The 72,089-nt window shown below is 37.1% G+C and overlaps 5 protein-coding genes across 8 annotated transcripts in view; 2 read left to right on the top strand and 3 right to left on the bottom strand.

Moving 5' to 3' along the window:
* Positions 1-5,607, bottom strand: part of LOC125493456 (uncharacterized) — a 6,760-nt gene extending 1,153 nt beyond the window's left edge. The window contains exons 1-4 of one of the 2 annotated variants that reach the window (XM_048636840.2): positions 5,508-5,607; positions 5,330-5,388; positions 5,130-5,212; positions 83-252 (exon numbers count right to left, since the gene is read on the bottom strand). In XM_048636840.2, coding sequence (XP_048492797.2) covers positions 83-252 — 170 coding nt within the window. In that variant the 5' untranslated portion in view covers positions 5,130-5,212; positions 5,330-5,388; positions 5,508-5,607. Of the gene's footprint in view, positions 1-82; positions 253-4,856; positions 5,107-5,129; positions 5,213-5,329; positions 5,389-5,507 lie in introns of those variants that run through there. The other variant, XM_048636839.2, reaches the window with a different exon arrangement.
* A 26,434-nt stretch (positions 5,608-32,041) lies between these two features.
* Positions 32,042-38,919, top strand: LOC104903523 (putative F-box/LRR-repeat protein At3g18150). 3 transcript variants are annotated; one of them, XM_048635929.2, is made up of 6 exons: positions 32,043-32,537; positions 34,662-34,727; positions 34,870-35,778; positions 35,868-36,011; positions 36,255-36,598; positions 38,731-38,919. In XM_048635929.2, the coding sequence occupies exons 2-5, from the start codon at positions 34,683-34,685 to the stop codon at positions 36,585-36,587; spliced, it is 1,431 nt and encodes a 476-aa protein (XP_048491886.1). In that variant the 5' UTR covers positions 32,043-32,537; positions 34,662-34,682; the 3' UTR covers positions 36,588-36,598; positions 38,731-38,919. The 3 variants fall into 3 exon arrangements, with proteins under 3 accessions (XP_057247730.1, XP_048491886.1, XP_048491888.1); XM_057391747.1 differs by lacking the exon at positions 38,731-38,919 and having other exon boundaries at positions 32,042-32,537; positions 35,868-36,045; positions 36,255-36,394; XM_048635931.2 differs by lacking the exon at positions 34,662-34,727 and having other exon boundaries at positions 32,044-32,537.
* Positions 38,920-44,760: 5,841 nt separating this feature from the next.
* LOC125493478 (uncharacterized) lies at positions 44,761-46,348 on the top strand. Its single transcript, XM_048636870.1, has 2 exons — positions 44,761-45,444; positions 45,536-46,348. The coding sequence occupies exons 1-2, from the start codon at positions 45,151-45,153 to the stop codon at positions 45,542-45,544; spliced, it is 303 nt and encodes a 100-aa protein (XP_048492827.1). The 5' UTR covers positions 44,761-45,150; the 3' UTR covers positions 45,545-46,348.
* A 4,895-nt stretch (positions 46,349-51,243) lies between these two features.
* Positions 51,244-51,996, bottom strand: LOC125493580 (uncharacterized). The gene has a single exon (XM_048637045.1). It carries the CDS (start codon positions 51,994-51,996, stop codon positions 51,244-51,246), a length of 753 nt encoding a protein of 250 aa, XP_048493002.1.
* A 14,940-nt stretch (positions 51,997-66,936) lies between these two features.
* On the bottom strand, positions 66,937-67,281 carry LOC130590196 (ATP synthase subunit 9, mitochondrial). Its single transcript, XM_057392228.1, has one exon. It carries the CDS (start codon positions 67,234-67,236, stop codon positions 66,937-66,939), a length of 300 nt encoding a protein of 99 aa, XP_057248211.1. The 5' UTR covers positions 67,237-67,281.
* Between the last annotated feature and the right edge of the window lie 4,808 nt (positions 67,282-72,089).

The following is a 72,089-nucleotide window of genomic DNA, read 5'->3' as shown; positions in this document are numbered from 1 at the left end:
ACACTAAGAAAGAATTATCATGCACTAAGATGAATAACAAAAATTATAATATGAAACATAATGGATTAAAATCATTTTTTACCATAGCGTATTAGGGTCCAACTGATTGCTTGCAGAATGCTCGCCTTCACCTTGCTCCTCTGTGGTGACAGTATCAGAATTCGATGGAGGATTCTCGCCCTCAGTATCATTTGCCAGATGTGGAGTACGCTGGCTTCCTGAAGCTCTACCTTGCCCGCTAGAAGAAGCCATCTAAAATAACACAGATTAGTAGAACGAATAATGTAGTATAAACTTCAAAATTTTTTATATCAAATTTAAGAATAAAATAGGAATCAACTTAAACTTCTTAACATATTATATAATATAAAGTGCAAACAATAAAAATTATAAAATCAATCATTACTAAATCCACCAAACATAATACAATGTATCGAAATTTAGAAGTTCAAAGACACTACAAAATCTAATGTATGATTCACGGTAAATCTTCTTCCGCATCATCATCATCATCAAAATCTTCGAGATTCTCATAAACTTGTAGATCATCTTCACTATCATCCTCGTCGCCATTATCAGAATCCCTACTATCGTTAAGCATTACATCCTCTTTTGTTCTTCTTCCCCGTCAAAATCATAGTCTGGAATCTCATTTGGAGCACAAAGAGTTGAAGGAACTCACTTATCTCCTCTTGAAAGAATAATGAGTCCACTGGAGTTTCAATTGAAGACCTTGCCTTAGTCTGAAACACTGCCCACCATTGCACTCTACCCCTACTTAAACTAGGATAAGGGGCATAATAGACTTGGCTAACTTGGTATGATAATACAAAGGGATCATATTTTGGGTACTTCTTACTATGATTTATTTCAATGAGTTTGTATTGTTCATGTACATTTAAACCACTCAAAGAATCCATCCAATTGCACTTAAACAATATCGTCTTGTAGACTTCCAATGGACCATGGTAAACTAGTTCAATTACTTCCTCCAAAATGCCATAATATATAATCAACTTCCTCGTGACTTTTAACACACACTCCATAGTTCATAGTTGATTTGTGTTTGCCATACTCATGTGTTTGAAAATTGTATCCATTACGAAAAACTGATTCCATGACTTCACTTGTCTAACGGGGCCCATTGCAAGAGCATGAACTACATCGATGTTAGTCCCTCCTGTAGTACCTAATTTCATATTATAGAAAATTTACATAATTTGCGTTAGAAAAACCTTTTTCATTTAGTTAAGACTTATATTTTATTAATTAAAAACTCACATGGTTTTTGAACCATTTAGGATATTCAGCTTCACATTTGCTCCAGATCTCCTCCAATGATATGTGTGGATGTGTCTCCAATATATGTTTTTCGAAAATCCTATTATTATTGACGAAGCACGATTAGAGATGTTTTTAACTAGTTAAACATCACTGGCATGAAAAACATATTTACCTTTCATATTTGCTTAATATACCACTGTTTGCAAGAACATAAAGGTGTGCACGATCATACTCTTTATCTTGCAAGAAGCGTAAACGGCCGTTGGTAGATGTACGCCCACAATCCACCCTAAACATCTCAGGAACTTTGGATCATGATGGTTCTCAATAACTGAAGTGACGTTTCTACCCAAATCTCTTGTTTTAGTATCAACTTCTGGTTGGAAGTAATTCGAACAAAAATATGATATTTCCTCACATAGGTATGCATTGCAAATAGAACCCTCCACACGTGCCTTCTGTACAACCTTACGCTTCAAGTGATTGAGAAACCTACCAAATAAATCAACGTGTAGATATCGATTTGAAAACTTTGTCATATTAGAACTTCATTCTTAAAAGACGTATTTTTACTAAAAATTTCTTTGTTACCTTTCAAAGGGATACATCCACCTATATTGCACTGGACCACCAACCTTAGCTTCATAAGCCAAATGAATCGGCAAATGCTCCATCGAGTTGAAGAATGCAGGAGGAAATATCTTTTCAAGTTTGCACAAAATTTCAGCTATATTTTTATCCAAACGATCCATATCATCGACTTGGATAGTGGATGCACATAAGTCACGAAAGAATTGACTGATCTCAGTAATTGCTTTCCAAACATGCGAAGGTAGCAACTCTTTTAAAGCAACCGGTAGTAACCTCTCCATAAAGACATGACAATCAGCTTTTCATTCCAAAAAGCCTAGATGTTCGAAGATCACACATCTACTCAAGTCAGATGCATATCCATCCGGAAACTTTAAGTCACGAACCCATTCACATAAGACCTTCCTTTGAGCCTTGTCAAGTGCAAAAGGGGCTTTTGGCATGATTTCGTTTCCCCGTTCGTCGTAGGTGAGCTCTAACTGTCGACGCTTACATAGACACTTCAAGTCTTTTCTCGCACTAACATTGTCCGAAGTTTGGCCTTTCACATCCATCACTGTGTGTATAAGTTGATCAAAGAAGTTTTTCTCAATGTGCATGACATCCAGGTTGTGTCGAATAAGCAAATCTTTCCAATAAGGAAGTTCCCAAAAAGAACTTTGTTTAAACCACCCTTTTTAGCTTTCTTCAAGATTTTGAGAGCTTCAGGGCCATCAGTGGCTTTAGGCAAGTCTTTCACACATTGCCACATATCATCTCCGGACATCATAGCTGGAGCCATGCCATTTTCCACTTTGTTTTTGCGAAAAGCTGTTTTATTTTTACGAAAAGGGTGATCATGTGGAAGAAACTTCCTGTGGAATCAAACCATGAGACTTTATTGCCATTATCAAGCCAAAATGCCTTAGTTTCTTCCATACAATATGGACAAGCCTTTTTTCCAGCAGTAGCCCATCCAGACAACATACCATATGCAGGAAAATCACTTACGGTCCACAGAAGCGCTGCACGAAGCATGAAATTTTGTTTCTGTGAAATTCATAAGTCATAGCACCAATCTCCCACAATTGTTTGAGCTCTTCAATTAATGGTTGCATGTAGACATCTAAATTACCTTTGGATTCTTAGGACCGGGAACTAGTAAAGAGAGGAACATGAAAGGCTTTTTCATACACATTGATGGAGGCAAATTATATGGAGTAAGAATTACAAGCCAACAAGAATATTGTCCTCCAACTTACCAAAGGGTGAAAAGCCATCAGTGCACAAACCTAATCGAACATTACGTGTCTCAGAGGCAAAATCAGGAAAAGTGGTATCAAAATGCTTCCACGCCTCACTATCACTAGGATGTTCCATAGTACCCGGAACCCGAGGTTTTTTGGCATGCCATGTCTTTTCTTTGAAAAATTCTTTGTCGCATAAAGCTTTTGCAATCGGTGTTTAATAGGAAAATATGTTAGGACCTTTTCTGGAATAAGCTTGCCTTTAGGAGTCTTCTTGTAGCGATCACACTCACATACACTACACTTCATAAATGTGCATCGCCTTTCCAAAATAGCATACAACCGTTACGACATGCATGTATCTTCTCATGTGGGAGTTGTAAGCCTTTAAGAACTTTCTTAGTATCATAGAACGTTGTACTCATTTGGTTGTTATTTGGAATCACTTCATTAATAAAGATGCAAATCCATCAACACACCTGTGTGGTAAATTGTACTCACACTTCAAAGATATTATTCTTGATGATATCTCCAAGACAGATACTTTGCTCCCTTCGTACAACGGGCTATCAGCAGCTTTAAGGAGCTCAAAAAATTTCTCAGCTTCGTCATTTGGCTCCTCTTCGACATTATTTATTTGCTCATTATTTTGGATTTTCTTCATTATGTCCAAGAGCATCAACAATCATGTCTCGATAAGGATTTGATGGCTCCGATGGGGGTTCGTCAACAGTTTCCCCGTGACATAGCCAAACAAAATAGTTATGACAAAATCCTTTTTTATAAAGATGTTCTCTAACAATGTCAACATCAAAGAATCGTTTGTTGTTACACCGAAAGCATGGACATCTAATTTTCTCAGCGTCTTTGAATTTATGATTTTGTTGTGCGAATTCAATAAAATCTCGAACTCCATTCACAAACTCAGTCTTGAGAAAGCGTCCCTCGCGCCTATCATACATCCAACTACGCTCTCTTCGTTTCATGATATTCAATTCTATACAACTCAATTAAAACAATATATTGACAAACTTTAAAATCAATATCGTCATTTACTACATTAAACTTTAATCACTTCAAAATGAAAATAGGAGTAGCATACATTATGATTTTAAATTACAAGTTATTTGCAATAAGTCAAATTAAAGTAATTTCACCCTACTATCAATTTGTTCATATACCACCAATAGTCTATACTTGCAAAGATTTAGGAAATAAGAATCAATTCCCTCCTAAAGCTCACCTACTGACTAGAAGTGGTCCATACAATTTTAAACTACAACAAAAACAAACAAATCCAACCAAAACTTATAGCCCAAAAATAATTTGATTAAAAAACGTATGTACTAATCAAAACCATACACCATATATATGCTACAAATGGCAACTTCTCTCCACTTCTGAGTGGACACTTTACCACTTTTTACTATTTTTTAAATTTCTACCCCACCTCTCTCTTTCCCTCTTTAGATTTCCAATTTCAGAAACTCTCACACCTTCACAATCACTGTACTTCCTTCCCTCACACTTTTTCTCTCTCAATCAATCCCCAAAAAAAACCCATATTTTTTTTTGCAATTTTCTCAAGTTCCTACGTACAGTAACAAATTATACATTTTAGACAAAGACCCTTTATGTTAATTCAGTTCCTTAAGTTCAGAATATGCACATAAATTCAAAATTCTAATTTGGAAGTTGAGTACAATCAGTAGATGATGCATTATAGCAGATTTCAGTGTAGCAAGTATATCATACTTTTTTTAAAGAAAAAAACTCGGTTTTCCTCCGATGCCTTATACAATAATGCAGATGAAGTGGCAAGATGCAGATTGATATATAGCATTAGATATTGATGGTAGCATCCCATAGCCTCATTCGGCCATAAATTCAGAATTCTTATTTACCTATACATATGAAAGTAAACCAAGAAATCCAACAAATTGCAAAGAAACTACAATGATGGGTGCAACAAACCAAGAAAGAGAGAATAAATTCATAAAATACCACGAAAGAGGAAAGAAGAAAAACCTGCTGTGGGTCGGCGCTGTGCGGCGGTTGTGCAGGTGGTTGGATGATGGTGCGGCAGTTGTGCAAGAGGTGAAGGTGCTAACCTGAAACCGGCGAGAGAGCATAAGAAACTTCAAAATTCCAATTGAAATAAGAAACTTTTAAGGAAAGAGATGAAGAAATTCAAAGATGTTATACGCGAAATTCATCTATGAACTAACCTGAAACCGGCGACGGCAACGCAATGGAGATGAAGGTGCGGCGGTTGTGCAGGACTAACCTGCAGAAATTCAATGGAGATGCGAAACTTTGAAAAACCGGCGACGGCAATAGATGAAACGAAGAAACGAACAGTGCGTAGTGATGTCGCGAAACTTTGAAAAAAATAGATGGACTAACCTGAAACCGGCGACGGCAATGCAATGGAGAGGAAGAAAACCGGCAGCTGATGATGGTGAAGGAAAGAGGGGCGTTATTTTTAGGGTCTGTTATTAATTACTGAGAGTACTATAGTAGAGTAAAAAGGGGAACGTGGGCGTTAAAATCTCAAAAGGTACCAGTAGTATTTTACCGACGGCATATGGTCGGTGATTTTTGAAATGCTGTTGGTAATTACCTACGGAATCAAGATTGGGGTCGGTTTACAATAAAAGCAGTCGGTAATTACCGACGGTTTAGGTAAGCGGTCGGTGAAAATTAGGAACGGTCGGTAATTGGCGTCCTCTCACAAAACGGTCGGTGTTTTAATAATTAACAACTGTATTTGCAGCGGTCGGTAATTGTAGTCGGTAAAAACACGGATTCTAGTAGTGTAGGAATCTACAATTATATCTAGGGTAGAATATATTAGAAGACTAAGTAAAGATAGTTACATAAGAGTAGTAATAGGCTACGTTCAAGGAAGAGTATGCAATTAGTTTGGGTTTGGCCATGATAATTTCTCTATCTAGTCAATGCAACTTCCAAAGGAAAATCTTCAGCCTAACGGGGCAAATTGCAAGGTGATGAAACAAATGTATGGAGGGGAAAAAATGATGAATTTGGTGGAGGATAACACCACATAAACATGTATTTATACTTAATATTCACATGTCCTTTTGATTTTGAAATTGAAAAGTTGCTTGAATTACTTCCCTAATTTATGCAAAATTTGATATTTATATGATATCAATCACGTGGTTATTGTCCTAGATTGATTACTTCATTGTAAAAAAATATCATTAATTGATAATTTCCATATTAAAGCTTGATTGAATCAATCCCCTAAAATCACGTAATTCAATTTAGGAATGATTTTGATTTAGGTGATCAACTTGCACATGATTTAGGTGAATGTTAAGAATTTCGGATACTATCAATTTAAATTAAGTGATTGATGGGCAATTACCATTAACATTGGCAATAATTAAGATTAATTGATAATTTAAATTGATTACCATTTTTATTTGGGAATTTAAAATTTTGAAACATAACCAATATGGGAACTATAAATTTTGGCCAAAAGTATATGAATTTGGGATTTTAATTGTGTAATTGTAACGATAATTGACGTCAATCACATTAATATATAAATGAGATATGCTTGATTTCCGGAAATCTCATATGAGGTCATGCTATTAATTGCCTAATTTAAATACTCAATCAACATAACTCACGATTTTTTTAGCATTTTACAAAGAACTTTCGGCCACAATATAGTGAAAGGCCACGTGGACAACGAATTTGAGAGTCTTTGGTTTGAGAAGCTATAGAATTGCTCGGTGAACATGAGCTTGGCACGTAGGATTTAGGATTTTACTTTAGATAACAATATAGATAGATAGATTGTACCTTAGCACATTATTTAAGATTGTCATGTAAAAAAGGACATAGATAGAAAATAGTTTTTTTTTAAAAGCAACCCATGTGATAAGAGAGAGATTGAGAGAAAATATTACCAAATAAAAAAATATTACCAGTAATGTAAAATTTTCAAATAAAGAAAATGTTGCAATTAAAAAAACAACGAAGGAGTAATTACTAAAGCTTGTTTAGGGATTATCTAAAGTTTTCTGTTTTTTGTTTCAAAAAAAAAGAAGTCGTATCGTATTAATTGTACAATATACCTCAAAATTATTCATAAGTACATTAATTACAAAAAGCGACAATAAAAAAAATTGAAAAATAAATTTATTGATTTTTTTTTTTTTTTGCTAATTAAGTGAGTATATTGATTAAGAACATGCCAATTTACAACCTAACCTATCCTAAAGGAGGAAAACCAACTAGGTTGGACTCCCATACCCTTTAGGATAGTAGTAAACAAGAAGTTTACATTGTAATTAAGAGATCCCTTAACCACAATCTATCTCTCATAGTAGTTTTCTTTGGCAAAACACTATAGATTCTATCTATACATGTATGTTTAATCCTATACACATGTTTCTCCACTGTGTCTAGTTTACTATTCCATAACACACCATTCCTTGCACACCAAACTTGATACACTGCAGCACAGATGACAGCTATTTTAACTTGTCTTCTGAATCTTGACTCACCATTGGTATTCACCCTAGCAATCAATCCCTGAATCGATAGATCTTGTGATTGTATTTGCATCCACTGTAAAATACTTCTGAGGACAGCTTTGCTAAAATGGCATTGAAAAAACAGATGGCTGTGTGTCTCTTCTGCTGAACCACAAATCAGGCATGTAGCATCATCTAGCACACCCACTTTGGTTAATCTTTCAGCTGTTTTCAATCTGTTTAACATTACCAACCAGCATAGAAATCTATGCTTTGGAATGTTCAATCTACCCCAAATAGCACCATGCCAATTCACACTTTGCTGCTCATTCAACAGCTTCTTGTATATCTCTTTGACTGAGTATACCCCCATATTCAATATCTGAGGCAGAGAGAATTTCATCTTCAACTGATCTTTAACCTGGCAAATCATCTTCCAATACCAACTACACTGCTGAGGATGGTTATACTCCCACCAATCTTCCTCTTTTACATACTGCTCATGAACCCATCTTATCCATAAGTTGTCTTTCTTTAAGACAATAGCCCACACATACCTCCCTAGGGCTGCCTGATTCCAAATCAAAGTGTTTTAATTCCAAGCCCACCCTCTTTTTTACTACAGCAAACTGCATCCCATTTTACATTCCCTGAACTTTGACTGTAGTGCTCACCAGTCCAAAGATATGATCTGCATATCTTGTTTATATCTTGTAATACTTTCCTGGGGATGATCATTATCTGTGCCCAATAAATATGCAAACTCATGAGGACAGAGTTCACCAAGCATAATCTTCCTTGATATGATAGGTGTCTGCTACTCCAACACCTAATTCTAGCTGTCATTTTTTCCACAAGGCCTTCACACTCTTTGATGCTTAGTCTTTTATAACATATGGGGCCCCAGGTACCTGAAAGGGAACCTCCCCAGACTAAAGCCTGACATATGCAACAGCCTTTGAACTTCCTGCTGCTTTAACCCCACTGTATACAGTTCAAACTTTTGTTTGTTGGCTTCTAACCCTGAAGTCTCAGAGAAATGAGTGAAGCCTTGCAACATTCTCAGAACAGACTTGAATTCTCCCTTACAACAATGATGATATCATCTGCAAAACACATATGATTGATTTTGATACCAGTGCATCTAGGATGAAACTTGAAATCATCTTTCTCACCTACTTTCTTCATTGTTCTACTGAAATATTCCATGCATATCACAAATATCAGTGGTGAGAGGGGGTCTCCTTGCCTAAGGCCCCTCTTTCCTTTGAAAAAACCAACCAATTCCCCATTTATCATCAAAGAGAAGCTGGGAGTTTTAACACATTCCATAATCATCTCCACAAAACTGGAAGGGAATTTCATAGCCTGCAATAGCTCTTCAATAAAGCACCAGTCATTGAATCATAAGCTTTTTTGAGGTCCATTTTGATGATGCAACCTGGAGCAGCTTCTTTCTTCCCATAATTCTTGACAATATCTTGACAAATTAAGATATTGTGTGCTATAAATCTCCCTTTTATGAAGGCTCCTTGGTTTGCAGCTATAATTTCAGGAAGAATCTTGTTTAATCTAGAACCAACAACTTGGTGATGCACTTGTATATAACATTGCAGCAAGCAATTGGCCTGAATTCAGTGACATTACCAGGGCATTTGACCCTTGGAATCAAAGCCAAAATAGTATGATTTATCTCTTTCAATAATTTCCTTGATTGAAAGAAATCCAAGACAGCAGCAGTACATTCATCACCTACAATACTCCATGCATCCTTGTAGAAAGCTGACCCAAATCCATCAGGCCCTAGTGATTTATCACCAGGGATAGAAAAAATTGCCTTCTTCACTTCTTCAGGAGTAAAAGGAACCATTAGTGTTTGACTTTGTTCTTCAGTCAGTACAGGTCCAGCATCAATCACCTCCTGTTGCACATGACTCCTACTATTCCTAGGAGTACCAAGCAGCTGAGTGTAATAGAACAGAAATGCTTTATTCACCTCTTCATTACCTACCACCCATCTCCCTTCTATATCAGCAACACCATAAATTGTGTTTTGGAGCCTTCTGGCCTTTAAAGCATTGTGAAAAGCCTTTGAGTTTTCATCTCCATCTTTTATCCATGCTAGCTTGCTCTTCTGTTGCATAAAGGAAACATATTTAGCATGAACTTCTGATACTCCAGTGCAGCTAGTTGTTCTCTCTCTCTAGCTTGAATGCTAGTAGCATTAAGATGCAACATCTTCTGAGCTTCTTGCAAGGCTATATGTGCTTTTGTATCTTCAATGTGAATCTGAGAGAACCCCTGTTTGTTCATCTCTTTTAACACTTTCTTCACCTGCTTCAGCTTCTGAGTGAACTTGAACGTTGCACACCCTCTAACATCAAACCTCCAAGCATTCTGTACCTTACTTAGGAACTCCTCTCCCATACTCCACATATGAAAATATTTGAAAGGTGCTTTGATATTCCTACTTCCTTCATGGACTCTAATCAGTATAAGGGTATGATCAAAAAGGCCTTCCTCCATAAACATAGCCTCTGCAGTACTGAAATGATCTCTCCATTTCTCATTCCCAAGCACTCTATCCAATTTTGAGAAGACTCTATCACTACCTTGTTGTTTGTTGTTCCAAGTGTAGTAACAGCCATTTGACTTAATATCATCTAAGCCACAATGATTAACACATCATTTGAAAGCCTCCATCTCACCATCTCTAACTACTGCACCTATTCTTTCATCCTTATTGAGTACACAGTTAAAATCACCTCCAATTATCCAGGGCTCTATCATGGTGCCAGCTTGTACCATCAGATCCTGCCATAGTTGTTCTCTATCTCCTGCATTATTGAATGCATCGACAAAAGTGCTACAAAAACCTGTAGTTAACCCAGTAGGTTTTATAAAGCAATGAATAGCCTGAGCACTCATCCACCTTATATCCACTTGAAAACTCAATGGATTCCAGGCCAAAATGATTCTACCACCATTGTGGTATGATGAGTTTGAACAGAAACACCATCCACTAAACAACCTTTGGTATACTATTCCCATATTTTTTGCTTTTACTTTAGTCTCAAGGAGACTAACCATTCCAAGGGATCTTTTATTCAATAGCTTCTTCACTTCATTTCGCTTCATCATGCTATTGATCCCTCGAACATTCCATATCATTATACTATCCATTTTCTGCAGGAGAGTCCCCCCTCCTGGCACTCATAACCTTCTCTGCTTCACATGTAATAGTTCCTACTATCACTTGCTCATCCTCCAATTCATTCAACACATTGAAAGAATTTGTAGTTGTAACAGGTCTAAAGTTCTGTGCTAATTTCTTAGCAGTATGATGAGTCTCTTCAAAAGGAACTTCATCTCCTGTTTTATCACACACTTGCACTGAAACCTCCTTTTCCCTCCAGACTTTTTTCACCACACCTCTATTGCACAGTTCAGTCTTATGACCAAACTGCTTACATTTCATACACTTCTTTGGCTTCAATTCATATGTCACCTCAATTACAACCTCAATCCCTTTTTCATTCACAAAGATCAGTTGATCTGGAAACTCCTATTCAATTTTCACCTCTATCATCATCCTCGCATACTGGAGTTTCTCTCTTTTAGCAGTTGCAACATCAACTTTCACATATTTTCCTATTGGACTTACCAATTTTGCAAGGCATTTTTCATTCCAGTATTTAAAATCTACCTTCATCTGAATCCATGTAGGAACAATCTCAAATTGATCCTTAATCACTCCATATCTTGTTCCCAAGCTCTTACAATCATCGGCTTACTATCGAAAAAAGGTATAGGTCCATTGAGAACAGCATCCTTCTTCTCCATAGTCATAAACCTCACAATATACACTCCCTTGTTTATCATCGCTACATTAAGCATTTCAGAGTCAGAAGCCTTCCATTACATATGGAGGTGGATTTGCACCAACAATAAAAACTTTCAAATAAATTAGAGAACTAAACACCAAACGATAATAACAATATAAATCTGAGTTTGTTTGGTTACATATAGGAATTAATATTACCTATAAAATACAATAATATTTTCCTGCAAGTTCCAATTTTTAGAAAATGGTAAAATTATTTGATTGATCATAGTAAAGTTCTACTTACTCAAGCCTCACTAAATAAGTAATTTCTTCCATTTTATGATAAATAAAACTTCATAGAAAATACATCTTACTTCTTAAAAGGTTCTACTTCAATTAATTTCTATGTCAACCATAGCAAACTTGTTTTGATATTTAGATGATATCATTTGTTAATTGATACAGTACTCTACATGTGGAAATGAATATCCCCATGTATATTGGATGATTATACAAAATTTGTCCAAAATTGCCCACGTGTACCAAACACAAACATTTGAGGTTATGAATTATGATCGCCTCATATGGTAATCATAGTGGACCATATTTGTGTATTTGAGATTTATTGATTTGTGTTGTCTCTCGATATGCTTCACTATATTCGGCCCCGTAACTCAAAAAAATCAGTTGATGAACTGATTTCTTTAATCATAATATATATATATATATAACTATGACCATAATATATCATAATATATTATATATATAAAAAAAATAAAACTATGACCATAATATATTATATATATAATAAAAGAATGATATAGAAGAAATTAATAAAACTAATGACAAATTGTGTTACAATCACGACAAAAATAAAGATGACAAATAATGTTAAACATTGTTACAAAAAATCTAATGCAATCCCATGTAAAAATGTTAAGCAATCACGTGAGATATGATACACTATTTCATTCACGCAAGCCATGAATAACAAATTGATATTCCCATTTGATGTTGCGACGAATTCACCTTCTACAGAAAATTGGATGTTGTTGCAAACCGTAAATGATGCTTGACATAATTTTTTTTCTCAAATGATGTATGAAAACGTGTTTAGGGTTTATGAATTTTGATGTTGTAGTGCAATGCAAATATGATCAGGGGTATTTATAGTGCACATTAAAGGTTGTTTTTTTTACTCGATTTCTTTAAAAAAATAATAAAATATCATTAAATCACGAATTTCCATATTAAAGTTTGATTGAATCAATCCCTAAAATCACGTCATTTAAATTAGGAATGATTTTGATTTAGGCGATCAACTTGCACATGATTGAAGATTATAATTGCTTGTTTCAATGTGGAGTGAATCTCCAAAATTTTCGGCCAAATTTAAACATAATTGGAGATTATAAAAACCGACCTTGCCTTTTTTATTCCACAATTTACGCTAATCATCAATAATTACCTTAAATCACCCCTAATTAAGGCAATTAAATTTCCGAAATCTTATAGTTTTCGGATTCCACAAGACGTGGACACCCTAGATGATAGTTTTACATTCCTCGTGCTCTAGAATTGTTCGGTGATTGTGAGCTTGACACGTAGGATTTTTATTTTGCTTTAGATAATAATATAGATATAGATTAACATACTATACAATAAGATTATTGATAATAATTCAATAATAATGCACAGTTTGCTAGTATTGCATTAAGTGGGTACGATATATACTAAATAATAACCTATGTTAAAATAAAGTTAACTAATCCTGCAATTTAGAAGGTGCATTCTGTAGGAATCTATAAGTACTATAAGCGGAATTTCATGAATATAATTCATAAGCACTTAAATCAGGATCACATGCATATACAATTAAGGATCACATATAAGTTTAGAAATAACCTTTGTAGCCTGAATTCCACAAAGCTTGAGTAATCCAGATAAAGAACCTCAGATGCGATTCCTCTACTTGGTCCACCAATCCGGATCAACACTCCACCAATGCTAGTTGGAAAGGAAGAAAACTTATTCTTTGTTTTTGGAGTTTTTACGTGGCTTTTAGAGAGAGAGAATAGGAGAGAGAAAAATAGTAATAAAATTGATCTATTTTCTTTTCTGCCTAACCCAATACATAAAAGTATTTAGGTCAGAATTTTCTCTCCTTTTCCCATCACTTGGCCGGCCACCCTAGGGCCCTCTCTTGGGCTCTAGGTTTATTTCGTTGAGTCCAAGTTTAATGTGTGACCTTGTAGGATCCGTTACATTGAGCTTCGGGTTTATTATTTACTAATCCGAAATTCTATAGCTTTCTCTAGCAAGACGTATTGACGACCCAATATAACGAATTATTATCTCCATAATACGATCCAATATATATTAGTAATTGCATTTAAGTCGAGGACATAAATCCTTCAATCTCCCACTTGTCCGAGACGAGTGTGCAATGTTTTTTTATTCCTCAAGTCTCTTAATGTCTTAATTTGATAGTATGATCATATTTCTATATCATCCATACTAGCTTTCAAATTATTCCTTGAAATCCGAGTTTAAATTGTCAATCAAATGATCATCGAATGATCCATTTGATCACGGCCATGCCTTTTCAATTTTTCACTCTTCAAGGGGCCAAGACACCTATCCTATCTCATATAGGAAGACTTTTCCAATCTTGTAGTAACCAATACTCCCACTCAACTTTTAGAACAACCTGAATGCTGCCTTTATGTCCCAATTTACGGCATGACGTTTGACAGTATCAAAGTTATACCAATCATTTGGGCTAAGTAATGTTCTACTCATGTCTCAGGAATATACTAATATAATTTCGAAGTTACAAAACTTCTAAGTAGGTCTAGTCCGACTATGTATCAACTATACATATCCATATGATTGATTAAACATCTCTATGTTTCCAAAGCCCATGAAACGGCGCTATCAATCAATCTTATATGTTAATCCCTTTAATAAGTCATTTATGTCCAGTTTAATGACTTAGATTAGGAACCTTAATATTCTATGAATTCTGGTCACTTATGGTGTTTCATTCATCAAATCACATATTTGACAAAACCATAGAATTCAAGATATATTTTGGACATTTTATTTAATACCAAACCAAAAACAAATAACACAAAATTTATTATCATAAACATAAATAGCAAAACCATGTCTTTACATTGTAATAAGTTTCTCTAAACCTAGTACAATCTAAAGCCACTCTAACATTTGCTTCAAGCCTATAGCCCTAGCGTGACACTCATGCTTGGGTTGAGGTAGCGGTTTAGTTAGCGGATTAGCCACATTCTCATCCGTATGGAAATTATCAATTAATGATTATTTTTTTTACAATTACGTAATCAATCTAGGACAATAATCACGTGATTGATATCATATAAATATCAAATTTTGCATAAATTAGGAAAGTAACTCAAGCAAATTTTCAATTTCAAAATCAAAAGGACACGTGAATATTAAGTATAAATACTCATTTTATGTGGTGTTATCCTCCACCAAATTCATCAATTTTTTCCTCCATACATTCGTTTCATCACCTTGCAATTTGCCCCGTTAGACTGAAGATTTTCCTTTGGAAGTTGCATTGACTAAATAGAGAAATTATCATGGCCAAACCCAAACTAATTGCATACTCTTCCTTGAACGTAGCTTACTGCTACTCTTATGTAACTATATTTACTTAGTCTTCTACTATATTCGATCCTAGATATAATTGTAGATTCCTACTTTATTTTTTGTAATTATCTTTATTATTTGTAATTATCCTAGGTAACGGTAGGTTGTACTCCGAAATTTTGTCATTCCTACTGTATTTGACCCATACATGCATATCTGAAATTATCCACGTGACATACACCAATAAACTAAAGCCTCACATTGCATGACAAAATGGTGAGATAATGGATCTACATCCCACATATAAGTATGTAAACTAAATGCCACATATAACTCTCTTGCATTCTTCCTTGCTAATCATTTAGAGCAGCAAATCAACTTTATAAAAATTCTTCCTTTTTTATCTCATGATTAGAGGAATTGTATCAAATCCATTAAAAATTTCCACAACTTCTTTTTGTAGCTTTTTTTTATTTGTTACAATCGGTCCTTGAAGTATAACATTAAGAATTTTAAAAAAGAAGAAGCATGCAATAAGAGTTTTAAAAAACAATTACTCAACATATATAAGTAAGAGTTTCTAGATCGGGAAAATAATGGTGGATGCTCTATGATGGGAGAAGGCAGGTCATTATCATAAAGATAAGAGAAATGAAAAAAATCTTTCATTATTGAAGCAATAGTTATTCTCAAGGCAATGATGAATTTGCAATCATCATGTTCAATCAAAAGCATCACGTACGTCTCTAATAATTGATGTCTTCAAAAAATAACCATTATTGCAATAAATATCTTGATTTCTTTCTAGAGATCTCTATAATTTTTTCCAACAGGATAAATAAGAATGTGATAGGAGGTTTTTAGTGTGTTGTTAAGGCACCAAAAATCACTTTTCAAACAATATTTCTAAATCCTATCAAGCAATTACTAAGAAAATAGTAAGGGCAAGTCAAGGGTCGATCCACGGAGAAAATGGGATTAATTAAAGTCTATCAAGTCTAAATCTAATTGAAGGGTATTTGGGGGTTTGAAAAGGTTTAGTAACAACTATGACTAGCTAAAGCTAGGACTAGCAAATTACACGAGTTTAAATATCAAATAGGAAGACACTAGAGTTAAGCTTACTGGTATGAACAAGAATGGACAATGAATGTTAATGCGATTGTGATGTACAGAGATGATTATGCAAGGTTTAGTTTTCCTCTAAAATACTCGAATCCTCTCTCGAATGGTCTTCAAGAATAATCACTTAATCAATCAACTAAATCGTCTCTCGAATGGTCTTTAGTCAATTGATTAAGAGATTCAATAAATTCGGAAAACACCTAATAAAGGATCTCCTTAATTTCTACCCAATATCTTGGCCTAGAAGTTAAGTTGATTCTTGGGGATGATAATAGAGTTCAAAATTCGATTCAAGAATATTTGAGTTCAAAATATCAAAGTATAAATGTGATCAATATCTATCCTAAGGTCTCAAAACACCAAGATCAATGCATAAACTTCTTTAAAATATCACAATCACATCAACAAAACATTTAAAACCTTAATTCATACTTTCACCCTAACCCTGGATATGAAACTACTCACTAATCATAAATTCTAAGCAATTAAACATAAAATCTATGATTGATCTAAGGCTAAATATGATTAAGAGATAATTAAACTAATGGAAATCACAATTATGAAACTATGAGAATGAAGATATAAGAATAACTAAGAACAAGAACAAACACGAAGAGAATGAAATAAAAACTGAAGCTTCAAATTAAATTCAATGGAAAGTACCTTCAATGTTAACAGAATCACAAACTATGATTAATGATCTCAAATCTCAATAAAACTCTTGTGTTTTCTCTCTAGTATAAACCCTAAAAATCTCTCTAAAAACTAGAATAGTAAAGCATAAGTTCCATTAAAAACAAAACTATCATTTTTAATGAAGACTCGATTTTTTTTTCTTTCCGGAAACGAATGGTGCGGGCGCACCAAGCAGAGGTGCGGGCGCACTAAAATCAGGTGCGGGCGCACTAAAATCAGGTGCGGGTGCACCTCACCCTTCTGCCTCAAACTTGGACAGTTCAACTTAAAACGAGCATAACTTCTTCGTTTTTTATCCAAATCAAGCTTATGACCAGTCATTGGAAAGATATCGAAACGAGCTTTCATCTCCAACTGGAATTACCTTCATCCAATTTTTAATTTGAAATTTATGTCCATTTGAAGTTCTCTATTCTAGATTCTATTGTGCAATGTACTCCTTTGTGAGAGCGGACATGGGGAATGGTGCAAGTGCACCATTTCTCAATGGGTGCTTTGTTTTCATTGGTACCTTTTCCAACTTTACAAATCGTAGCCATCTTAGTAGTATCACCTATATCAAGAACATGGCAAAACAAAGTGAAAGCAAATGTACTAGAAATTCGGTCAAACATGACTAAAAATCTAGCAAAATGTCACTATGATCAAGTATGATCAAGTGAATGAAATAGATGGGGAAAGGGAGAAGAAAGAGGAAGAAAGGGAAGAAAGAGGATCAAAATGAGCTAAAAGGAGTCCATAAAGTACGTTTGAAACACACTTATCAAACTCCCCCAAGCTTAGCATTTTACTTGTCCTCAAGGAAATCAAGAATGAGAAAGAAGAAAGAGAAAGGAGAAAATGATTAAAAAGAAAAAAAAAACATGCAACACACTAACCTAAATGCTCTATATGCAAAGCTACAAATATGACATGCAAGCTAAATGAGTTCATAACAAGATTTAGGAGACCAACCAAACACAAGAGGGAAGATGATTAGGAAGCACAAGAGTGACTCAAGAGATCAATCCACCGATCAACCGAGTCTCTTAAAAATAGGCTTTCTAAAGTGATTCTCACTCTTCTCCACTTCCAAGTCCCGAGTTGCTCCTCCCTAGGGATGCTCAACCATAATAGCTCGCACTACCACATTTTGATGACCCATCATGACTTGCACAAAATCTCGCCCGCCACTACTAAATCACCAAGTCCAATCTAGAAGTCAAAAGGGACTTTGTTAATATGTTGTAACGGGGTTAGGTTAAGGTGGATGATATTTAGGAATGTGGTGCAAAAAGGGTAAGCGGAGTACAAACTAGGGGTAAAAACTCCCCAAGCTAGTCCTAACACCAATTCAATTCAAAATCCACACATAACCTTGATTTTCACTTTGACTTTTTCACCTTTTGAACTCTTTCATTTTTGATTTTTTTCATTTTCTCATCAAATTGCTCTTTCTTTTTTCTTTCAATAGAAATTCAAACGAAACACTAAGAGCTTTCTTTCTTTTTTTCTTTTGCCTTTCTTCGCAATTTTCTTTAGCTTTTGCAATCATACTTGCCATTAATTCACTTTCAACCAAGACTCAATATCAAAAAACTCAACTCAACACAAACTAGACATGCACTCCACTTTGGGGAAAGTTTGGCCATGACTTATTATGAGGGTTAAGCAAAAATAGGATAGAAAGGCTCAGATGGGTTGAGAAGCGAACAATTATGCTAGAATTAAGCTTTTGGCTTTGAGCTCCTATTTCTAGCAAAAAGAAAGCCTTAAATAATTCTTCTAAAGGCTCTGTCTTATGTAATCTTGGGGAGCTATAATGCAAGTCACAAGTTAGGCGATAATGGTGAGGTTGTGATAGTCTTACGAGGTTCTTGGCCCTCCTTCGGGATTCATTGCACAAGGGGCAAGGCAATCCATCACCAACTCGCATAATTTCAAAAGATTCTACCAAAAGTTATCATTCTCAAGAGTCATTTAAATCACAACAAGGCTTCCAAAACATCAAGTCTAATGTAGGGAAGGTCTTCCAATCAGTTATGGATACATTTAGCCACAAATCATGCATGCAACCAAGCTATCCTAAATGCAGGAAAAAAAAAAAAAATTGTGTTTTTTTAATGCAAACCTAACATGCAAAAACTAAAAAGAACCTAAATGCAAAGGGGAGAAAAAATATTGAGATGGAGAGAACACATACTAACTCCCCCAAGCTTAATACAAACTTCGTCCTCGGAGTGTACAAGCAAAGAGAAAGTAAGGGATGAGGTAAGGGCAGAAAATCAAGCAAAAATCCTAACCAAGTAAGATAAGGAGAAGGGCTCAACATACCTGCAAAAAGAGCTCTTTTAGGATAATTAGCTAGACCTTACACTAAATAATTTGACAAAGATCTCAATAGTTTGTCATAAGCATTAGCACACATTTCACAATGGATCAAATAGGTATGATATAGATAAAGAGCATGCACAAATTTCAATGCGTCTATATGCTTACCAAGTAATGAGTGTCGAAATAATGAAATTTCCAAGAGAATCTTGGAAAGTATGAAGAACAAATATTAAAATTCAAATAAAAAGAAGAAAACAATGAGTTATCCTTTTGATGATCCTTACAAATTTTAAGCTCGGTCCTGTCCTCGATGACTTTTATTTGGGTCTTGTGAAGGTTTAAACAGGTCAAAGGCTCTTCCAAAGGTGAAACTTTGAGGAGAGGGAATAAGATGGGAAAGGAAGGAACTAAGTCGATTTTCCTTGAAAAAGAAATATGAAGAGAACGAGTAGAAACAAAAGTCTCATCAATTACTTTTTCAACATCATTAGACTTTATAGTGTAAGCTTTCTCAACAAAAGATTCCTTTACTCTGGGATTCTCATCCATATCCCAATCATCATCTTCATTAATTATAGTCATGCAAGAGTGGTTTTGATTATTGATAGTTTGACCCAATGTTTCGATTGATATTTTGCTAGATTCGAAGTGTTGTCCATCACAGAATCACATCTCTTTAACAATGCCATATTTTCTTTGAGTTAATTAAGAATTTCAGAATAAACATAGCGTTCACAGCTAGAGACATCTTCTAAATTTGAGAAAGTGGTATTTCCATGGTCCCACTCATAAGTGTCTCTAGACAACCACCCAAAGAAACTTCATGCTTCATCAAAGTGTTGGGATCGAAATTCACCATTAAACATAGACTCCACCATTTCTCTTGTATGCATATTCAAACCATCATATATCACCTCACACATCTCCCAAATCTCAAGTCTATACTTACTTAGAAGAGTGTTCTCAAATCTCTGATAATAATTCCAAAATGGTTCATCCTCATATTGAGGAAAAAAGAAGTTTGTCATTTTTTGAAATTCTCTTTAAAAAAATTTTTTTAAAAAAATTATGTACAAAACCCTAGACTCATATAAACAACACTTACCACATAAAATAAAGACAAGATAAAAAAAAACTAATAAAAAAAATAAAAAACCAATTAAGCAATTTCAAACTTAGGAAAACATCAATCAATAGCATAATTTCCTCGGCAACGGCGCCAATTTGATAAGAGCTTTTCAATGTGTCGTTAAGACACCAAAAATCACTTTCCAAACAATTTTTATATAACCTAACAAGCAATTACTAAGAAAAAAGTAAGGGCAAGTCAAGGGTCGATCCACAGGGAAAATGGGATTAATTAAGTCTATCAAGTCTAAATTACCTAATTGAAGGCTATTTGGGGGTTTGAAAAGGTTTGGTAACAACTATGACTAGCTAAAAACTAGGACTAGCAAATAACACGAGTTTAAATATCAAACAGGAAGACACTAGAGTTAAGGTTACTGGTATGAACAAGAATGGACAATGAATCACTAGTAGAATAAATGCTTATTGCTGCAGTAAAAAAGTGGCCTATTGCTGCGATTTTGGGCGCGCAGCAATTGAGGGGGCAGCAATAGGTAATAATTATATTGTTGCGGGTTTTAACCGCAACAATATTGGAAGATATTGCTGCGGTTTTTGGGTAAAACCGCAGCAATATGTATGTTTTTTAATACTAAAAAATGAAGTATATTGCTGCGGTTTTTAGTAAAACCCGCAGCAATAGGGTACTGGTATAGGAAAAAAAAATTAGTCTTTGCCATCAAATTTTAAAGAAAAGGAACTAGGAACAAAATAAGACACTAATGATTCAAAATAATGACAAAAAATGCTTATACAATATTCACAAACAGAAAATATACAAAATCAAAACCATAAAAAATACACAAAATCCAACACATATAAGAAAAGAAATTCAAAAAAATATATTAAAAAAAACAAAAATCAGAATCTAACCATTAACATCATATGAATCTTGAAAATAAAAATGAAGAAGAAAACAAAAAAAAAAAAACAAAACAAGATTTGGATGAGGAAGGACGAAGATGGAACGACAAAGGTTGACCGACGATCGAACCTCGCTTGTGAACCGTCTTCGCCTGGTGAACCATCGAGTGCGGGCTTCAAAGGGTTGCATCTTCGTCTTCGCCTGGTGAACCGACGAAGAACACGGATGAAATGGCGAAGGAAATCTCGACGCGGCCGATGAGCACGGGCTTCGCGAGTCTTCATCTTTAATTCGCCTGGTGAACCGACGAAGAACGCAGATGAAACGGTTCATCTTTAACCAACGAAGACCAAATTTCGAGGAGGGAAGACTGGTGATGTGCGTGATATCTCGAGGAGGAGCGAAGACTTCGTCGAGAACGACGAAGAACGATTGAAGAACGATTGAGGAGAGAAGACGGGTGAACCGACGAAGAATGAGGGAGGATTCTGAATGAGGGAGGAGGGAGGAAACTGAATGAGGGAGGAGGGAAGGAGTAAGAGAGAAATATGAGGAAACGACACTCAAATGTTCAATATATTATGAAAACCCTATTTTTAAATGACATTAGAAAACCCTAATAACCATATCGCTGCGGTTTCTTCTAGAAACCGCAGCAATAGGTTCAAATAATATTTTTTAAATATTAATTTATTATATTGCTGCGATTCTTGCTAGAAACCGCAACAATATATTTGGTCAAATAGTCAAAAAAATTTCAAAAAAATTTGTTGAGACCATATTGCTCCGGTTTTCGTTCGAAACCGCAGCAATATGATTATTTTATATTTTTCTTTTTTTTTTACGTGATATATTGTTGCGTATGGGTAAAACCGCAACAATATTACCGCAGCACTAAGCAATTATTCTACTAGTGAATGTTAATGCGATTGTGATGTACAAAGATGATTGTGCAAGGTTTAGTTTCCCACTAAAATACTCGAGTCCTCTCTCGAATGGTCCTCAAGAATAATCACTTAATCAATCAACTAAATCCTCTCTAGAATGGTCTTTAGTCAATTGATTAAGAGATTCAATAAATTCAGAAAACCCCTAATAAAGGATCCTCTTAATTTCTACCCAATATCTTGGCCTAGAAATTAAGTTGATTCTCAGGGATGATAAAAGAGTTCAAAAATCGATTCAAGAATATTTGAGTTCAAAATACCAAAGTATAAATGTGATCAATATCTATCCTAAGGTCTCAAAACACCAAGATCAATGCATAAACTTCTTTAAAATATCACAATCACATCAACATTACATTTAAAACTCTAAATCATACTTTTACCCTAACCCTAGATATGAAAATACTCACTAATCATGGATTCTAAGCAATTAAACATAAAATCTATGACTAATCTAAGGCTAAACATGATTAAAAGATAATTAAACTAATGAAAATCACAATTATGGAACTATGAGAATGAAGATCAAAGAATAACTAAGAACAAGAACAAAAACGAAAAGAATGAAATAAAAACTCAAACTTCAAATTAAATTGAATGAAAAGTACCTTGAATATTATCGGAATCACAAACTATGATTAGCAATTCTCAAATCTCAATAAAACTCTAATTTTTCTCTCTAGTATAAACCCTAAAAATACTCTCTAAAAAAACTAGAATAATGAAGCATAAGTCTCAAAAAATACAAAACTATCGTTTTTAATGAAGGCTCGATTTTTTTTTTCTTTCCGGAAACGAATGGTGCGGGCGCACTAAAATCAGGTGCGGACGCACCTCACCCTTCTGCCTCAAACTTGGACAGTTCAACTTAAAACGAGCATAACTTCTTCTTTTTATAGCCAAATCAAGCATATGACCAGTCGTTGAAAAGATATCGAAACGAGCTTTCACCTCCAACTTGAATTACCTTCATCCGATTTATTATTTTGAAGTTATGTCTATTTGGAGTTCTCTATTCAAGATTCTATTGTGGAATATGCTCCTTTGCGCGAGCGGACATGGGGAATGGTGCAAGCGCACCATTTCTCAACATGTGCTTTGTTTTCATTGCTACCTTTTCCAACTTTACAAATTGTAGCCATCTTAGTAGTTTCACCTATATCAAGAACATGGCAAAACAAAGTGAAAGCAAATCTACTAGAAATTCGGTCAAAAAGGAGTCCATAAAGGGAGAAGAAAGAGGGAAGAAAGGGAAGAAAGAGGATCAAAATAAGCTAAAAGGAGTCCATAAAGTACGTTTGAAATGCACTTATCAGAATGGCATAGAGAGGTTTTGGATTATTGGGAGTTTGGGTTAGATTAGAAAGTTCTAGAGATGTTGAAGAGGAAAGTGAGGCGGTTTAGCATAGTATAATGGTTTAGCAAAGTGAGTGTGGTTGAACTTCAATTGCCAAATGATAATGTTAACATTTAGAAGGAAGCATTGCACTCAAATGTATGGCTTGCGTCTCAAAGTACAAATCCCAAGTGTAGAGAGGTTGTTGTTGTACATGAAATCTTTACTTAGTCTTCTACTATATTCTATCCTAGATATAATTGTAGATTCTTACTTTATCTTTTGTAATTATCTCTATCGTTTGTAACTATCCTAGGTAGCGGTAGGTTGTACTATATTCTATCCTAGATAGCAGTAGGTTGTATTATACTCTATATACTAGGTCAATGTAAATGTAATATATCATTCTACAATTATCATTTACAGAAAATTACCCAAGCATTTCTAATCTTATGGGAAAAAAATAAAGTCGTTCTATTAGTATTGTAATTTGGTAATTTCATATATATTAACATTATATAAACATTTTCATTTTTGCTTGTTTTTGTTTTCAAGTTACAAATGATAGTCAAATTACAACTATCCAAGCATAAGAAATTGCTTTTGTTTGTTTTGTTCTTTTCAATTGAATTCTAGGCAGCTGATGTGCCACAAGAGAAAAAACGACACCCACATTTTAAATCATGTTATACTAATTAAAAAATTAAAATTATTGTTTTTTTCAAGTATAATAGAATAATGATAGTCAAAGTTAAAAAAATCACTTCATAGTATGTATTTGCTTAGCCCAATTCCAATGTCAATGGTTCTTTATTATATAATGATGGGTAAATTTTAGATTGAAAAAAGAGAAGAAAAAGAGTTATTCACAAAACCATATTTAACAGTAAAAGATATAGAATAAAAACTTACCTAATTATATAGGTGATGAAAAAGCAATATTCTTATACAGACCCCCCCCCCCCCAAATCAACCCTTGATTCACTTGATATAGTCGAGATATTAGCCTTCATATACATGCATGTTCTTTATTTCTTTGAATTATGGGTTTTTCTTTATTTGAGTGTATGCATCCTTCCACCACCAAGAATTGGATGTTTTTTTTAGAAGATCGACTAGCCCAAAAAAAAATGAAATGGGTTTGCTTCATGATTATGCAAAGGATATAATGAGAAATGGTGTTGAGTGTTGTAGTACGGAAGTATTGAGTAAAAGAACTGGCGATTATGTTACAAAAAATTTCTCTTTGTTTCTTTTGGTTAGTTTTATGTGTAAGGTCTTTTTCTTAATGTTCATGTTAATAACATACTTCTTATTTATAGTCAACTTTCACATGTCAAACAAAAGAAAAACTATACTAACCTTTTTAAATAAAAGGTAAATAAATTAAATTCCAAATATTTAGCTAACTAGGCTATGTTCTCATTGACTTATTAGATAAATTTTAGTAAAAATAAGTTAAGTTCAGTAAAATTAAGTTAAGTTCTGTAATAATAATAAGCTCAACAAAAATAAGTTACGTTCAACAAAAATAAGTTAAGTTAAGCAAAATAAAGCTGAAAAAACGGAGTCTTAACATGACGATATCATACCATATCAAAAAAGACATATACTTCTTCGTTTTGAAATAAGTGAAACACTAATCTCTTTCATATGAGAGCTTTTTTTATAGGATTATTTCACTTATTTCGTAACGTAGGAAGTATATGATTAATATAATAGATGACTCAAAATTCAAAAAAAATGGTATTAGGATATATGACATGAAATATCTATATCATATTATTATGGACCAAAATGTCAATCTATAAAAGGGAATTTTTGAGAACAACAACAACAATAGATATTTGGGAAAATTAATAGATATTTGAGAGTTATAGGTAAGAAGATATATGAAAAAAATAAGAGGTAGTATTGGTAATTTTTGGTGGGTCATGATTACTTAAAAAAGAAACTAGTTGCATATGCACGCGATGCGTGCGTCGACAATCTTATGTAGTTATATACAAATAGACATATTTTTTTATCTAAAATTATATTGATAGTGATGTAAATTATTGAGGTTCTTTTGTAAATGTTATTATATTTTTAAATCAATAAAGGTGAATGATTTTTAATCGTTCAATACCGTCACTGTAAATTTGATAGATGATTTAATAATTTTCTTTTCAACAACTTTAGTATAGTTCTTTAACAATTATAGATGTTAATAAACCATATTGTTTGAACTTTGTAAATATGAAATACTATGTTATCACGATATGTTGCTAACTTTTTTTGGTTGAAGATCGATTCTAATTGATTTCGTGAATTGATTGTGTCAATCTAGTTTGTTATTAATGGTATTGCATATTCCATTTTTTACCTACTCATATGGTAAGTTTCATTGATTCTCATTTTTCAATTTTTTATAAAAAGAAAAATATTATTTTAAATTATTAGAGGGTATTTTAGTCACTTCAAAAGAGGACACCATACCTCCTCTCTTGGCTTATAATAGAGATATATCAAGTAAAGAGACTAACATTATTGAAATATGTAACAAGTAAATGTCTCAAGGATTGCAAAAGCTATAAGTGTTAGTTTAACAACAATTAATTGTCATGAATATCTTTTATTTTAGACAACATGTGCGATGTTCAGTCAATGATGTGTACACCAACATCAGATAGGTTAATTGATACTATATCACAAAATAGAGGGATTGAGAAAGACTACGGAATTCGTAACGTCAAATAGGCTATTAAAATAAATATCTCAACTTCATACTAGGAAAAAAGGAAGCTTATATTGACAAAATAACGTGAAAGGTTTTCAGATCCTTTGACAGCTAGCAAGGAAAGAACAATTTACCACATATATGTCAGTTTTCCAACGAATATTCTATATATTTCGTATAATTATCGAGATTGGCAGAAGAAACTGTAGATAAAGTAGCTAGGAGATACATAAGGATATCATTTGGGTAAATTATTTGTATTACATATGAACTCAAAATAATTATTTTGAAGTCATCATAGAATAATGTAAAAATAATCGAGTATAATTTAATTGGTACATTCTATACGATATTCTATGATATTTATCATTTTTCAAAAATAGAGTATAATAATATTTTAACATTAGGAGCAAACTTGATAATAAATTGCCTTTATCCATATGAGGCATTAGGAGAACATATAGCTTCCTACTTATGTGATTATAAAATAAATCTAACACAAATAATATTTTTTAATTATATTATTGTACAAGCGATCTTGCCTTTTTAGTACCAAGTATTTTATATTATCCAAAATTATGTTATAATTTATATGATGATTGGGATGTAGCATATTAGTTAATAATAAATTATTTTATAATGTTCGAAAATCAAAATGTACTACTTAATGAGAGAATTCAACTCTGTAAGGATGTATATACGAAGTTCAATATATATGATATAATTAGCAAAGCCAAGTTCCAAATTATGCAAAAAAAGAAAATCATAACTTGCTTATGTAGCTTATGTCAATCAAGAAAATAATTTGCATATATGATATAATTGACGTATTACTTATTGACTAAAAAGGAAACAATGAGTAAGAGAATATAATTTATGTATGTGTTTTAGGGAGTTGGGGTTTACATATCATCATTTATTTTTGAAAATATAACTTTGTTTTTCTGAATTAAATCGATCACAAGAATGCCAGCTACAGTACCTATTATCCAAAGAGGAATCCTTCCAGTAGTATCGGCCATTTACTCCACTTCCCTCCACATTTCATCAAGTGGTCGTGCTAGAGACATAAACAGTCATGGATAATTATGAAATGCGGTCCTTCCGAATGGGATAAGAGAATCGGAATTTAAAACTTATAAGGATCTATCATATGTTGATGCGTGATCACGGATCATTTTGCACAAAAAAAAAAAAAAAAAAAAAACATAAGACATTTTTCATGCAGTTTGATTTCTTTGCCACATATATGCCATGTCAGTTAAACAATATTATTAGGGAACTCTTTGAATCTCAACAAGAGAAAAAATAGGCAACTATTATGTTAAATAAAGTTAGGAGTTAATTAGGTGGTTAGTTAAATAAGTATATATCAAGAAAATAATATGAGAGAGTATTACACTTATTATTCGAAATAAGTCATAAGTAAAAATCGTATAACACATTTAGTGGTGCCTCTAGGATTTTACAGCTGGTGAGTCACCACCGTCCACAACAAAATGTGAATCAATAATCAATTCATGAATTTGAAACTTCATAAAAAGTTTCACTTTAGAAGTAATACTTAGATCCAATTTTCGAGATTTAAACCATATTAATAAAGATTGTGTTTTCATTAAAAAAAACCATAATAAAATTAAAGACGAATTAATACAAGATACTCAAACCACGAGTTTTCAAATATAAAACTAAAGATTAGCTAATTTCAAGCCATAAGGTTCATTGGTGCCACAACTTGAAGTTCTTCACCATACCCATCTAAAATTTTCTAATAATTTTGTCAATTAGAATTCAGTAGGATACATTATCTCCTTGCAAAATAACAAAAACTCATCAACTCATCAACAAAAACTCCTTGCAAATTAATAAAAACTCATCAACATATTACAAAATCAACAGAAAAAATGTATGTAAAGTGAATGAAAAAAAGGTACATATAGATTATTGCTAAGAATGGTCTCCACTGGGTGGCCTAATGCAATGGTGGTGCAAGGCAGCAAGATAAGGAGGTGAGAGGGACTGTAGGTAGCGGGAAAAAAAGCGGCTTAATGGCTGAGTATGAGATGTGGTCAAATTGTGTGATCTATTCCTTTAAATGAAGTAGTAGACAAGGCAGAAAAAATTCAATCAATTTTTTTTTTAAAAGATTAATAGTGGATCACGTGATCCACAATGATATTAACTACATCAACGCTAAACAAACGGGTCATAAGCCATTTCCAAAGTAAATAAATACATGATTATAAAACTTTAAATCACAAGATACTATTTATACAATGATCTAGGAAAAACAACATATATGGAACAAAATTTCCTGTACAATTTGCATGTGTCTAATAGCAAAATAAAATTTACTTTTATGTATATACTTTTTTTTTTATTCCTAACTTTATGTCATCTATTTTATAGATGAACGGGTTAAATATTTTCACCCTGATATTAGGAGAAATAACATAAAATTTAAAATTTATAAAAGAAAAAACTCCCCATGTAGCTGCACGAGTATAAAATTAAAATCATGACTAAATGGGCAGCTACCAATGGGTGGCCAAATATGATGCATCGATGGTGTAAGAAGGTAGAATAAGACTTCCATAAGTGGTTGCTGAAGCGGCGTATGGCTGAGTGTTATTGATGGTGCGAATTGTGATGTTATATGAGACTCTATGGGAAGCAATAGGCAGAGCAAATATTAATTATTTCTACCAACTTTAAAAAAATATATAGGTGGGTCATGTGATCACCATGATATTATGATGCGTATGAGGAGCATCAAGTTCGCCAGACAGTGCCAGTCAATGAGCCAGCCACTGTCCAGGAGTCCTAGTTCTGTTAGGATTCATACATAGTGTCCTAGTTCTGTTAGGACTCATATCTTTATTGCTTTCCTAGTTCTACTTGTATTAGGAATCATGATTTTGCCTACGTTCTTAAAACGATGGATTTTACATGATTCAAAGAGTCTAGAGAGTATAGGACTTAGGGACTTGTCCTAAGCCTATTAGGGTTCTAGTTTATTATCTTTTCCTATTAGAATTAGTTTATTTGTTTCCTACTAGGTTTAGATTAATTAAACTAGTATAAATAGGGTGTATGTAGTTCCAAATTTAAAAGAGATTTATGAGATTAGAGTTTTAATTTTCTTTGTAAAAATTTTCGGACTTCTTTGTGATTTCCAAACCTTGAATCAATTACTCTGTGTTTGAGATTTAAGATTTTTACTTAATTACTTTGTGTTTGAGAGTGAATCAAGACCCAATTCGTAAATTACTTTGTGTTTGATCGAATTGTTCTATCCTTAATACTTAAAGAAAACCCTAAAGATCCAGTCTTTCTTTCAAGATTCTTAGATTTCCATAAAACTCGACCAAAGGACATCCACATTCATATCAAAGTGGTATCATAGCTGGTCGAAAAAAATTCAAAAAAACTTACAGTTTGTTCGTCCAGATTCAAACAGTTTCCAGGTGCGTTTTGTTTATTTTCGTTCTCCTAGTTAGAAACGAGTTTTTGGGTTATTCTTAAGCCTAAAATGGACTACTACATGTCTAGTTTACTGTCCAAAAATTTTGTGGGAATTGGAGATTGTTTCGTATAGTTTTGGGACGGTTTTTGTTCATTGGTCTGTTTTCGATTGAATCTGGCATGGTTGGGATAAATTGGTCGTTGTGGTTGATATACTTGGAATTTTTGAGTGAAATTTTGGTCGAGTGTTGAAAACATATAGGACTAGATCCTGACAAAATTTCATTGAATTTGGAGTTATATTTCTTGAATTTTCGATCTTTAAATTGCATAGGTATTCTGGACAGTTTTTGATGGATTATTTTGACACAAAATTATGGATGATTGGTATAGAACTATTAAAGCCATTAATAAACTTAGTCTTGAAGAGTCTATTGATATTTTAGTAGATCTCTTGACTTATTCTAAGCTAACAAAGACAGAAAGAGGCATTTATGAAAATGAATTGGCTATTCGAAGGCATGCATGTCCAAAGAATCGAAGCAAGAAAAAAGGAACTTGAGAGGCAACAAAAGGAAAAAGAAAACTTGGCTACCCTCATGGCGACACTTCAAGATTTGAATGATTTGGTTCAACTTCAAGAGAAACGACATGAAGAAAAACAACAACATCCTATTGTTGAGGATGAAGAAAAGATCGAAACTTTTTCTTGTCTTGAGGATAAAAATTTGAACTTTGAAATTTCTCATGAGGAAGCGGTGGTACCTAATGTTGATTTGCAAAGATATGAGCGTTTAGTTAATATTTCATTTACTTTGGTGTCTAGGGCTGCTGATGATTGTGGTTTTCCCAAAGTTTTACATGTTTTTTTAGGAAGGATGAATTGCAACTAAGGAAAAATCAAGATTTAAAAAGCCAAAAATTTTGTGCAGCAGAAGAGGTTGATGAACGACGCCACATATTCATGGTGTATATTGTTGTACGCTTGCTTGGATGATCCCATGGATCACAATAAACTTGAGAACCAGTTTTTTCGAAGAAGGGGAGTATGCTGCGTATGAGGAGCATCAAGTTTGCCAGACAGTGCCAGTCACTGAGCCAGCCACTGTCCAGGAGTCCTAGTTCTGTTAGGATTCATACATAGTGTCCTAGTTCTGTTAGGACTCATATCTTTATTGCTTTCCTAGTTCTACTTGTATTAGGAATCATGGTTTTGCCTACGTTCTTAAAACGATGTATTTTACATGATTTAAAGAGTCTAGAGAGTATAGGACTTAGGGACTTGTCCTAAGCCTACTAGGGTTCTAGTTTATTATCTTTTCCTATTAGAATTAGTTTATTTGTTTCCTACTAGGTTTAGATTAATTAAACTAGTACAAAAATAGGGTGTATGTAGTTCAAAATTTAAAAGAGATTTATGAGATTAGTTTTGTGAAAATTTTCGGACTTCTTTGTGATTTCCAAACCTTGAATCAATTACTTTGTGTTTGAGAGTGAATCAAGACCCAATTCGTGAATTACTTTGTGTTTGATCGAATTGTTCTATCCATAATACTTAAAGAAAACTCTAAAGACCAGTCTTTCTTTCAAGATTCTTAGATTTCCATAAAACTCGACTAAAGGACATCCGCATTCATATCATATTAACTACATCAGCTACTGAACACAGGTGTTATAAGTCAGTTTCTAAAATAATCTCAATACATGATTATGTAATCTTAAATCACAAGTTAATATTGACCACCATGATTTTAGGAAAAACTTCTTAAAATCTTCAATTTATAAGACAAAACATTTCCTGTGCAGTAGTACACGATGCACGGGAAGTTACTGTTATTTCTGGAATCAATGTCGGAGAAAAAATATTTATCCCAAAAATGATATTAATCCCGTTTGACTTCACTAAATTTCTATCAGATTTCATAGACGACAATTTCCTTTAATTAATGATTTGTTTTGCTATGACTATAAATAAAAGTCAAGAACAACCTCTGTCTCATGTAGGCGTGTATCTTCCGAGACATGTTTTCAGCCATGGACAATTTTATGTTGTCGTTTCCAGAGTACGACAAGAAAAGGTCTCAGATCCTTCTGTTTGATAAAGAACATTGTTTGCGTGCAAATACACAAATGTAGTTTACAAGGAATTGTTCACAAACATATAAATCGATTTGGAAATTTCATTTGTATTTTTTGTGAATTGTGCATCACCACTCATACTATATGTTTTATGATTTTGTGTAATATGGAAAATTAAGTCAATATTATTATGTGACTTCCTTTAAATATGTAATAAAGCAATAAATACTCTCGTGCATATATATATATATATATATATATATATATATATATATATATATATATATATATATATATATATATATAACTTTTTATTTTTTAAAGAAATTTTAACTTTTGTTTCTATTAAAATACTTGTACTTTTCTTTAAAAAGATAATGAAAAAAGCATATAAAAAGACCAAACGATAAAGTAAAGAATTTCGCATATAAAAAAATAAAACTATATCAAAGAATGAGATTTAGAGAAACCTAACAATCCCTGTCAAAAAAAAAAAAAAAAAAAAAAGAAACCTAACAATCTAATCTTAACCGTCCATTATAAAAAAAGAGTCAAAGAGACAAGACACAAATTAGACTCAGCCAGTTAACCCCAGCACGCCTCTCTCTCGCAAGCCTCTGTCTTCTCTCTCCAATCTCCAATCGACATTCATCTAATCATCTCCACGCTGAAGGAGGGAGTTCAGGCGACGGTAGCAGCTTCAGCCCAGCACGCTCCCGAAGACCACGACAACGACGAGCGACAGTGAATTCCCTCGCAAACCACCACCTCACCTCGGCGCCCATTCTTGGTAACTCGACGCTAGCTTCTCTTTTTGTGTTGTTGTTTTTAGATATATTGAATTGTGGAATTAGAATGGCATGTTCGTGAATTAGAATGTAATGGAATTTAATAAGGGATGCTGTGGAATTAGAATGTTTGTGAATTGTGAGTTTTCAAGTTCAGCTCTGCTAATATCATATTAACAATTGTCTGTCTGAGCATTTACTTCGTAGTAAAGTTGGTAAATTTAAGAACAAGCATATGATTTTCTAACATAAACTCCCCAAACCCAAAGAAAGATGGAAGTTTTAGGTATAAATTCAAATTATTGACAAAATATCCACATGATAATGAAAAAGATTAACAATTGTCTGGTAAAATTCAGAGGAATACAGAGCAATTAGTAAAGTTGGGAACTTTAAGAACAAAACCCAAGAAATATGGGATTTTTAGGTACGAATTCAAAATATAAATTGACAATTGAACAATTATCATATGCAAAAATTATTACAGACCTACCAGTTACATAAAAAATTGCTTAGCTTAGCTGTTTGTTAATAGTAAAGCACACAATCATCCAAAGTTGAAATTGAACATTATGATATAATTATGAAAGATATTACCATCAAACAGTCTGGAACTAGGAAGAGGAAGCAGTAAAGTTGGGAACTCCGGAACTTCAACAGCAAATTAAAAACGTACTTTAAAATTAAAAATCAAAGACAGAGTAACAAACTTACTACAACAATCACCAAAGATCAGATCACCAAACAATTCAATTTAACAATATAAACCACTGAACACAATTTCTTTTCAATTCAAGATAGAACAATTATAATAATATCAAAAAAAAATTATAATGATATCAAAACTTGAATAAAATTAGAGAAAGACTACTGACCTTTAAAAGCAATTGGGACTTGGAAAAAGGATATCACATAAATTAAAGTCTCAAGCACTCAACTTTGAAAGTCTTAGAGGATCTCCAAATTCTCCTCTTTCCCTTATTGAACAACGAGTGAAAAATAGTCAATATTCATGACTAGAGTTTATTAGATGGGGGAGAGGGAGGGATGGAGGGGGCCACCGAATGGAATGGGCTGGGTTGGGTTGGGGACCGGGCTGAGTTGAAAAATCCAAACAAACAACTGGTGTTTGGAGTCCTAGATGTATGGTGGTTTACATGGGTGATTGCTTGAGCTTGAAGGGATTAAGAATGGAAGAAATAATCCCATTTTAGTTGCTTACAATAAGCCAAGTAGCCTTGGTAGTGTTTGGTAGCTTTTGAAACTAAGTAGGAAATGCAATCAGCTCTAGAGCACCCTCTCTCAAATAGGAGAGAGCACACTCTCAAGCTGGGAAGCTATCGCTGTTTGTGCTCTGAGTAAAGACTGCACGCTCTTTACAGGAGAGAGTGCGCTCTGTGCTCTGTATTTCATCATCCAGCAAGCCTATTTTTGTTATGTTTTAAGCTTTTATTTTGAACCCTTGATTATTGTAATTAATGACTGAGATTATTTCTAATTTTAGGGTAATTTCCTAGGCTATAAATACTCTCATTTGTATTAGAGATTAAAAACTTTTGCTTGATGAATGAAATTGAGATTTCTCTCTTTGGTCCTTTGTGAACCTTTCCTTAGTGGATAAACAAATCTCTCTTTCTTTGTGGTTGAGAGTCCTTCATTGATCTTTATTAGTATGTGTTTAGATTAGTGATTGTCAAATTCTTGATTAATTTTCATGTGGTTTTAATCAAGTCATACCCCAAATTTCCTCTTATTTGCAAGAACGCTAAAACACAAACAACCCCCAAATAGAAATTGAGCATTTCCCATCCTTATTATGAATCAATTAGTTGGTTTTTTTTGGTCCTTTTTTAAGTTGTGAATTTTCTAGTTTTGTGTGTTGAATATGATGAAGGGGAGCCTTGGCGCACCGGTGTTGTTGCGTGACTGGGAGGTCATGGGTTCGAGTCCTAGGAGCGGCCTCTTGTCACAAAAAATGGCAAGGGAAGGCTTGCCCCCTATACACCCTTGTGGTGGGACCCTTCCCCGGACTCTCACATTGTGGGGACGCCATTGTGCACCGGGCTGCCCTGTGTTGAATCTGATAAAGTGGTTAACTAATTTTGTATAATATATCTTTTGTGAAGCCCACTTCGTCTCGTATAATTATGGAGAAATTGACATGGCCTTCACTAAAATCTTGCCGGCATCAGGTGCACAATGCTTATCTGTTTCCTTATCAATTATCATCCATTTCTAATATTGCTTGCTACATACACACTTTGTCATGCTGAATATTATTTGTGTTTTATAGAAGTATGTAATGTTTCTCATGTTAATTATTTGACTCAGCAGCCTTATGAAGCAAAAGCCAGTGATAATGATCAGTTAAGTCAGTTGCCTGATGATCTTCTAACATTGATCATATCCTTCTGCACTACGAAAGAAGCTGCCCAAACTAGTATTCTTTCCCGCAGATGGAATTACTTGTGGCGATGTTTTCCCTTGTTAATATTCAAAGATGAATACCCTACAATTCCCTCTATTGGACGAAATCAGCTGTTACTTCCCCAAGAAAGATTGGATTTTGCGAGGATGGTGAACAGTGTTGTTGAGTCTCATCTTGGTGTGGCGGTAGATGAGCTAAGAATCATCTTTGACCTGGACGTAAGTTATGAGTCTGACATCGATAAGTGGCTCGTCTTTGCTTTATCAAAACATGTCAAAAGGCTTGAATTGGACTTCACCCCACAAGTTGGCAGAAGAATTGTGTGGGGTGACTGCTACACTTGGCCCCTTGAGTCTCGTTTGTCGTCGTCTCTTGGTTTGCATCAGAATAATCTGGCTTGTTCCTCCCTAACGTCTCTGTGTCTCAAATACGTCACTGTGACCAACAAAGACATAGAGAGCATCCTGCTTTCTTGCCATAGCCTCGAGAATCTTTGCATTGGAAGCGCGTCAATGTATTTGCAAATTATAAACCTGCCTCAAACATCCTTACAACTTAAACGTCTCGAGGTGTTATGTTGTTACAATTTGTTATGCATTGACATTAAGGCGCCTAAACTTGTGTCCTTCACTCTTCATGGCCGGCCTATTGCTCTGCATCTTAGAGATTCATCATCACTTTCTAAATTATCAATCGGAAATGGTAATTATGAAGGGGAAATTGTGGATTATGCTTATAAATCTCTTTCACAATACTTTCTAAAGTTGGAGCATTTAAGTTGGCATTTGTGCTTGACTGGTGCCAACCGTCCCAAGGTATACCATGATACTAATAGTAACTTTGTGGATAAATCTTATCATTACCATTGCCAATTAATATTCATAAGAATTGTCTCATCATGCAGTGGAATAGGGGGATTCTTAAACCACCTATTATGTCAAACCTTAAGCATTTAGAACTCCATGTTATAGCAAGGGGTGATGAAAGCCTACTAAAATGGACTTACTTGATCGAGGAATCTCCGGTCCTGGAGAAGCTCACTTTGAAGGTACGTACATCCTTGTACTCGATCACCTACAAAGGTAAACATGGCATTCTCTAGATCCTTTCCTCACCTTAATGAAAATCCCACATCATTACAAAGCTTGTCCTACTTAAAACTGTATTTTTAAACGGGACAAGTTTAATAACTAGCTTAATGGGCAAACTTTTGCTTAATTTTAGACTAAATTGTGTTATCGGCAACTGTTTTATTTACTTTGATGATGATCGTGTTTATCTTATCATGCAGTTCTCAAAGTATCATTGGTGTTCTAGGGTACAACGAAGGAATATAGTCAAGCGCAAAGGGCGTCCCCTCAAAAACTTGAAGACCTTGGAGCATTTTGGTTATTTAGGACTGCCAATTGACATTGAGTTTGCTACCTATGTGGTTGAGAATTCCATCAAGCTGGAAGATGTAGTCTTTACTCGTCCATTAATGTATATATATCGCGATCCCGTCAAAGAATATGCAAGAGACCGTGTTTTGGAATTCATAAAGACGCTGCCTCAAGAAGTTGCATTCAAATTTGGCAAAGCTGCCGACCATTGCTGCCCAATTTCAACACCTCCTTATTTTTAGATCTTTGCTTGGTGAGTACCGTTTCTATTTACATGCCTAAATGTTATCAAATATTGGTGTTTAATATGATCATTCTAATATGTTCCTTAAATATTCTACTTAGGGATGCAACTGGGGTGGGGTGGGGCGGGACGGGGCAGATAAGCATTTCCATCCCCAACGCCGTCCTTGCCTCCTGTTTTCATCCCTATTCTCTCCCCGCCATGTACAAAATTAGAACCATCCCTGCCCCACCACCAACTTGGGTATCAATGCCTACCAAATCTCCATTTTTGCCGCCCCACCATCCACTTAATCATCATTTGAAACTCACTAATTAATACTCATATACCATTTAAATTTAAAGTACTAATAACAAAAAATATATAGAAGTGGAAAGGGTTATAAAAGAGAGGTATAAACTTGTATATGTTTTTAGTTAGGGAGTTTTTTTTCTTTTTTTAACAATAGATTTGTTGAAAATTCATATTTTAAGTGGGTAAGAAGTAAGATGTGTAGGGGCGGGGCAGGGTGGATGGGGATGAGGCAGGGATGTGGCGGGTACAGCATAAAATCCACCCCCATCCCACCACCCATGATGGATATAACTTTCATCCCCATTCTCGCCTAACTATCCACCAAACTAGGATCCATCTTCGCCCTACTTGACCCGCTGCACTTACATCCATTTCTACACTGGTTAAGGGTCTGTTTACGTTTGCTGAATTGAATTGATCTGATATGAACTGAACTGAAATAAGGTGAAAAAAACAGGAATCTGAACTGAACTGAATTTAAGTTGAAGTAAACAGGCCCTAAGTCTCTTCTTGGTTTAAACTTTGGTGGTAATGGAAATGCAGTCTTAAACTTGATTAGTGGTATGTATTTCAGCTAATCTGACATGTATTTCAGGGCTTTATTTGGTTGAAATTAAAATGACCTATTAAATAATTAATATCCACTAGTCGCTTTGAATCCATATCGATCAACTGGCTTTAGTGATCAGCCTATAATGAGCTTGAAATAAAAAGCGGTAAAAATGTTGGATTTGGTTTTGGCGAAGAAGTGAAAATTGGATTTACAAACAGAGCTGCATGAGTGAGATATTTCTTTAATGTTTCTGCTTCCACATATAGGAGGAAACAATACTATAGTACAGACGTACACTAGGAAATTGGAATGAATGTATTCCCAAGCTATTAGTTGTTTGTTAGTTTTGCATGCATGGTACTTATGTTTTGTTAACAGTTCTATTTATCATTTTATATGATCGTATTTTTCTAATATAATTTAGTGACATGTTAGTAATGTATCAGCAAATAATTTTAGGGGGAAAGGGAAAGAGTCTAAAAAAGAGGATACAAGAGGAATGCAGCCATAATCCTACTTATGTCTTATGTTTGTTTTTCATATTAACAAAGGCACAACTAGGAATCCACCACCACTGACCTTCCCCCTACAACAGCCACCATTCCACCACCGTCATTTGACAATGTCGATGACACAGCTTTTGGGTGGGTGCATGGCTGGTGGCATTTTTTGGTGGAAGGTTGGATTCGTGTTGGGTGGATATGTTTTTCTTGGAGGGGTTCGATTTCCGGGTGGGTGGGTTGTGGTAGGGTTTGGAGTGTGGACTTGAGTTTTTGGTTGTGCTTTTGTGGGTGGTGACTAGGGTTTTAATGGTGGTTTGGTGAATTTGGAGGAGGTTTTGTGGGTATTTTGGTGGCTGGTGATGCTTGTGGTGATGGTGAGGTTTCGGCAATGGTGGCTGATGTGGTTGGGTGGCCGAGGTTGAGAGGCGGTGGTAGGTGGGTTTGTATGTTTTTTTTTTTGTGGTGGTGGACTATGCTAGTGAAGTGGTAATTTTTTTAGGGTGGGAAGAAAGTAAAGAATAAGGTCGAAAGAACACAACCTAATTAAAATCAATTTAACATCTTTACCTTGCTTTCTATTCTTAGTTCTTTTGTTATGTTACTTTGTTTTTGGTCTCTTTATTCTTTTTATCAGAAATTTTGACCTATATTTCTTCCCCTTACAAGATGATTATGAATTGGTGAAGCTCTATCCATATATATGCATTCGAGTTTCGACAGTGATATTTCATTTGCTATGTATCTTACAATTACCAGGAGCTTTTTTTTGTTTTTTATTTTTCATTTCGTAGATCGTAGGGGTGGAGGAGGAAAATCTATGTGGATGATCACACAAAATGATCACTTTTGGTTCATGTAGCCGACACCATGCTTTGAGACTAAGGCTTTGATTAATCTTCATGTATTGAATTCACTTATGTATCATTAATTTATTTATTAATGTTTATACTTATATATCTAGTGTAGAAAGATTCTGCTTATCTTTTTTTTTTTAATAATTTTTTCATTTAATAATCTATTCTTCCTATGAAAGTTTTTGCTTGGAATGTTCAAGGGCTAAACGAAGCCAAGCTATCCTAGCCCAAGTGCGGGATAAAAATGGATTTCATTTCCATATACTCTTTCTTTTTGTATTGTTATATCCTTATAGACCCATCTAAATTAAATTATACTTCGTATGCTTAAACATGATGATAAGAAAGATAGTACAAATTTTTACGTATTCCCGGAGTACTTAGCTCTAGAAGTCTAGGTACCCTTTCACAGTATTTTACTCATTTTTTGTTTTTTATTTATAAAACAAACATAGTTTAAAATGTACAACATAATATGAGCAAAAGTTGTGAGTTCTATCCATGTACTCGAAAGATGGAGATCCACTCCACTAGTGTCAATGCCTTTGTATCAAATGATCTAGAGTCTAGACAATGGCCTTTGTCTTAAATGATCTAGACATTTAAAAAGTTGTTGATATTGCTAGAGAAAAAGGCTTAACAATCATCTCATTTACGAGCGTCTGGATCATGCGTTGTGTAAAGTTAGTTACATTAATGACATAAGTAACTTCCATCCATAACTTTTGATCACAAAAAATAAAAAGAAAATTAAGTGAAGAGGGGATGAGATGGTGTCAAGTTGAAATTACTATACTACCTTTAAAAAAAAAACATAACTCAAGAGCCATATTGTAATTACTATGTAGATTCAAAACATAGATTTTAAAAAAATAAAAATAAAAGAGTTCAACCTAGTTCAACCGCCTACAAAGTTGGATACATCATTGTCATCACTCATCAGTAACCTCCACCCATAACTTTTCATCATAATTTTTTTAAAATGTAAAAAAAAAGTAAGAAAAGGTCATTGAATTCCTTTTATAGCAATAATTTTAGTTTGTGAGTTATTGATACATCAATTGTAGTGAGACCAAATTAAGAAAACACAATTACTTCTTAGTTCTTCTTGCTTCACCTTGCTTCGAGAGATTTTCTTCGGTATGATGTAATGCATTTTCTCAATTTGATGTTTGTTCTCAATTTAATATCACAATAAAAATCATCAAATTAACTTTCAAAATTGACATTAATCATTCTACGATTTGTTTTTATTTATTAGGAAATTAAGTCAGCCCAAGGGTTAACCCCTACAAGGCTACTAGCATGTAGGAAACACCAACACATTGGTTGGTAAGGCATGTATAATGCCGGGGGGTAAGGATTAAACCCCTGACCTCAGGGGCCAAGAGGAACCCTCTACCCACTTGAGCTAACTCCTATCATTTCATTCTACGACTTGATGAGATAGATGGAGTATTTATTTTACATATTGCTGCTTTAGATTAGCTTAAGGATCTACTTGGTTAAAGTGACATCAAGTTAGGCACAGAGTTTTTTATTCAAATTTCTTTCTACTTCATCGTACAAGAAAAAATGTTATTTCCCTAGGAACACTACAAGAGGGGGGGTGAATTGTAGGTGTAGAAATAAACGTAACTTTTTGCGGAAATTAAAACTTAAACGAATAAACAAGCTAAAGGAACACAAGGGATTTTTACAAGGAAAAACTTCTTGGGCCCAACAAGAAGAAACAACCTCGACCACTAGGGATTTTAAACTCAACACTTTCACTAATTAGGCCAAACAACTTTGTTACAACCTAATTCTAACTCGAGCCACACCTTGAGTTCCTAAACTCAAGTTTCTGAGCCACTGTTCCCTTAACAGCAGTTCCTCTCAACTTCACTCGAAGTTTTCTCACACATACAAGCTTCACTCAAAGCCTCTCTCTTACAGAATTTCACTCAAAGTTCCCTTACCCCAAAAACCAAAATACAATTGATCGAAATAAGCTTAGTGGAATTAGAGTAAGAAGGCAAAGAACAAATGGCTATTATGAGAGAATGAAGGCACTGACACTTAATTAGTTAAACTCACTTAATTACTTAGTCAGACACAATTTGGAACTTATCTAGACTTCTATATTTATAGTATTAATCATGAAGAACGTGGGTTTAAAACTAGACTACATGTTTAGTCCATTAACCCATGATGTTCCTTCCCCTAAGGAACATGTTTTCACATCATGTCCCATGATCCCATGAACTATAAATGAACGTGGATATTTTTCAGCCATTACTCATAAGTAATAGGAGTTCCTTGAGCTTTATCCGAAAATCAGTTTTATAAAAATACTTTTTATCTTTAAAACTGAATTTTTAATCTTTAAGAAAATAATATCTTTTAAACAAAATCTTTCTAACAACCGGATATTTATTTTCTTAATTTTCCGAAAAATAAAATCTTTTTCTTAAACAGATTTTCTTTTTAAAACTGATTTTATCATTTGAAATTAGATATAACTAATTTCCTATAATTTAGGCATGACTTACTCAAATATCTTTTTAACCGTTATAATGTTGCACGCCTAAGTTTAGTTCCTTTTATTAACTAAGTTCCTTTAACATATTCGTTTAGTGCCACTCAGTTTGTTCCTTACAAAGGAACAAACTCTCATTCTCAAATAGACTTCCACTGTTCCTTACCATTCTTTCTTTGTTCCTTTACATTGGAACTAGAAAATAAAACGCCTAGCTTCTATTCTTCTTGATCCAATGCTTGCTCCAGTATCAACATAGAAACTTCTTTACTTAGCCTTTGAAGTCCTCTCTTGACTTCTTCCTTGACTTCGTATTCTCCCAGTTTCTTTCATTGATACCTTAAACACCATACACTTAAATAACTCATTATTAGTTCACTACTTAGTTTGTTCCTTTGTTTCTTTGTCATTATCAAACCTAGGGTTCAACAAAAAAAATGCAATAATTGATTAATTTACATCTTATAAATAATATTCAATTGATTGTGGCGTTCTTTTATTATGGAGGAAGTATTTTCCATAATATGATATCAGTTTTGCAATGTATTAGAACACAATAAATAAACTAAGGATTAATTTGTGATACGGTGACATTTACGTCCATTAGGCGCGATTCACGTTTTTTTTTTGACGGGCACGTTAGAAATACCTAAAATTTCCAAAACACAAATTATTATTATTTACTCCCTCCGTCCCAAAATATAGTTTCCATTTCATTTTGCACAGTCTTCAAGACGCACCTTTGACCTACAATATCTTCTATTTCTTATGAGTAAAAAATATAAAAAGTTGATATTACAAATTTATATATTGAGACGAATCTAACAAGACCCCTCATTAATATTTTTTTTTTGTATACGTTAGTAAGAATATTTGGTCAAAGTTTTTAAAATTTGACTCCCAAAATAGAAATGGAAACTATATTTTGGGACGGAGGGAGTATTTTTTATGTTAAAACACAAATCATTTCTGGTGGTGAATGTTCCGGTATGGGACAAATTACAGGGTCTTGAACCGATATGTCCTTGTATTGAAGCCGGTTTGGATTCCTGCAAAAGAGAATATGTAAACTAGCCTCGGGGGTTGATCCGAGGAACGCCCCTCCAACGCCTAAGTCAGTATTTGGTTAAAGCCGATAGCTCTCAAGTAGAATGTGTTGGGATTCGTGAACGTACCTTATGACTCAGATCAATGGATTATTTATAGGGACCCGAGTAAGCCCATATTTGGGTTGGGCCCGATTTTCGTGGGAGATATCCCTAAGAATATTCCCTTAGGATATATTCTTATCTTCTATGAAAAGTTTATCTTTTAGGCCCGTAGGCACTGATGTAATGGATTGGATCCTGTCCAAGCCCTGGGCCATAGGCCGTATAGTGTTCAACCGTTATTGGACCGGTATGACCGTGTCATTGGTTCCTTATAATGTGCTTATACCACACAGGTTAAATTAAGCCGGTATGGAACTTAGTCAGCCCCCATACAACTAGCCCCCAAGCTGGTATGTCTAATATGGACATATCATGCTCATTAGGTTTTAAACCGACATGGGTGATGCTGACTTGATTTCGGCGAAGGAATGCGAAACATTGGCCAGAGAATTTCAATCGTTGCCTTGGCCTGCGCACCTGCCCTCTAAGCTCATTCATGAGTGATTGCTTCACAGCTGGGTGCTACTGAACAACACGTGGCATGATCGGGACGGGATGACGAAGAGTCGCTTAATCTCGACCGCGATTTCTTCTATAAATACCCTATGAGCGCCCCGCTTCCTTCATTTCTCATTTTCTCTCCCATGCGTTCGCACTCATAACGGACTTTCTCTCTCTAAACTCCCCTTTTGCGCTCTTGACGGTTGTGCGCGATTTCTTCTCCCAGCCTTACGCTATTCGTTGATTCCGGTGCATTTACTACTCGCATCCCTACTTCCAGGTATTTCATTGAAACTTTTCCCCATCTTTCATACCGTCTTATTTATAATGTCTTCCAATTCCGAGAATTTCGATTCGCAAAATATCTCTAGGACTCCCTCTGTCATGACGGAATGTGACGTAGATTCTGATAGCACCTCCCTTAGATCTGTGGGGGTTAATGACTCACCTATGACTGACTCCGCCCCTGAACTTAGGATCAATAGCCAAAAGGACTGTAGTGTTTCCGGTAGGCAGGATAATGAACCGGCCATTCGTGCTTCACCCTTGGGGATGGTAGTAGGACAAGCCGGGGCTTTAGGGGTGAATGTTTATGGACAATACGGGACCATGCTAGGTTTAGCGGAACATTCCCCAGAGCTATTTCCTTCCGGTGAGCCCCCTGTCCACCGATCTACTTTTGAGACTGGTGAGACTTCTAACAGGCCGGAACTTAGGGATATACCAGTTTCCCCTGTGCATTCAGACGCCGTGGAGAGCATAGAGAGGTATGTAGCAGAATCAGACGAGGAGTCCACTACTCTAGAGGTTGAGGATGATTCTGACCGGGATGATCCTCCGGAAATTATTCCTGAGGAGTCAGATGAGGACAACCTAGCTGAGCTGTTTATGCCGCCCAGTGATGAAGGCTGTGCCGCTGGTGTTCAATTGGATAACGGCTGGGCCAATACTTGCCGGAAGAGCAAATTCCTTATCAAAGGTCCAAAATATTTTGCTTTTCCCGAGGGATACCGATTGGTACTCCCGGCCGAAGGGAGCCGCGTGACGGATTGCCCATCCGGTCATGTAGCTATTTATACCCATATGCTCGATTTCGGGATGAGATTCCCCTTGGAACCCTTTTTTGTTAAGATTTTCAAAGCCTGGAACATATGCCTAGCCCAGCTGACCCCCCTAGGATGGCGGAACCTGATGGCTTATGCCTGGGTGGTTCATTACAAGGGCTTTCCTGAAACCCTAAACCTCTTCCGCAAGTTGCATTGGATTAAGGAAGATGGTTCTGCCAAGGGGAAAGGGACCGGGAAGAAGAAGAGATCCCGGGATGATGAACTCGAGGGCCGGGGTGGATGGATGTCCCTGTACACCAAGGCCGGTACGTTGACGGTATATCCCAAACCGAGTTCCCTCAAGCTCTGGAGAGGCCGATTTTTCTGGGTGCATGTATCGGATGACTTTCCTTTGAGGCGCCAATGGACAAATCCCCGTTTCCGGATGGAACATATAAGGGACAGGGGTCTAACTCGCCGGGAAAGAGAGGCGTATGACTATTTTGCGTCTGACTCCATCCCGGCCTTACGAGGCAAGAAAAAGATACCGGTTCCCAAGTACTGGCTTCCTCACGCCAACTATGTTTTTACTAACCCGGCATTGTCGGCCTTAGGCTTCTGCCAGTCTGATCCATATGGTATGTTTATGTTTTCGCTTTGAGTCTTTGTCTCTACTGTTGTTTTCTTGGAAATGTACTAACTGTGATACCTTTCCTTATTCTTCCTATTTTCAGGCGAGGATTTTTTGATCCGTGAAGCTCTTCACGTCGACCGTAAGTACCGGCCGCTTAGCAACATGCCTCCCAAACCTGCTCGTCGATTTGTTCCCATCCAGTTACCAGCTGGCTGGGGCCGAGGGGGTCGAGGAGGCCGAGGAGGCCGGGGAGCTGACCGGAATTCTAGTCCTGAGGAGGACGTCAGGGACTCAATTCCCCTGGTGCAGCATCAGGCTGGGATTTCCTCCCAGAATAGGAAATCAAAGCTGTCAAAAGAACAGCCGCTGGCGAAGAAGCTGGCTTCTAAGGCCGGCACCAATACCGTGGCCTCTGCTTCTACCCCCCTACTTACCAGCTGAGTGGCCGAGGTTGGTAGCTCTTCGTTGCGGCTCAAGATCTATAAGCAACTGACCTTACCGGAAATGGTGCCAGGGTTGGAGTCTTTTGCCAAGCCCAGGAAGGTGGGCTTCCTAGAGCGAAACCGGATTGATTTGCCGGAAATTTTAACGAAGCGTTGGACCCGCTTGCCAGTAAAGAATGGTGAGAAGTTCGATCCGAAGCTTAACATTTTGGACGACGAATCGCTGCTCCTGGACCGCCCATTGGAGGGCGGGAATCTGGGATATCGTATTTTGAAGGATATGCAGCTTAAATACGATATACCGGTGGACGAGGTTTATACGCTTGCCGCGACGCACGCGCATAACTTGGCCTTGGTAAGCTTTTAGCTTCTGCTTTCTTTTCAGTACATAAGTATGCTATCGGTTTTTCCTTGTACTGACCTCTCTGTTGATTTGCTTTGTGCAGTCTGCCTAGTTCGGTAAAGAGCTCTGTGACTTATACTGGTACTTTCAAACTTCTTACTTCAATGAGGTGAAGGATCACAAAGAGCTGAAGGGCCAGATGGCCGTTAAGGAACAAGAGCTGCTTCTGGCTAATACCGAGAAGAATGATGCGCTCGCAGCTGAGAGTAAGGCAGATGCCACTCTTACCAAGGTGTGCAGGATCATTCCTTGGTCTTGTTCAACAAGGATAAAGAGATCCGGCTTCTCCGGGAGCAGATCACCGAGGCCAAGGAGAACGAGTGTGAGTCCGTTAAGGAGTATCATAAAGGGATGGGCTTCGTTTCTCGTCTGCTGAATCGGTATAATGGCAGATGGTCTGCTGCCATGCGGTCTGTCAGGCACACCTTTCCGGACTTTGACTGGTCCAAGATTGAAGACACCCATGTGCAGCGTGTTCATAGCCTACCGGTTGCGGGCGAAGTCTTGGACTCTGGTGTCACTGAGGCCGATATCGCCAATGCGGATCCCCGGCCGAGTTCGAAGAGGACGAGGAGACCGTCAACGATGCTGCTGACGTTGCCAACACTGCTACCGGTGGTGACAAGTCGGATGAACCAGTTGTAATTGTTGACGGCTCTGAGGAAGAGGAGCATGCTCAATAGATTTTTTGCTTCCTTCCTTACCCTTCTTGTACTGGGCCACTTTGTGGGTGGTGTGCTTTTTGCGATCATAACGTCTTTTTCCTTGGGCAGCCAAACTATCTTTACCGTTCTGTTAATCTGGTCATTTGTGACCGATATTCTTTTTACGGTCGGCTTCATGTGGCCAGCTGTTTTAGGGCTGTAATGTTTTCCTTTATTAATGAAATATATTTTTTGCTGAACTTCTGTGTCATCTTTATGAATTTTTATTCTTTGTTTTGTAATTTATTCAATCCGGCAGATCCACTAAGGTCGTTGACCGGTTTGACACTATTGATTAATTCAGCAGATCCACTAAGGTTATTGACTGATTAATCCATAATGCTAATTTATTTAATCCGGCAGATCCACGAGGGTCATTGACCGGTTTGACATTATTGATTAATTCAGCAGATCCACTAAGGTCGTTGACTGATTAATCAATAATGCCAGTTTATTTAATCCGGCAGATCCACGAAGGTCATTGACCGGTTTGACATTATTGATTAATTCAGCAGATCCACTAAGGTGGTTGACTGATTAATCAATAATGCCAGTTTTTTTAATCCGGCAGATCCATGAAGGTCATTGATCGATTTGACATTATTGATTAATTCAGCAGATCCACTAAGGTCGTTGACTGATTAATCTAATGCCAGTTTATTTAATCCGGCAGATCCACGAAGGTCATTGACCGATTTGACATTATTGATTAATTCAGCAGATCCACTAAGGTCGTTGACTGATTAATCTAATGCCAGTTTATTTAATCCGGCAGATCCACGAAGGTCATTGACCGATTTGACATTATTGATTAATTCAGCAGATCCACTAAGGTCGTTGACTGATTAATCAATAATGCCAGTTTGTCCTAGCCGGCAGATCCGCGAAGGTCATTGACCGGTAGGTTTAGGTAGCATGGAGACTTTGCTTGTGGAAGATGCTCATCTTATTTAAATAAAACGGCTCTTCCCGGCTGTGTCGGTATTATTGCCAACAAACAGTTGATAAATCCTTCCGGCGTAAACGCCTATTTATTTACTCCTACTGGCAATACTGCCTGACTACTATCTATACGTAGTATTTTTTAAGGACACTGGCGTTCCAACTGTTTTTCAGCAACTTGCCCGTCATGTTTTCGAGCCGATAGGATCCTGGTACTACTTCTTCTTTGACCAAGTAGGGCCCTTCCCAATTAGCCGTGAGCTGTCCATCCACATGGGCTTTTCCAGTTGCGGCCGTTCATCTGAGGACGAGATCTCCCTTAGAGATAGGACGACTTCGTACTCGTTTGTTGTAGGCCTTGCTTATCCGGTCCTTATACGCTGCTGACTTCAGCTCTGCTGCCAGTCTAACCTCTGGGAGAAGATCCAGGTCCTCTTTGTGTAGCTACTCATTTGAGTCTGGTTCGTAGTTCAAGATTCGCCAGTTGGGAAGTCCCACTTCTACCGGCAGTACTGCTTCTGCTCCGAAAGCTAGCCGGAACGGAGTTTCACCGGTGGCTTCCTTTTCCGTAGTCCTATTGGACCATAAAACTGTTGATACCATGTCGGCCCATGCTCCCTTTAGCTCGTCCAGCCTCTTTTTTAGGGCGTTGAGGATATGTTTGTTAGCAGCTTCAGCCTGGCCATTGCTTTGAGGATGGCAAACTGACGAGTAAGCAAATTTGATGCTGTAGGGCCGCAAGAAATCGCGTATGGGGCCACAATCAAACTGGACGCCGTGATCCATTACAATTCCCATTGGAATGCCGAACCTGGTGATGATGTTTTGCCAGATAAACTTCTTCACTTGATTTTCCGTCGGTTCTGCCTCAATCCATTTCGTCAAGTAATCAATACCCACGATTAGGAATTTCCTTCCCAAGATGCCGGTGTGAAGGGTCCTATTATATCCATCCCCCACTGTGCGAAAGGGATTGGGTTCAGGATTGGCTGCAGGTCGTTAGCCGGTTGGTTTATCACTGGCGCAAACCTTTGACATTTGTCGCATTTTTTTACGTAGGCGTGGGCATCCGTCAGCATAGTAGGCCAGTAAAAACCTGCTCTTAGTGCCTTCAGTGCCAACGCCTTTCCACCGATATGGTTTCCACATACCGCTTCGTGGATTTCTTCGATTACTTTTGTGGCCTCATAAGCCGTGACACACCTTAATAGGGGTAATGAGAACCCCTTCTTGTATAACTGGCATTGGAAGATGCAGTACCATGCCGAGTCTCTTTTCAGCTTCTGGGCCGCCATCTTTTCTTCCGGGAGCTCTCCCGTTAACTTATACGCCTTTATGCCGTCATACCACTCTGGTTATGAGGTTATTGTATTAACGGTTTCTGTGGTAGTACACACACTTCGCTCTGTCAATGTTTCCACCATGACACTCCTCTTGTGGTCGCCAATACTGGAGCTTGCCAGCTTTGACAAGGCGTCTGCCGCCATGTTCTCCGCCCTTGGAACCAGCTTGACCTCGAAGCTCTGTAGCTCCGCCGCCATGTTTTTGACCCGGTTGAGATACTTTTGCATTATCGGCTCCCTTGCCTCGTATGTGCCTTCTATCTGGCTTGAAATGAGCTGCGAGTCCGTGATCATTAGAACCTTTTTGGCGCCAGCCGCAATGCTCAGACTTAGTCCGGCTAGGGCTGCTCCGTATTCGGCCTCGTTATTACAGGCCTTGAAACCAAAACGGACGGCATGTTCAAAAATTTCCCCTTATGGGGATGTCATCACTACTCCGGCTCCTGCTCCACTATGGGCCGCTGAACCGTCTACTTCTATCTTCCATATGCTGGCAGATTCTGCCGTTTCCGCATAGGTGGTTTCGACAATGAAGTCGGCCAATGCTTGGGCCTTGATAGCTGTACGGGGACGGTACTCGATATCAAATTCTGAGAGCTCTAATGCCCACTTTAAGAGCCTGCCAGTAGTGTCTAGCTTGTGCAACGCTTTTTCTAGTGGCTGGTTGGTTAGCACTTGGACGGTATGAGAGTCGAAATATGGCCTTAACTTTCATGCTGTAATCAAGACGGCATACACCATTTTTTCCAGTAACTCGTACCTTTGCTCCGCCCTAGCCAAGACATGGCTTACAAAGTAGATGGGATGTTGCTTCCCTTGCCTGTTTACCAGTAGTACGTCTGCTACCGTCTTTTCAGATACCGAGATGTAGAGCTGCAGTTTTTCGCCTAACTCTGGTCTGGTTGTTGTCGGTAGCTTCATGAAATGCTCTTTTATAGCTTCAAAGGCTTGTCTCTGCTCTTCTCCCCACTCAAACTTCTTGTTGCCCCTGAGGATTTTGAAGAACGGGAGGGAGGTCACTGATGGCCTTGATCTTGTCAGGGTTGACATCTATGCCCCTTTCACTTACCATGAAACCTAGGAACTTGCCGGATCTGACTCCGAATACGCACTTCTTTGGGTTTAGTTTCATCTTATGATGCCGGAGTGTTGCAAAGGTTTCTTCAAGGTCCATCACATGTTTTCTTCTGTTTTGGTGCTCAAAGATTTTGTCCACCATTTTTTGGTAGGTGGCACCAGCATTCTTGAGCCCAAAAGGCATGGCTTTGTAGGCATAAACTCCTGCGTCTGTGATGAAGGCCGCTTTGTTTCTGTCGGATTTGAGCAAACTTATCTGGTGATATCCTAAGATAGCGTCCATGAAGCTTAGCAGGGCGTGACCGCTAGTTAAGTCCACCAATTGATCAATTCTGGGTAGGGGATAGCAGTCCTTTGGACAGGCCTGAAATCCACACACATACGCGATGACTCATTGGATTTTTTCACCATCACCACATTTGCCAACCACTCAGGGTAGTCGCAAGGCTCTATAAAGTCTGCCGCCAGCAGCTTATCCACTTCCTCCTTGATGGCCGCGTTCTTTTCAGTGAGAAAATACGCTTCTTCTGCTAAACTGGCCTGACATCTTCATTCACATTCAAACGATGTACCATGAACTCTGGGTCAATGCCTGGCATTTCGTCTGCAGAGAAAGCGAATATGTCGGCATGCCCCTTCAGCAAAGAGATCAGGTTAACTTTTACTTCTTCCGCCAGATCGGCCCCAATGTTCACTGTTCTTTCCGGCCTTTCCTCTTCTAAGCTTATTTCTTCCGTCTCCCCTTCTGGGCTAGGTCTCGGCTGATCCGCCGGCCTTCCCTCGAAGTTCTCCATAGACAAATCCTTCTTGGCTTTATTCTCCAGTCTTCTTCTTTTTATTTCCGACGGCGGAGTATCGGCTCGACGCTTGTGGTTAGAGTCTTTTAGCGCGGTGAGACAGCAGGCCCTTGCCGACTCTTGATTTCCCCTAATTTTTTCGGGATTACCGTCATTGGAGGTGTAAACCATAGTAAGATGGTATGTTGAAACGACGGCCTGAGCGTCGTGGATCAGCAGTCTTCCGATAATGGCGTTGTACGTCGCTGGGACGTCAACAACGAGGAATTCCACAATGAGGTCCTTGGAACGGGACCCTTCTCCCAACTTTACTGCCAACTTTACAGTCCCTTCTAGGACGACAGATGCTCCTATGAAACCGATAACCGGGTAAGAGACCGGCTTCAAGCATGCTTTATCGAAACCCATTTTCTCAAATGTCTCCTTGTACAGGATGTTAGCGGAGCTTCCTCCATCTACCAGTACGCGATGGACCATTGCGTTGGATATCTGCAGAGATACTACCAAATGGTCATCATGGGGGTTGATGATCCCTTTAGCGTCCTCTGATGTGAAAGCTACGGACGACATTGATGGAGGTGCCGGCCATTTCCTGGTATTGTTATAGTTCACCTGGTGGCGAACTTCTTTCAGAATGGCCTTTGCTCCATGGATGCTGCCGCCTCTTGTCGGCCCTCCGCTTATGACGTGGATCTCAGTGATCCTGTCTTTTACCAACCTCCTGCTAGTATTCTCATCCTCCCTGGGGGGAGTTTTGCGATCGACCCTTGCTTGGTACTGGGTAAAGTAACCTCTCCTGATGAGGTCTTCGATCCCGTCCTTAAGGTCCTTGCAGTCGTCCGTTTTATGGCCGTAATCGTCATGGAATTCACACCATTTAGACTTATCTCAGCCCTTGTAATACATTTTTCTGGGTCTTTGCCACTTATCGTCCTTACTGTGTAATTCAAATATCCGAGCCCGTGATATCGTTAGTGGTTTATAGTTATGATATTTGTCCGGGCGGCCCTCAAATCCTTTTTTCACAAAATTGTTTTCCTCTCTTCTGCCAGTGGTATCGGACTTTCTATCTTTCCGGTACTTGTCGTCACGGTGCTCCTTATCTTTATCCTTTTCTTTATCCTTCTCTACTGCTGCCGGCCTTTTAGCATTAGCCACTTTGTCGAATTCCTCGCCTCTAATGAAGTCATTTGCCTTTCCTAAGACCTCCGTTAGACATGTCATTTTCTTTCGGCCAAGGTAACTTCGAAAAGGAGTCCCTTCTCTCAATCCCGTCATGAGGGATAAGACCGCCACCTCCTGCTGCAGCGTAGGGATGGTGACAGCTTCAGGGTTGAAACGCCCTACGTAATCCCGCAGGCTTTCCTTCTCGCCTTGCTTGATCGACATCAGCTCGCCGGTTGTCTTCTCACGGCATTTATTACTTACGAAGTGTGTTACAAACATGGATGTGAGTTGGCGGAAGTCGAAGACGGTTGCCGGTGGTATACTCTTGAACCATGTTTGTCCCAGCCCCGTCAGAGTGGAAGGGAACACCTTGTACCATACCGAGTCGGTATCAGTATAAAGCAGCATATGTCCTTCATAGGTCGATATGTGATCCTCCGGATCAGTCTTGCCATCGTACTTACATGTCGGCATCTTTATCTTTTCCATAGGCTCTTGTAGGATAGCGGTGGAAAACGGCGAATTTCGCAACGATACCGGTGCTCTGCGCCGGTATTCACTCCCTTTCTTTGGCTAGAAGGAATGCTGCTGGACCTCAGTATCCTACGGTTCCTTCTCCTCTTGTTCTTCTTCATTCCCCATATGCTCCGTGGGGGTATTAGAATTGGCCACCTGATCCTGATCGTGCCGGTCTCGCTCTCCCTGGCGGCCCGTCCACAGTGAGCGAAGCTTTCTCACTGGGCTGTGGGCTCTACTCAGAGGTCGTTTAGTCGGGGGACCGGTCGGTGGGGTGCCGCTAGCCATCGCCTGGAATACTTCAGCTGCGCTCCTGAGCTGTTCAGGAGTGAACATGTTCTGCAGAGTGTGAAAGATGTCCTCCTAGGGAGTTTCAGGAGTTTTTCTACCTTTGTTAGCGGGCGGCCGACTTTGCTTAGTGGCCGACAGTGGGGTTGAGAATCCTGGGGGAGCTTTCTCAACTAGAACATTATTTTCATCAGTTTCCGGCATCCTAAATTGCTGCTTAGGATCCATGAAGGTTTTGTGTGCAAGAAATGGCTTAGACTACAAGGTATTGTTCTCCCCTCCTTCTAGCGCCAATTGTTGCGGTATGGGATAAATTACAGGGTCTTGAACCGATAAGTCCTTCTATTGAAGCCGGTTTGGATTCCTGCAAAAGGGAATATGTAAACTAGCCTCGGGGGTTGATCCGAGGAATGCCCCTCCAATGCCTTAGTCAGTATTTGGTTAAAGCCGGTAGCTCTCAAGTAGAATGTGTTGGGATTCGTGAACGTACCTTATGACTCAGATCAACGGATTATTTATAGGGACCCGAGTAAGCCCATATCCGGGTTGGGCCCGATATTCGTGGGAGATATCCCTAAGAATATTCCCTTAGGATATATTCTTATCTTCTATCAAAAGTATATCTTTTAGGCCCGTAGGCACTGATGTAATGGATTGGATCCTGTCCAAGCCCTGGGCCATAGGCCCGTATAGTGTTCAACGTTATTGGACCTGTATGACCGTGTCATTGGTTCCTTATAAAGTGCTTATACCACACAGGTTAAATCAAGCCGGTATGGAACTTAGTCAGCCCCCATACAGTGAATATTGCCAAGGAGGAAAATTAAAATTTGAGATCCTCTAATCCTTCTACGAGTATGATTTTCAAAGTCAAGCGTTTGAAATTTTAATTCATCTAATTCCTTTTCCAAATCCCGTGAAAGGTCAGTAGTCTCTTTTCTACATCTATTCAAGTTTTAATATTACTATTATTATAATTATAGTGATAAATTGTTCAATTTTGAGGAGTAAGAATTTGTGTTTAGTCGTTTATATTATTGAATTGAATTGCCCCTCCTATGTTTTTGTTGTTGAATTGTATTATTTAAGAATCTTGAGTTCTGATATGATCTTTGGTGAGTGTTGTAGTGATTTTGTTTGTTTTTATTTTATTTTATTTTATTTTTATTTTTTATTCTTTAAGTTCCCAACTTTACTGCTTCCTCTTCAGAGTTCAGGCTATTTCACAATCATATCATGATGTTCAATTTTAACTACTTTGGATGATTGTTTCATTGTTTGCTCTACTATTAACAAGCATCTAAGCAAAAGCAATTTTTTCTGTGTTAAAATTGAGAGGTTAAAGAGGGAAGAAGAAGAAAAGAGTAGCCATTGTTGTTGAGCTTTGAACAAAGAGAGGAGAGAGAAAGGAAAAATACAGAGATTCTATTATTCTGATGTGTATTGAAATGAGTACAAATACATGTATTTATAACTACTAATCTAATAACAAACTAACTGAAATTAAGGAAACTAACTAACAAACTTATACTAAACTATATATTCCAACATCCCCCTCATACTGGAAATGGTTGAAAAAATATTTCCAGTTTGAACTAGACTAAATCCAATAAAGAGTATCGAATGTCTTGATTATGATCACTAGAATTATGTTGCCCTTCCGGAGAATGGCCACGAACTGAGGAGCACCTATTGCAACATTTCTTTAGTAAGAAAAACTTCAAAGTTGCAACATACACCAATACACAACCCAAGAGAGAGTTACGAACACTAATACACTATCCACATTATTGCTGAAATTTCCCACCAATGCTGCATTGATGTTGATCTAAACCACAATTATTTATCCAACTCAAAGATGATGCGGCAGATGACAACTTTCTGTCCATTAAGGTAGTACAACTACAACAACAATATTCTCAAAAAATGTATCAACAACAGACCTAAACACAACAACATCCACCACTATCACAACCTCACAAAACTGGCTATAGGGTACTCAACAAACAACCATGCAAACTTCAGCTGTTATCCAACCTTCTATGAGTAACAGGTTACAGAAAACCAACAGAATCAACAGATGGAAATGAGTGGGAAAGAAGAATGTGTTTAGAAGCTAAAAAAAACAGAAGAAAAATGATCACTATGGATCTTGAGAAAAGGCTTCAATGGACAAGAAAGGACCTCTATGGGTCATAAAATTTGATCTTTATGGATCACAAAGAAAGGCCTCTAAAGGGCACAACAAAGCCACCAATGGGCACAACAAAGCCACCAATAATGGGCACAATAAAGCCTTCATGGGCACAACAAAGGATGACCACTTGGGTCTTGAAACAAACAAGCCTTTAAGGGCACAAAACACACTTCTATGGGTGGAAAACAAAGAATAACCACTATGGGTTGGAGGTTAAAGTCATAAGACTATCAAATTTAGAACCTAGCAAAGTAGGCTTTGAGCAAAAGAGATCACAATGGATCTTTGAACAAAACAGAGAAATGATCACTCAAGAGGGATCACAAAGAAAATGCAGAGAAACAACTCAGTAGATAAACTGAATTCAGATGATGAAAAGAAGAATTTCAGAGAAGAAGAGTTTAGAGAAATTTCAGATGATCAACGAATTCAGAGAGAGACATATTTTCAGATTAAGTTTCAGCAATTTCAGAGAATATTCATATAAGAGAATGCAATTTTCAGAGATATTTCAGAGATTATTTGCAAATTTCAGAAGATTTTCGGAGAAATATTACCAGAAATGTCAAAACGATGAACTGCTGAGAAGAAGATACTTGAATTCTCAAATGCCATAAGCTGGCTTTATTAACAGCAGCAACAAACATATTAACAGTAGAAGAAGTAGCAGCTTTAGAAGAAGCATCATCAGCAGAGGATATATTAGCAGCAGGCATAGAAGGGACTTGAGTCTGTGGCTTATGTTCAACACACTATAACCCATTTGTCAAGCTACCAAGAAGAATTGGCTGCTTGTTTTCCATCATATACCTTGCAGCATATTTCCCAAATGGATTCAGAACATTCCAGCGTGAAAGCATTCGAAGCAACTCTCTTCTTGCTTCTACACAAACTCCAAATTTGTTTCAACCAAGGCACCCTGTTGGGAATCAGAATACCCAATTCAAGAACATCCCATAAACACCAACTATGACGTTTCTATTTTAAAGGTCTCAACTATATTTTATTCCACATAGGTACAACTATAGAGGGTCTTTTTTTCATAGGTACATATCTATAATTAGCTTCCTCTATTTTTTTAATACCGAGTCGGATTCTTCTCCTACCTATATCAAATAGAACATGCCGAGCAATTCATGTTAAACCTACTTGATTTCGATCGGGAAAATCATACGTTTTTATGAAAGCATGTGCTATGGCTCAAATTCCATAGTCAATCCTATTTCTAATAGGAGCAGTAGACAATAGAATCCAAATTCCCCCATTATTTTCGTTTCCGTAATAGTGCAAAAAGAAGTCCTGGCTCCAAGTTGTTCAAGACAAGAATAGCGGAATAGTGGCGTTGAGTTTCTCGACCCTTTGCCTTAGGATTAGTCAATTCTATTTCTCGATGGAGGCGAGAAGGGATAAACTCAGCGGCAAAGTGCCACCTTGACGTGGTCGAAGTTAACAGTTCGAGCCTGATTATCCCTAAACCCAATGTGAGTTTTTCTATTTTGACCTGCTCCCTCGCCATGATTGAATGAGAATGGATAATAGGCTCATGGGATTGATGTGAGGGGGTAGGGATGCTATATATCTGGGAGCGAACTCCAGGCTAATATGTTAAAGAGTCAAAACCTTTGCGCTTCAGTCCCGATAGTTACAGTTGTTGTAATCGTAGTATCAGTCTAAGTAGTTGTCTCAATAGACCCCTTCTTTGTAGCAATAGGAACCTAATCTCATTCTAGGGTTGTACTTTGTTCTTTCTTTCTGTTTATTCAGTCTTAGATTCTTTCTGCTTTCTCTTAGGTTGTACTTTGTCGTGCTAGGCGAGCCTCCGTTGCTGTAGTGCTTCCTTCGTTCCTTTTCAACCCCAGCTATTGATTCAGTTTCAGTTGCTTTTCCTGACCCGGGGGTTTGAGTTTGATTGTGAAGACAGCATGGGGAGCTAGACCTTCTCTTAGGAGAAGAATCTTGTCTGACTGACCCTATCATGATTGAATGATTGAGCTATTCCATGGAGGAAGTCTTTCTCTGAGACTGTCGTGGAAGAACTACAAGGCTGCTGCCTTGGCTAAGTTGCTTGCTCGATGCTCTGTTCCTATCACAGAAAAAAGTGGCATCTTTCACTTATATGGATATCTTTCGATCTCGATTCTCATATTTCAATAATACAAGTTGGAAATTCCATATCTTTTGACATATCCCCAGTAAACTGCCTGGTATGGAAATTCCAAAGCGAAAGAGTAGAGCAGCAGAAATGAATTAACCAATTTGATGGAATTACACGATGCCGAGTTCTCCCCTTTCTTGCTATCCTCTACCTCTCAGACAACGAAGAGTTTCATTTCAAAACAAAAGAAAAGAATAACGTAGGTAGACTAGAAGGATGAGTTTCGGGCTTAAGGCATAGTAGCTCTCTTGCGGCTACCTTTCCTATGTCATCCGATGTTGTTCAAACAACTATAGACCCGGCTATCTCCGAGTTGGAATCGATCCCAGGAATCATTTTCTTATTCTTAATTAGAACCCGTCCTCCCATGAACAAGGGTCTCCAAGGAAAGGCCTTTTGGTGAGAGAAAGGGTTATTTACCTAGAATCCATAGAAGAAGAACATGCATAGGCTCTAGTTGTTCCTTTTCAAAAGTCTGAAGCTGAGTAAGCGGCTGAGGCAAATAATAAGGAATAAGGATTCTTCGCTATGCCAATTGCCAGTGGGGTTTTCTATTTTAAAAGGAACTTTCAAAGGTGTAACTCCAAGGCAAAGTGCTTACTTTGACAAGTACCTAGATAAAACTCCTAGTTGCTCAGGACAAGGATTGACTAGAGGTGGAACAGGATGTTGGGTATATGGCATCATATGAAGCTCATGGAGGTGTATGGGTGTGGAGATGAGGTTGTGTAGAGGGAAAAACATCATTAGGGACATAAGGCTGACTTTGAATGCGCATATCTCTCAATCTATAAATGGTTATGATGTGATTTAAATTGGAGGTGATATCTTGTTCCAAGAGATTTCCAACGATAGGTCATATGCCCAATTCCGCTGAGAAACGAGAAAGTTAATGATTGTTTTACGAAGAAGTGAGGAAACTGTTTCGTCTTGTGTCTCACCCGGGCAGGTCAGGCGGATTTCGCCCAGGCACTTTAAGTTGGGCGCGCAAGCAGCTTTGGAAAAGTGAAATCCCACCCGGGCAACCCGGGCGATTCAGCGTTCAGTCCAAAAAACGCGTTTTAGACGTGAGAGTATAAATAGATGCCCTAATACGTCTTTTATTGTATCCAAAAATTCATTATTCACATATTAAAATAGAGGAAAAGCTAGAGAGAGATCTTGGAGACCTTTTGTAATAACCTTCTTTTGAACATTCATCGATTCCTAGTACATATTCGTGGTTTTTCTCCTAGTTCTTGGGTTTCCACATAAAAGGTCTTGTGTGTTCTTTCTTGCTTTGTTATTTGTTTTTCTAGTACTGTTTGCTATTATTCCTAGATTGATAGTGAATAGAACTTACAAGTGGTATCAAGAGCTAGGTTGGTATATTGTCTAGATCTAGAATAATTAACAATAAAGGATGCAAAGATCAGAATTGAGAAGTTTGATGGAACAGATTTTGGATATTGGATGATGCAAATAGAAGACATCCTATATCAAAAGAGTCTGTATCAACCCTTGTCTGCAAAGCTGTCTGACATTGAAGAGGCTAAGTGGAAGGTACTCGATCGGCAGACACTAGCGGTGGTGCGGTTGACATTGGCTCAGACTGTGGCGTTCAATGTTAAGGATATCAAAACAACGGCGAAATTAATCAAAGCCCTGTCAGATATGTATGAGAAACCCTCGATAACGAATCAGGTCTATCTAATGCACCATTTATTTGATTTAGAGATGAATAATGGTAGTTCTGCTGCTGAACATATTAATGAATTTATTTCAATAATAAGTCAGTTAACTTCGGTAAATATTGTCTTTGAGGATGAAGTGAAAGCCCTAATTTTGTTGTCCTCCTTACCTACTGGTTGGAAAACTGTTGTAACTACTATTAGTAATTCCTCTAGTAAAGAGAAATTGGTATATGATGTTGTCCATGATCTGATTTTGAGTGAGAGCATTCGAAGGAAGGAGAGTGGAGAATCATCTAGAGCATATAGTACACAGGGTAGAGGGAGGGGGAAAACAAAAAGGAAAAGGGAAGAGTTTTCAGGGGAGATCAAAGTCAAGGGGTCGAAGTAAGTCAAAGGGTAGGACTGGTTTACCTGTTGGAATTGTGGAGAGAAGGGTCATCCAAAGAGGGATTGTCCACATCCCAAGAAGAAGGGTGGAAAATCTGACCATAGTGAGAAACAGGATGATAGTGACAACTCATCGATATTTTCTACATCGAATAAGGTTGAGGATGCTCTAATTTTGAGTGTTGATAGTTCTATAGAGTTGTGGATCCTAGATTCGGGGGCATTGTTTCACTCTTCACCCGTGAAGGAGCTGTTTCATGACTTCAAGGCAAAGAAGTTAGGAAAGGTCCATCTTGCTGATGATAAGACCTTGGATATTATGGGGAAAGGAGATGTGGTTGTAAGGACTTCGAACGGAGGAACTTTAAAACTGCATGATGTTAGGTACATTCCAGGCCTATCAAAGGATCTGAATTTTGGCTAGAGGTACTAAGATGTGAAATTTCTACACTATTGCAAGGTGTACAGACATGATTGTTGCAGCTACAGTAGATGAGACCAAGTTATGGCATACTAGACTTGGTCACATGAGTGAGAAGGGGATGAAGATTTTGCTTTCGAGTGGTAAATTGTGAGGGTTGAAATCAGTTGACATGAAATTTTGTGAGAGATGTGTTTATGGCAAGCAGAAAAAGGTGACTTTCACAAAAGCCAAGAAAGAGTTAAAATCTGAGAAATTTGAATTGGTGCACACTAAATTATGGGTCCTTCCCCAGTTGTATCCTTTGGAAGCTCACGATATTTTGTTACTTTCATTAATGTCTACAGCAGGAAGGTATGGGTCTATTTCATGTAGAAGAAATCTGAGCTTTATGTAACCTTCAAGAAGTGGAAAGCTGAGGTCGAGAATCAGACTGGAAAGAAGATTAAGTTCATTAAGTCTGATAATGGAGGTGAGTATGAGTTTGTAGAATATACAAAACTTTATGAGGAGAACGACATAAATCTGAAGACGACAGTTCTAGGGAAACTTCGATAGAATGGAGTTGCAGAGAGAATGAACAGAACACTGACTGAGAGGGCTAGAAGTATGAGGTTGCATGCAGGGCTACCTAAGATGTTCTGGGCAGATTCAGTTAGTACATCAGCTTATTTGATCAACAGAGGACCATCAGTTCCATTGGAGTTCAAGTTGTCAGAGGAGGTTTGGGGTGGAAAGGAGGTAAATCTTTCTTTTCTAAAACTATTTGGTTGTGTTGCATATGTTCAGTTTGAGAAACATGACAAGTTAGACACAAAAGTCGTTAATGCTATTTTATTGGGTATGGTGTTGAGAAGTATGGATATCGATGTTGGGAACCAAAAGGTAGGAAGATTTTGAGACACTGTGATGTCACATTTGATGAGACTAAGTTGTATAAGGATGTATTTGGTGATAAATATGAGATTATTGAGATAGTGGGAGTTCAAGAGAAGGAGTTTGTAGATAGGTGGCATTGATGGAAGGGATGTCATTGTTCCAGAACGGGTTGAGCAACATAGAGATGAAGTTCACACTCCTGCAGGGTCTGATTCTGATGAGTTAGATATCTCACAGCCTAGTAATTCAGAGGGTACTATTGTCATACAACCATGAGGCTCCAAATCTAATACAGGGAGAATTTTCTCTCAAGTTGAATTTAGAAAATCCGCAAGGGTGTCTAAAACACTTGTTCAATATTCACCTTCTATGTATTATTTGCTACTAAATGATGCAGGTGAACCAGAATCTTCCAAGGAAGCAATAAATTCAACTGATTCATCTAAGTGGGAGCTAGCCATGAAAGATGATACGTAGTCCCTAGAAAAGAATCAAACATGCGAGTTGTCTGCATTACCTGCAGATATGAGAGCACTTAGCAACAAGTGGATCTTCAGATTGAAGAAAGAGCCTGATGGAAGTGTCAGGTATAAGGCGAGATTAGTAGTAAAGGGTTTCCTACAAAAAGAGGGTATAGATTCTAATGAAATATTTGCTCATTTTATGAAGTTGACTACTATACGTATTTTGTTGGCTATTGTTGCTTCTGAAAATTTATTCTTAGAACAAATGGATGTTAAGACAGTGTTGTCACATGGTGATCTGGAGGAGGAGATCTACATGAAGCAACCAGATGGTTTAAAGTTCAAGAAAGGAGAACTTGGTGTGCAAGCTCAAAGGAGCTTATATGGATTGAAGCAGGCTCCTAGACAGTGGTACATAAAGTTTGACACTTCATGTGTAGCAGTGGGTTCAAGAGAGCTGATAGTGATCATTGTTGTTATTTCAGAGGTATGAAATGACTATGTTTATTACTTCTGTATGTTGATGATATGTGATGCTGTACAGTATGGATGTGATAAATGGTGTGAAGGAAAGCTGTCACAAGTATTTGAGATGAAGGATTTGGGTGAATCTACACAAATCTTGGCATGAAATTTTCAGGGACAAGTCTATGGTATGTTGAAGTTGTCTCAGGAGGATTATATTCTTAAGGTGCTGAAGAGGTTTAATGTAGGAGATGCTAAACCCAGAAATTCACCGCTTCCTAGTGATCTCAAATTGACAAGGGAGCATTCACCAACTACAGAAGCAGAAAAGGAGCGGATGGCCACTGTTCCCTATGCTTCAGCTGTTGGTAGCTTGATGTATGCCATGGTGTGCACACGGCTAAACATTGCTTTTGCAGTCGGAGTTGTAAGTAGGTTTGTTTCTAATCCTGGTGAGAAACATTGGGATCCTGTAAAGTGGTTACTAAGGTATTTGAAGAGAACTTCAAGCATGGGGCTTTGTTTCTGGCCAGAAGGGAGTAAAGCTTGAGGGTTATGTTGATGCTAATCTCAGTGGAGATATCGATACAAGCAAAAGCACGTCAGGATATGTCTCTACTATAGGGGGTACTGCAGTGAGTTGGATGTCCAAGTTACAGAAGTGTATCTTTTTGTCTACTACAGAGTCTGAGTATGTGGCTATGTCGGAGGCAGGTAAGGAGATGGTATGGTTGATCGGTTTTCTTGAGGAGATGAACAGGAGAAGGTGATACTTTATAGTGATAGTCAAAGTGTAGTGCATTTGGCTAAGAATCCCATGTATCATTGTAGGACTAAGCACATTCGTAGGCGCTTTCACTACATCAGGAGTTCAGTGGAGGAGAATGAGTTGAGTATGGAGAAAGTGTTGGGTGCTAAGAATCCAGCAGATATACTCACTAAGAGTGTGAGTTGTGATAAACTAAGGTTGTGCAGGACCTTAGTTGGTCTTCGTTGATTGTTAGCGAAGATGGTGGATTAGGAGTTGAGATGAATGAGAGGATGATGAAGGTATGAAGTTTTTCTTCACTTACACCTATCTCCAAGTGGGAAATTGTTGGGTATATGGCATCATATGGAGCTCATGGAGGTGTATGGGTGTGGAGATGAGGTTGCGTAGAGGGAAAAACGTCATTTGGGACATAATGTTGACTTTGAATGCATATATCTCTCAATATATAAATGGTTTTGATGTTATTCTAATTGTAGGTGATAGCTTGTTCCAAGAGCTTTTCAACGATAGGTCATATGCCCAATTCCACTGAGAAACGAGAAAGTTATGACTGTTTTACAAAGAATTGACGAAACTGTTTCGTCTTACATCTCACCCGGGCAGGTAGGCGGATTTCGCCCGGGCACTTTAAGTCCGGCGCGCAAGCAGCTTTGGAAAAGTGAAATGCCACCCGGTTGGGCGGATTTTGCCCCGGCGGTTCGGCGTTAAGTCCGGAAAACGCGTTTTAGACGCGGGAGTATAAATAGATGCCCGAATACTTCTTTTATTGTATCCAAAAATTCATTATTCACATATTAAAACAGAGGAAAAGCTAGAGAGAGATCTTGGAGAGCTTTTGTAACCTTCTTTTGAACATTCATAGATTTCTAGTGCATATTTGTGGTTTTTCTCCTAGTTCTTGGGTTTCCATGTAAAAGTTCTTGTGTGTTCTTTCTTGCTTTGTAATTTGTTGTTCTAGTATTGTTTGCTATTATTCCTAGATTGATAGTCAATAGAACTTATACGGGACTGGGTTTCCTTCACGGTTTGAAGAGCGACATATAGTATATGCTAAGGTTTGAAGACCTGGGTTGATAAACATGGGTTCGAAGAGATTAGCCTTGAAAGGATAAAGTTTGAAGAACTTAGTATAGTATATGCTAAGGAATGAACTAGTAAGGTTTTCTCTCTACATTTAGTTGTCCCAAAGGACCTTGAAAGAGGGAGAGATCTAAGTCAAAGACAGTTTTTTATCTTTGCATGGTCCGAGGATGCTGACAAAAGGGAAGAGTCCCCGGGATAAGACTAGTCTTTTTCTCTTTGCCTTTCACTATCCTGGGGGAATCCTCAAAGTTAGATAGAAAAACCTTCGAGTTAACCAGAGGGTCTCCGGGGAGTGCCTTTCCAAACCTCCCCATGACTGTGCTTCCCATGGACCGGGAGAAGTTCAGATCTTACCAAGTTTGAACACTATGATACTTAGAAACCTACCGGCTTGCACTTGTAACTGCAAAAGGTCCGAAGGACGCTTAACACCTTTTTCATATCCCTTGTTGTTCAAAGTCCCATCGGGGCAAATAGAGGGAGAATCTTCGATTCCTTCTATGAGGACACTGTTGGTAGCTTCAAGTTCATATTTTCCTTTCCGTGACTCTTACAACGGACTTAAGAGCTAGATTGACGTACCCCATGTATTGATGGATAGAAAGAAGAGGACTGAAGGTCCCAAGTCACATGTGCCAAAGGCACTCCTAAGGGCAAGAGGACATATGGTCGTATGGCATTTGGACTAGGAAGAGAAAGGCACCAAAGAGTGTATTTACATGTGAGCTTGAAACTGTGCTTGAAACATGCCCTTACCCGACCCGGATTAAAGGCCTTAGCCAAGTCTTGGAAGTGAAGCCCCTGCCGACCTGACTTTGGAACTGCATCCATTCCGAGTGGCTGTGAGGTTACAAAGGCCGTGAACTTAACTTGGTGATTATGTTCACCCCAACTTGATTCAGTCTAGCTATCAGATGACAAAAGGATGTCGAACCTTCTTCTGGAAGCGGGAAGGTGAGTCACCGCATTGACTCGAATGATCTAGCCAATCATTTCTCCTAGTAGGCTATTATTCATCGCTCTTCGCTTTACCTAAGTTTCGGCTTAGTTAGGAAGAAAGAATTGTTAACAAGTCTCTGAGCTTCTTCTAGGGCATACCGTCCTTCCTTAAGGTTAATTCCTGGTTGACATGAAAGGCATTAGCTACATCCCCTAAGTTCACTCTGGCGGAACACCTTACATCTATCCCTATATAATATAGGTCTACGTTGTATCGTAACAAAGGCTTCGTATTGAGACATGATCTTATTCCTTGGTCGATTGCTTTATCTTCATTCATGACACCACCCCCACCGATTAGGTGTGTGTTCGGTATCATCATCTTACCTTAGGGTGATCATCTGTCTATTTAGCTAAACTCTAAAGCGATCAGAATACACTTTCTGTTGACGGTTTCTTTCCACTCTTGATAGCTAAAGAGAATCGAACTCAAACCTCTTGTTCATTATCCTGCTATCCGAACTTAAAGATTAAGTTTGTGTTCCACGAACTCAATAACCACTTATTTTCAATGCTATAGTGGATGTAGTTGAATTGGGGCCAAGATAAAGAAAAGTGCTTCTATCGAAGAGGCCCACGCTTCTTGTGTTGAAGTAAGTACACCGGTAACGTATTATAAGATCAATGGTCTTCTTCCTTCTTTCCTAAGAAGAAAGTCATTCAAAACCCATAAGAGAAGAAAGATCATAGCATAGAAAAGAAAGGTTTGAAGAGCTTAGTATATGCTAAGGAAGAACAAAAAATAAGGAAGATTATAGAGCAAGTGACATCCACCACATTCGTACCATTTCAACTGCACCCTTGTCCTCAGGCTCGTCATGAAGGAACGAGCAGAAAAGTTTTGAAGCAAGTTAGTTGTCGCTGTTAGCGGTAGTTCCTTTTGTTGTTTGCCTCTAGTTGTTAGCCAGCTAGTTTTTGTTGTTGGCTAAGAACTATGTGTTTGATGCCATCGAGTCAGGGAAGGGTAGAAACAAGGACATCGATTCCTTTCCTTAGTTATCTAGCTAGCATTTTATGTCTTCTTCATACAATTATCTAAGTGAATCCACTTTATAGAAGGCAATTTCTATTTCGTAAAAAGGTCAGCCAATGAAAGTTGTTTGATATAGGTAGGCCTAACACAAGTTTAGAAGAGAAGGCTTTCTTTTAGGCCTCTAGTGAAAGAGTGAAGTAAGGAGTTCGAGGCGAGCGATAGGGGCTTCGGGGGAGAAGATTCATCGTATAAGCCTGAACCCTATTAGTTATATGCTTCCCCTTCATACCCTAACCCTAAGAAAGGGATTACTAGCATATAGTAATGTACAAATTCATTCCTTGTCTAATATATAGTAGCTAATAGTTAATTAAGCATTAGGCGCAACTTTCATAATAGAAAGCATTCGGTGTTGATCTTATCTTTTTGTATTCAAGCTTTTGTCTAAGAGATTGAATTCGACTTCTATCATTAGAGGGAAGCATATTTGGAATCTCTTCCAGCAGAGAATAATAGAATAGCTACTTACCCATATAGAGAGAAGACAGCTACAGAACACCATTCAAAGTGAAGAAGCCTCAGCTCGAGCTTTGACTATGACTATAAGCTATTGGGATCACATTCGAGGAGGCCAAGTCAGGTTGGATAGATGAGTGTCACGGCTAAGTCCGGGTCGTGTCATACCAACATCGGGAAATCCGACAATAACTTCCTTTTGTATGCAATTCGAAGATTGACGCTCGAGTGAAGATAAGGAGTGGCTTAACGCTTTAACGGTGGGGACAAAGCCATATCTTTCAATCAGACGAAAGAACTTCTTCTTGGAGCGAAATTCCCTCAAAAGGGATGGTTTCATTGAGTGTGTCTCCGAAAAGCTGGGATCTAAAGGAAGGGCTTTTTAGCTTGCTCAGAATGGGGTTTCCTTCCCCCTACGCTCAACATGTCCCTTTCCGCTACTACAAAATAAGACCTTTCGGACATTGCCACCGCTCAATCCACCCCTACAGAAAGATGGTATTCAAGAGACGGAAACTATGTCAAGAAGGTGGAACAAGGAATAAGAACATGAACCCACATCGAGCCATCCTGACGGACAAGCAGCATCAATTGAATCGGCAAACACAAAGATGAAGGCAGAGTCGAGCTAACATGCAAAATAGTGGAATGGAAAGGGATGGTAACCCACCCAGGACAACACATAGAGTAAGGTTGGCTCTATGCAAGAGAGGAAAACCGCATGGACACGACTCCTTTTGGATAGATCGTCAACAAATTTACCCATATAGTTCTTATCGCGAGGGTGAAATACAATCCATTACATCTGGATTGAAACTTGAGAACCTCGAGAACGAAAGATATAAATTGAAAGATAGAAGCTATCTAAGAATATGAATATAAATAGGAACAACCTTCAGATAAAGAGACATGGACAATGTATCCTGAATAGTATGGCAATCTCTTCCTCTTTTGATTGGCAAAGGAGAAATAATAGTAAAGCGATAAAAGAAGCAACTCCTTGAGCGGCTCTATCAAGGAGCAGAGGCAATGCATCTTCTCCAGTGGTCATTAGTAATGCACTTTGTGGTCCTTATTGGGTGTTGGTGAAGCATAAGATGACATTCTTAATGTCAGGAATATCAGCCTTACCATCTTTCTTACAAAAAATTAGATTATCTTTCTCTACTTGAGAAGGTTCTTACCAGGCATACTACAAATCGATTATTTTGCCCTTTGGGATCGAAAGAACCTATTAAGGGTTGTCGCCTACATAACCTACCTCCTGGATTAAGGGAAGAAGGTCTTAGATCACTGTAGTTCGAGCCCTTTTGTTAAAGCAGTTCTTGACTTTGAATTGCTTTTAATGAAATGAATTCAAGCTGGTAAAGTAGTTCGCTTGAAGGGGGCCCTCCTAACCTCTCCCTTCCCCTTACCATTGAAGCAAGCAAAAAACTAACCATGATACAAGGGCCTGCCTCTCAGTACGCGAAAGAGTGTAACTTCCGCTTCATGTACTTCCTCGCGGACACTCTCTCAGTATATGAAAGAGTGTAACTTCCGCTTCACGGCCTGCCTCGCGAACAATCTCTCAGTACGTGAAAGAGTGTCCGCTTTCACGGCCTGCCTCGCGGAAGTTACACTCTTTCACTGTCTTACTTTGGCCCCTCTCTTTTTAAAACAAAAATGAAAAAAAGAAAGCCGGAATCGGAATACGAATGAAATAAAAAAGGAAATCATTAGGGCAAACAATGCGATAGCTTCGGTTAGAGCAAAGCCCAAAATAGCATAACCAAATAATTGTTTCGCCAATGACGGATTTCGCGCCACGGAATGGATCAAGGAACTAAAAACGTTTCCAATACCGATAGCAGCTCCCGCTGAAGCAATTGTAGCGGCTCCGGCACCTATTGATTTTGCGCCTTCTAACATAACAGAGTAGATCATTTGCCTAACGCTTTTTCATTCACGATTTTATGTTCGTCATTCTTTGTCGATTCTTCCCTTCTTTATAACAAATTGAATAATAGGGTGATCCGGCCCCAGCTCCTTTTTTAGATTTATGAGCAGCTCACCAGCATCCCCTCCTTCTATGGTCAAGTCTCAGTTAACACTGCCTCTGTGACCGCTTAAGGACAAGCCCCGAAACAGTTCGAAGGCTTAGTTTCCTCTTCAAGAGGAGCCCGGCTTCTGCCTGGACCTCTTGAATTAGAGATTTATAGAAATAGTCATATGCTTTTACTAGACGAGCGCGCTCCTTTTCAGGATCCCCGGAGGCGCTACTACTACTACTAGGGGAAGAAGCTGAAGGTATGATAGAATTCTGCTGATTCCCTTCCATCTTATAATGGTCCTAATGGGAACGAGTTTGCCAACATCATTGCGAATCACCATCATCCCCCCTTTTTAGGGACTACTTTCACTGGGGATACCCATTTACTATCCGAAATAGGATAGATGATCCCCGAAGCAAATAGTATTAGGACCTCCTTTTTCACAACTTCCATCATGGAAGGATTCAATTTCCTTTACCTCTCTCTTGAAGGATTTACTTCATGTTCTAAAAGAATGTGATGCATACAAAGAGTTGGGCTACTCCCCTTCAGATCATCAATCTTATAGCCTAACACACTTTTATGCAATCGCAACACATCAAGCAATTCGGAGATTTGTTCTTGGCTCAATTCAACAATAACGAGATATGTAGAGGAAGGGCCAAGAAAAACATACTTAGGGTTCGAAGGTAGAGGGTTTAATTCTAGCTCTGGAGCCGTAGTATCAGTTTTAGAAAGTTTTGCCTCTTTGTCATTAATAGCCAAGAATGCATCTTCAAATGGTTTAAGAGTTGGGGTGAAGTCAAGGAGCTCAACTATTAACTTCTCCTCATCACTTCCACGATCATCATCATTAACCAATCAAGAGCAAGAAAATCATTATCATAAGCATGCATGGGTTGAGGCACAACATAACCAATTGTTTCAGCTCTAAAGCAATCATCGGTAAATGGTGGACATTTCATGATTTGTGAGACGTTGAATCCAATCTTATCGATATGTTTACATTTGATGTAGATGAGGTAATCTAATATTTATACTCATTATAAAATAATTATATTTTTATTTTATATAAATATTTAATTTATTATTAATAGTACATTCTAATTTCAAAATGACAAGATGATGATGATGAGGAGGAGGAGGATGATGATGATCGACGATGTGGATAAAGAGTGTGGTGAAACGCAAATAAATGAAGAGTAGTATGACTTTGGTTGACTCTGAGGTGTTACTGTTGTTGGTGTTCTATGCTACTACTCCACTATTGTTCTATTTTGTTCTTTTGATGATGAAGATTAATTTTAATTTTGGTAGTTTTCCTAAGTTTTGGGCTTGCAGGTTATTGCACGACATAGGATGTTTTATCTCGTTCATATTGTACTACACTTGAGATGTTACTACATTATATTTGCTTAAATAGTAGAACTTTGATTTCATGAAATTTATTGGTTTAATTTTGCAATTTTATCAAGGTTACTACTATAGATGATCGTGCTTGGAAATATACAAAATAATACGCTAGATTATTTTCGGTGCATACAAACACTATTCATGATAGGTCTCAAATTGCTTCCAAATATCTATATTTGAAAAATAAGATATCACCTCTAATTATATTTTGAATTAAAATTATGTGGTTGTCCTTAGATATATTAATTTTCGAAAATATTTTTATATTACCTCTAAATTTATCTCGAGGAAAAATCATATGATTGCCCTTAAATATATGTGGTTTTTAGAAGCAATTTGTTATATTGCCTTTAATTATATTGCGAGACAAAATTATATGATTGCCCCTAATATATGTATAGTTTTAGAAGCAATGTTTTATACTTCCGCTAGTTATATTTTGATGCAATAATATATATTGTTGCCTCTTATATTTTGAGGCAAGAATATATATGGTTGCCTCTACTTATATTTTGAGGCAAGAATATGTGGTTGCCTCTAAAAGTTGAGTCTTTTAGAGGCAATCAGTTATATTGCCTCAAAAAGAGAGTTTGAGAAGCAACCATTAATTAGCGACGGAACTATTAGAGGCAACCACTAATTTGCTTCAAAAGGCAATTAGAGGCTACATATTTGGTTTCTACCTTGCCTCTATATGCGATTTTTCTTGTAGTGAATTAGTGATTTAAATAAGATTAAGATAATCACCTTAATTCACGATTAAAATGAAGATTAAGATAAGATAACCATCCTAATCTGTGATGAAAATGAAAGGTTAAGCTAATCACTCTAATTAGTAATTAATATGAAAGGTAAAGGTAATCACCCTAATTAGTAATTATTCAAGATTTAAGATAATTACCTTATTTAGTGATCGAACATAAAGGAAATAACCACCTTCATTAGTGATTAAATTGAGAATTGAAATAATCACCATAATTAGTGATGAAATGAACATTGAAGTAATCCCCTTGATTAGTGATCAAAGTTAGGATTTTTCAAGCGTTCTTTAAAGAAATGTGCTTCTTGATTGAAGGCTTTTTTTTTTTTTTTTTTTGAGGTACATGAGGTACTAGTGGATACCACCAGAAACCTAAAACTAGTAGAATCCCTATCTCAGGGAGAGACTACTAGATATCTAAAGTACAAGAAAAAGAAAAAAGAAAAGGAAAAGCTAATACTAGCTTCTCAAGGAAGCTTTACAATCAAATTTCGCAACTAAGAAGCAAGCCCAAGGCGGTTGAGGCGGCGGCTCACTCGCTTCAGCTTCAAATCGCCAGATCTGGAACATGAGGACGTTGTCCAGGTTCTTTTGGTGGCAGGGACTATGAGGGGTGGACTAACAAACACCGAACACGGTACCGACAAGATCAAGGATAAGTCGGTGGTGGCGGTAGAGTGGATTTTTAGAATTTCGGAGCCAAGCCCTGTCTGAAGGATGAGTCGCTTCAGATCTGGGCATGGTCTCCTCTTATCGGTTGCTGAGCCACCATCGGTGGCGGTCGGATTCGATGTCTGGCGACATCGAATTGGGTAATAGATGTAGTCGGTGGAGGAGCAAATAGATGTAGACCAGATGGTGAGAACAAGGTGGAGGCTGTGCGGCGGAGGGACAGAAGTAGAAAGGCGGTGAGAAGGCTGAGAGAGAGAGGCGGTGGAAAAGTGGGCTGAAAGGAGGGCGGTGGGGATTCAGAGAAAATTCTAGAGAGAAGGGAGAAATATCTTACCTCAAGATTATAAGTCATTTTTAGCAAAGTGACCAATTTGATATGCAATTTGGAGATTGTGCTTGGCTAATCGAAATTCGGTCATTTAAAGTGAGACATGTGAAACAACATATAATCAATTAGGACATCATAATTACCTTCGTAATTATGTCAAATTAATAATTGATCCACTTGGAGATTATGGAGAACAATTTTCAAAATGTAAGATGGATCATCATACAATTTAACTTAGTTAGATTTGTAATTTTTTCTCTTAATTGAGACTGGGTCATTTAGTATATATACTATGATAAATTGGGCCCAGTATAAAATATTTGTAACAATTGGTTGCTAAGTTTATAAAAACATAATTTTGGAATTATTTATAAAAATTATGCATAAACATTTTCATATAATTTTCATTAATCGAGTGATGTAATAACTCAAAAAAAAGTATTATTACAACAAAAATATAAAAATTCTATGATCTATGCAAAAATTCAATTCTTATACTCACCATGATACTTCTTTATATTAATCTGCTTCAATTGGTTTCGAAAATCATGTTAATTTGAAAACTTATGAAAATTAGAGACTAATTAACCTTTTTCATTTGATTTTTATTCAGATGATTTCTATTGAATTTTATTTACACAATAAAAATAAATCATTTTAAGAGTAACTTAAAATCTACTGATTTTTAAATATCATTTTTCTTATGATAAACAAAATATTTTTATGAAAATTTAGTTAATCACTTTATTTTAATTTTCTATATTACACTTTTATTCTTTTACTGACTTCGAAAAATCATTAATTTTTGTAGCAAGTGTGAACATGCGCATGTGATACACCTATGATAGTTCACTGAGTTCTTTATGTTGTTTCAAAATTTGACAAGCTTTTCGTGACAACTCGAATTATGATGAATTTTATACTAAAACCAGTCAAAACAGGACCATTATCCAGTTTGTTTTTTGACATCCAACTTAATAACTAGGCTAGAAAGTTTCACTCAAATTGGACATCTTTATGACCCTTTTTATTTATTTTCTTAACTAAAGAAGAAATAAGTGTACTGGAAGATGTGATTTTCATGAACGATTTTGTGAAAATTATATAAGATAGTACAAATTTCATATGAACACCATTTTCATGTTTTTAAAAAACTACCGACGTCTGCTTCAAAGTTTTTTTTTATTTTTATTTTTAGACGAAATCAGTTTTTCAAAACAACTTTGTCAGAAATTTTATTAATTGTAAAAAAATCGTTTTTAGATATTCTAAAGCGCAATTGGTGCAAACCGTTTGAGTTTCATAGGAAAAATATTACATCCTATAAACTATTTACATAATACAGATAAAATATGAGATTAAATACAAAATTGAACTTGGTCATAATTACAATCATTTTCCTTTTTATGGCGATGAATATGCCCAACTCTACTTGATTTTTTTTGTGAAAACATGTATTTGATGATGAACAATAACTTGATTAAGAAAAATCACATAAAAACATATTTTCTAAGAGTCTTCCCATTCGAGTTGACTACTATAAGTGAGATGATTTAAGGTTGGGTACATATTA

The sequence above is a fragment of the Beta vulgaris genome, chromosome 9, assembly GCF_026745355.1.
Source record: "Beta vulgaris subsp. vulgaris cultivar EL10 chromosome 9, EL10.2, whole genome shotgun sequence".
Taxonomy (NCBI): Eukaryota; Viridiplantae; Streptophyta; class Magnoliopsida; order Caryophyllales; family Amaranthaceae; genus Beta; species Beta vulgaris.
Note: the sequence above shows the minus strand (reverse complement) of the source record. Positions and strands in the feature narration are given on the sequence as shown.

Excerpts from the sequence above, each read along its gene's own strand:
- LOC104903523 (XM_048635929.2), top strand. The coding sequence starts at position 34,683 with ATGGAGAAATTGACATGGCCTTCACTAAAATCTTGCCGGCATCAG. Across the intron at positions 34,728-34,869 it reads TAAAATCTTGCCGGCATCAG|CCTTATGAAGCAAAAGCCAG; the intron begins GTGCACAATGCT and ends TTGACTCAGCAG. Across the intron at positions 35,779-35,867 it reads CTGGTGCCAACCGTCCCAAG|TGGAATAGGGGGATTCTTAA; the intron begins GTATACCATGAT and ends CTCATCATGCAG.
- LOC125493478 (XM_048636870.1), top strand. The coding sequence starts at position 45,151 with ATGGTGCCAGGGTTGGAGTCTTTTGCCAAGCCCAGGAAGGTGGGCTTC.
- LOC125493580 (XM_048637045.1), bottom strand. The coding sequence starts at position 51,996 with ATGCCGACATGTAAGTACGATGGCAAGACTGATCCGGAGGATCACATA.
- LOC130590196 (XM_057392228.1), bottom strand. The coding sequence starts at position 67,236 with ATGATCTACTCTGTTATGTTAGAAGGCGCAAAATCAATAGGTGCCGGA.